We start from the raw sequence: 70,774 nt of genomic DNA, 5'->3' as shown, positions 1-70,774 counted from the left end.
AACGTGTAGAATCAGGCTGCAAGTCCTCATTCTATTCATCTCCGTCGCAGAAGACTGTTGAATTCTTTCCTAAACCGTTCTTCTCTCTTTCTAGGATCACAGATATTTTTGGCGCTGTGCCCTTTACCGTGGCCGGGCTCCTGGGATATTTCCAGTCCTTTTCTATGTACCAAACTTTTCTAAAAGCTGAGCCTGAGGCAGCCAAGTCCCTTCTCCAAAACACCGAAAAAAGGTAATAAAAAACAAGGAATAAACCCATGTAGAAGGAAAACACGTTTGGGTTCCTTTGATAAGAGGTGTAGTAACCTGTAAAGTTTCTCCATTATCGATAAAAGCAGCAGAGGTGGAGTGGAGGAAGTTGCATAAGGAGAGAAAGTGAAATAGTCTGTTCTACTCTCCTCACCAGTCTTGCAGACCTCTCTCCTGCAATCTTAAAAAAAAAAAAATCATGGCTCTTTATGTAGCTTTGCTGTCTGTGAAAGTTAGGCCCAAACTCTTCATTTTCCCTTTAAGGATTGGTCCCTGGAATCATACCTTAAGAAGAAAAATGCAGTGCTTACTATAGTTTATCGGAACACATGTAAAGTGCATTCCCTTCAACAAGGAGCAACTGCAGCCCAAACGAATTAGCCCTCCTGCCCCCAGTTCTCAAAATTCTCCTCCTTCAAATGTTGATGTCAAATATTTTCTGAATTTTCTTATATCTGAGGTCTGAACTTTGATATCCTCTGGTTGATATCAAATCTCGAAAACTGGATACTCTCTGCTGATGGTAATATTTAGAATTTGATCACTGACATGCAATGGTATGTAGTTTTTAACCGCTAAAAATGTATGAGATTTCTAAAGGGCTTAATATTCAACTCTGAGAGATTTTCCCATTGGGGACTACTGAATTTTGCAGCCTCACAATTTCAATTTGAAACTCCTTTTTTTGTTTTTCCCCTTTTCAAATGGGGCCTGTGAGTCTTCAGTTTTGTATTATTTTGTTTCCTCCCCAACTGTGTTTCCAGTTAAACTGACATTCTTTTAAATGTTATTTTTGTTTCATTTGCATAAAAATGGCATACGAGAAACAAACAAATGAACACCACTAGCAAAATACCCCAAATGATGGGAAAAGGCTTGTGGTGAGAACATATGTTGAAATTTGGACTCCAAAATTTCAACTTGGTGAAGTTGGAAGTGTTGCCAGATTTCAAATACTCCTTCTGACTTGACCTAGGCCACGTGCCACTCAGAAGCCAGACTAGCAGATGCCGATATTGTGGTATCCTTTGGCTGCTTTACATTTCTTACGTACTGTTGTTATGCCCTGGCCTGTTTTAATGGTGTAGGTCTGTTTTTAAATGGTTGTCTTTTAATAGCTTTGTTAGTAATTTGTTAGAAGTTTTAACCCTCAGAGGGGTATCAAATATTTCACTTAATACCTCATAAACCTATGGAACCCATGCCCACTCCAAGGCAATTTAGCTAAGCTGAATGAGGGAAAGTCGGTTTCTTATTCGCCAGAATGCAGCCGGGAGTTGCTGCTGCTCCCCCATGAAAAGTTAAGAAAGAAACAGGAGACGATTCAGCCCTCGATTCTCCTGTCTCGTTGGATGTATCTTGGTTGTTACAGGGGTTAAAGGAGAGGGCCAACAAAGAGACAATTGAGAAACAGGGCAGGAGAAATCTCGGCTGTCGCTTCCCTCAGCCTTGTACATTTTAATGGGAAATGCCAACTTGCAATACAGAGATTTCATGCCTCTAGTGTTTAGTCATTCCCTCCACCAGTCTAGAACCTCCATGTTCAGAGGCAGCATATCTTAGATCATCAGATGGGGATTCCAAAGAGGGTAGGATGCCATTTGGATAGCCTCTCTTGGACAGCTGGATGGGTTGGTATGTAAGTTATATACCATACAAGCAGGGCTTTTTTTCTGGGAAAAGAGGTGGTGGAACTCAGTGGTGGAACTCAGGACTGCACAATGACATCACTTTGGGTCAGCTGGAAAAAGGGGGGAGTTTTTTAAAGTTTAAATCGCCCTTGGCGAAAATAGTCACATGGCCAGTGGCCCCACCCCCTGATCTCCACTCCAGCGGTGTGGAGGGCAATCTAAATACCCCTCTGTCTGGAGATCAGGGGGTGGGGCCACTGGCCATGTGACTATTTTCAAGAGGTGCCGGAACTCTGTTCCACCACGTTCCCACTGAAAAAAAGCCCTGCATACAAGTTAAGTTTGGGATGGGATCCAGGTTACTTCTCATTTAAGCTTCCTTTCTTCTTAGGCTCCTGGAGGCGATGGGAGTTTCCTCTCTTGAGACTCCAGTGGAGATGAGGATGCGACATGCTTCTGTGCTGGGGTGCAAAAACTCCTGAAAGGGATGTGGATCCAGGGCAGGGACCTGCAGATTGGGAAGACCCACGCTCTGCTCAGCAACGACTGAAAATCACCTGATTGTTACTTAAAGGAGAGGAAAATAATCCATTTATTCCGAGAGGACCAGAAAGCAGGAATCAAAGCCAATCAGAGGATTGTGAGCCGCAGGCTGGCTGGCAGATCTTCCAAAGCAATATTGTTCTCCAATTTTAAACTGAAAAGTGCCAGTGTGGCTGGAACAGGCTCTAAACATCCACTCACTTCTAGAACTCACTTGGGCCAGTTCTGTGCACTTAGATAGATAGATACATTTTATTGCATATGGCCATTGGCCTTCACAATAGCAAAACACTCTCAAATATCAAAATAATACATTCTCAAATAGTCCGGTGATCAAACACTTCAGAACCACATAAAACACCCTGCTAAAAGACTTTAAAATTAATAAAAACCTTCTAAGATCAATCAAGATCTGTGCACTTGTTCCAACCTACTTTACATGTGGTTATGAGTATAAAAAAGGACAGCCCCCCCCCTCACTAGACATATCACTCTGAGCTCTTTCTAGGGCTACAGTACTCCCCCCCCCACACACACACACACAAGGAATTCACCTCGCTCCAGCCTGAAACAGTAGTTTATTTGTAATTTTCACCTTAATTTCTGCTTAGATTTATCCTATCTCCTTCTCTCTCCCCCTTAAATCCTCCTATTTTTTCCCTTTGTAATATGTTTTATTTTAAAAACCAGAATATTTTCTTATTTTTGATTTATGATAATGTTAACGTTTTGCTAAAAACATTGGAACATAAAGTTAAAAAGCAGTTAATTGGCTAAAAATCTCTCCTGTTGTGTGTTTAGTTGTATTTTTTTAAACGGATCTATCACCTTTTTTGCAGTATGTGTTCAAAGTAGCTTTCAACATCAAATGGGGGGGGGAGCTAATATTAAAATAATACCAATATAAAAAACACAAACACACATTCATTTTCTATGTACTGGGTTTATATACTGTAATATACATATTCATATATCTAATAGCCAAGTATGCCTCACCTTGTGGATCAAAAAATCTACAAGAGGGGCCCCCATATGTCTATGGCCGTGATACTCAGCAGCTCGGGATCCATCTGTGGCTCTTGCTGAGATTCACAAAGGCACCCCTCCAGTCCCAGGACGACCAATAGTTTCATGTTGCAGCTCTGTGTTAGAACCCCTGGCCCAGACATCTTTCTTAAACCCTTTATGCAGAACATAAGCTCATATTTAAAAGATCACATGTATTCCTCCCTGTTCACGTGTGCTCCACTTGCGCTCCACTTGATCACGAGTGGAGTGCAAGTGAACAGGGAGGAATACATGTGAGTCTGTTCACTTGCCATTCAAGTGAAATTCGTCACTTCTAGCTTGGCCATGAGCGCCATCCCCCAAAGCAGATCCCACCTTGAAAATTTGGAGGGACAGAGAACGAGTAAGCCATGAGCCTCCCTGAATTGTGGCCCAAGGACGGAAGTAAAAGGCCCATCCTCTCTTTCTCTGCAGCTTTTCATCCTGGTGCTCAAGCAGCTGCCGGGAAGAGAGCAAGCTGGCCACAGAGATGAGAGAGTCAAACCACCACGGCAGGTATTCAGGGAAAAAGGAAACTGGCTGCAGTGTGTGTGTGGGGTGTGTGTGTGTGTTTATTCCCCTGCTTTACATCCAGCTGGCTCTCCTCTAGGTACCTTGGCAAACTCGCCTGCCTGAACCACTGTGCCTCATACAGAGGAGTAAGAGACAATTGAAAAGTGAAAGCTGGAAATTTAGAATACCCAGTGCACCTCTTGGTATAACATTATATAATAATATTCTAGTACTGACTTTTTAAATAATAAAAAAGCAGCCCAGAGGCAGGGGGAGAAAACAGCTGGAAAAGGGACAGTGTTAGAGAAAATAGCTGCCACGTGGACTGGAAAATCTGAATCTCCCTCTCCACACAGCACAGCAGCTATCTAGGCTTTCCCAAAACTTCAGTGCAAAGTGGGTGAGGGAAAGATCAGATAAAAGTGGAGGGGGGAACGATGCTGTGAGGAAGCAAGGGAAAAAAAACACCCCAACAGCACAAACCTGGGGCAGAGAGCCTATGTGGAAATGGTGAGAGAGAGAGAGAGAGGGAAAGTGAGGGCAAGGGTGGGTAAATCTGTAACTAATTGTGAACAATCAACTGAAGTAACCTACTACCTTAGGACCAGGCAGTGGGCAAAGCTGCACAGAAGAAATGACTCTGCTTACAAAACTACGCCTTCCTCTCTATTTTCTGTATGTCATTTATAGTCCGCCTTTCTCACTGAGACTCAAGGCGGATTACGCAGTATGAGATTAGTACTATCAGTATCAAGGACATTTCATTACAGTATCAAGGACATTTAATAAACAATACCAATGGGTGAATAGATACAAGTTTAAAAGACACAGTATTAGCAAGAATCCAATACAGAGTCGATAAAAATACTGAAACTGCTGAGGGAAGGAAACTGGGTGAGACTTTCAAAAGCCCACCTGGCTTCCCAGCTGTTGGGGCTGCCCCATGGAGGTGGGACCGATCACAAAATGGCTTCTGCAGACCATAAGTGGAATGGGCGTTCCCTGCGGACTTGAAGGTGATGCCTTTTGAGGTCTTCTGAAGCACCTCCTGGTCTGAGGAAGTGAAGGACATCCAGAATGGGCTGCCTCATTGCTTTGGGGAAGAAGCAAGTGGGGTACCAGAAAACATCAGGGCATCCACAGGTGCCACGTTCGGAATCATTGCTCTTATATCCTGATCCACACATAAAAAAGTTAAAAACTGATTCTGTCAGGCATTGCATCCTCTTCCACAGCAGTACGGTACAAAGACCACCCCCCCCCGAAGAAAGAAAAAGAAACCCCCAAATCGGAGTTGTACAATGTCACCACTATTTATTTACTTCAATTACGCCACCTTTCTACCCAGTGGGAACTCAAAGTGAATCACATCATTCTCTTTCCTCCATTTGATCTTCCCAACAGCCCTGTGAAGTAGGTTAGGTTGAGAGTGTGAGACGGGCCCCAGATCACTCAGCAAGCTTCCGTGGCAGAACAAGGGTTCGAACCTAGATCTTCTAGCTCTTAGCCCAACTCTCTAACCACTATGCAACACTGGCCCTCCCTTATGACCCCCTCCCTTGCATTTTGATCCAGTCACAATCAATCCATGTATGATCACAGTCAGCAGGGAATGCACGCCAAGACATTCTGTGCAAAAAGTCTCGGTTTCAATCCCATTGGAAGGATTTGAAATGAGACTGGGAAATACATATAAATATAGAAAAACAATTCAGACAAAACACAGACACGCATATACAACCTGTTAACAAACTACATTAAAGTTCATACACAGTTCACTTCGAATACACATATATCTGGAGTATACTGTGATGTTATCCATATTCCTGTTCAGAGTCATCCCTTTCTTCAGGTGGCATACTAAATCACTTTAGAGGCTTTTAAAATCTTGCTCCAATATTTTTATTTCATAACTTCAAAACCCACTGGACACAAAAGTCATTCAAATGCCCTTAAAAATCTAGTCTTACCAAATTTAAACTCTTGGGTGTATATATACATTCCACCATTAGGTGGCACAGTGGGATGACTTTTTCAAATGTTAAATCATTTCAAACTCTCCTCACTTTGGGATCTTTTAGCAAATTTATGTATTTACTTAATTTATACTCTGCCTTTCAGGACCCTAAGCAGCTTACATCACTCACCTCTCCTCCACTTCAACCTCATCACAGCCCTGTGAGGTAGGCTAGGCTGTGCGTGACTAGCCCCTCCCATAAGCTTCCAGGGCAGAGTGGAGATTCGAACCTGGGTCTCCAGCTCCTAGCCCAACACTCTAACCTCTATACTACACTGGCTCTTCCTACAAAAAACATGCAAAGGCCACTGGGATGGTTTTCCTGGGTCTAGCCACTACTCCAAAAGGGGTTTTTTCCTGTTACAATTTTCACATTACCCCATGATCCCAGCAGGAACTAATTTATGTCATTTATAGTCTGCCTTTCTCACTGGGACTCAAGGCGGATTAAGAAAATTTCAAGAGGAGAGAATATATGGCCATGGAGAAAGTTACAGATAGGATACAACAATCCCCAAAATATACAAACCCATCAAATTTCATGGAGAAATGGTATCCTTTCATGGACTATCTCACTAACTGTAACCACAACCAGTTTCATCACTTTATTACAAATTCATAACTTTGGAAGCTTGATACGGAACAGAAGTGTTAGCAAAGCATCGGATAAGCAACAACTTCAATGATTAGATTGCTCTCAAGTTCATGATAGTAAAATTCTATAAAGGTTGATAATGAACACATTATGTTCAGAGTATGTATTTTGTTTTAGAATTAACATTAATTGTAAAACCTCTATGTGTATAATCAGGTATTTTCTCTTTTGTATATAGTTCAATTTTCAATAAAAGTTTTTTTAAAAAAAGAGGATAGAATCTGGGCCTGGGTATAAACCCATTCAAACTTAGGAGGGTTAGGTAAACTAAAAGGGCCAAGTTGGTTTACATTTTAAAGAAACAAGAAGTTTATTCAGAAAATAACAATACATTAGTTGCACAAATTGTGTAATCAGTGTTTGCCTAAGGGAAAAAAACTCAGGTAGGTTTATGACATTTAAATGTCATAAACTGCAATAAACTTTGCTGCTATCTAGTTACACCCTGGACCTAGCAAGCCGTGCTGGAATACTGGGCCACCTTTGTACAGTCAGTTACCCAGACTGAGGAACTTAAGCAAAGCTCTGATATCTCTACAGATCTTTAATCCACACTCCATTTAAAAGCGAATAATCTTTCAACTCTCTTTCTCTCTCCTTCCCCATTGTCAAAACCAACTACAAGATCTTAACATGTATCTCTGTTCCTATGTTGTTGCAGTGGGTTTCTCTGCTTGACACATCACAGCCCTGAACCATAACAGACTTAAAAACCTGAACTTTTCCGTCTTCTCTCAAAATAAGATTATTCAAAAGTGGGCACTCTTTCTCCCATCAAGCAACAGAAAGAAAGACACTGAAAAGCCCTCAGATTCCTCCTGAAGTTTACAATTCTTGTTTCCTGCAGAAGTTAAACAATCGCCTGGCTTATAAAACACGGTGCCTCAAATCCATTTTGCTCCATTCCTGACAATTTCAGAAAGCAAAGGTCTCCTTGGGCTTTGCTGCCTCTGTCACTTTATGCTGTCTGTTAAGAACTTTGAAGAGCAGCTATCATAAAAACATGCTTTTCATTGGCTAAAAACTTATTATATGTCAAGATGGATTCCACCTGAACACTTCAGGATTCTCGGGGCAAGATTACTATGTTGTGAGGGCCACATTAATAGGCAATAGCAAATCCCCAGAAAGAAACTTGGTATTTTGTGGCTGCTCACAGAATTTGCAAAATAATACAAGAATGAGCATTTGGATGTTAATTATGGTAAAACATTCTAATAACACAGTGGTTAGCTTAGATGGATTTTGGATAGCCCTGTTAGTTTTTAAGGTGCTGCAGGACTCCTTTTGGTAAAGAGAAGAAACTCACTAGCTGCCACTTAATTTGGAAAGTCTATTTGTCCCATTTAAGGAGGAAAAGCACAGCTATGCCCGCATGGAACAGACGAAGGCACAAGGTGTATCTGTCTAAGCCCTGGCTTTGAGTTGGCAGGGCAATTTAACTGGATTGACCTTTACGGCAATCCAAGTTGTGTTTTAAGGGGTTGGAAATAGTCACTGTCGGAAAGTGACTCTTCATTTTATTTATCATACATCCTTATTTGCCAGTTCACTAGGAAAAGCTGTTTAAAGGAGCCCATGATACTATTCATCAAGCTACAAACCTCAAATAATCACCAGAAGATAAAAAGCAAAACAAGCCTCCAACATCCAAGCTAGCACAAAACTATGCTTAAAACAACACATATAAATAACAATTCGCCCTAGCTTTCTAGAAAACAACAATAGTGACACAACCTAGTAGTAACTCATTCTAAGTCAAGGCAATAAGACAATAAGACAATAAGAACACCAGAAAATCGTATGGAACAGAACTGCACGGGAGCTATATAGATCAGATGTATATATACCATTGAAGGAGGGGAGGATTATAGCTTCCACGGCAACATTTGTAACAGCTATTTAGCAATCTATTATTTAACTACAATGTTTGACAGGATTCTAGGGTTGACAACTCCAGGATGGGAAATTCCTGGAGATTTGGGAGGTGGAGCCTGGAGAGGGTGGGGTTTGGGGACAAGAGGGAGCTCAGCAGGGTGTAAAGCCACAGAGTCCACTTTTCCAAAGCAGCCATCATGTCCAGAGGGACTGATCTCTGTGGCCTGAATTGCGTCCGTGAATTGCGTGTCGGAGGAACGGTGGGAGAACTCGTGGCGCTACTTTCATACTTATGTACAGTCCGAACTGCTACACGCCCAGGAAGAAGTGAGGGGTGATCCTCACGAAACGGGTTAATGTTATTTGCCTGCAAGTCCCCGTCGGCGTTTTTTTCTGTATATGTACTTTGATTATATGGACTGTTAATATTCCTTTGGCGCAAGCTCCCACCTACCGATTCTCCTTTGACTTTTTTGGCATTTGCACTTTAATGGATAAGATTTGTTCCGGACAGTGATATTTTGCACAATTATATTTGCTACTGGTAACTGTATCTATGCACTTATGAATTCTTCTGTACAAATTGGTTTATAATTCTTGTATGTATTTTCAGCACTTTTGCACTTTGTATTGTAAACAATAGATTATACTCCAATTATTAACTACATTGTAGCCCTGGCTTGTTGTTTTTACCATCTGGAGGCTGGCAACCCTATTTCATCACACACCCTCCTAATCTTCTCAGCCTCAAATGCCGTCATTGATCCCTGCATTGCAGGGCTAGTAAGATTGGACTACACTGCAGGACTATTGTCCACTTCCCTTTCTCAGCCACAGCCCCCCACCTTTAGCAATAATGGAAGTAGCTAATTATAACTGCAGGGCAGTTTTTTTTAAATGTAAGGAACACCTTACTAAAAACACATTTTCCAAGGCTGGCGTTTCAAAGAGATCGAACTACTGCCTTTCTGGAAAGGGCTAAATGCAGTTGCCCAAATCAATAAAGACATAGTTAGGATGCAATTGGGCAAAATCAACAGCTGCCTGCACATGGGCTTTCTTTGTGGTAGCCCCCACCTTGTTGAATGGCCTGCTTGAGGAGGTCAAGAAAGCTCCTATCCTGCAGGCTTTCCGCAAACTATGCAGAACTGAATTATTCAGGAGGGCTTTCTTCCCAGATTCCAGGGCAGTGTCATTAGAAATAGCTCAGAAAGATGCTTTGAAAGGGACAGGGACTACAGACTATGCTACTGAGTACTGTCTGCTGATGTAGACATGCTCCTACTAGGGAGTTTCCATGTTGCTAAACATGCCGTGCTAATTAGTTACACTGTGCTCTTCTTTATGCTTGTTTTCAAATTTTCTGCTACCTTTCTCTATTGTATTTGTTCACCGAATGTCCTAAAGGTTGTACATTATTGTACCCTGCTCAGTGCGTGCCCCAGCAGTTGGTTATATTGTATTTCACTTGCGCTCTGTAGTCTACCTTGGGGCTCAGTGAGAAAGGTGGACTATAAGCAAATAATTAATTAAAATAATTAAATCATATACTTTTTTGGAAGACATTTGTTGCTGCCTGCCCACTCACACTTCGATTTCAAAACCTGAATTTGTCCTTTGCTTCCCATCCCACAAGAAGTCAGAAACAAAAAGTTGCAAGCAACCGAGGGCACTCACCCAATGAAGTCAGCTGTCAGCTTAGCTCGGGAGTGCTAAGTATTGCTTGCATTAGATCCCGGGGTTCTTCGCCCTTCCAGCTAATCAGAAACGATGAAAAGCTACACCTGGGATTCACCTGGGCATCCTTTTGCGCCTGCAACGCCCAGGAGAATGGGAGTGGGTAGGCAAGAAAAGACTACAATTCCCAAGCACCCATTCTGCACAGCTGGCAAAAGCGGCAGGCATAAGAGAGGCTGAGCCAGCTAGTAGGGAAAGGGAGGGTGCTATTCTGATAGGTGGACGGGGTTGGAGCCCAGCCTCCCACCTGTAGCGGGGATTTTAGTTGCAGTGGCTGCAGCTGCTTGCATTTTCGGCTAGGCTCGCCTGGAAAGTGGTTGCAAGTTATTGGTTGACCCGGTCCGCGGGTCTTGTGTGAGTTGCTTGCCTAGTTAAAGAGAGCAGGTGAGTGTGTTATGTCATTGCCCAGGGGTAGACCCAAACCTGCGCGCTTTCCAACGGTAAGCGAGTTTAGTTCTGCTGGGTTAGGATACAGTCGAGGCGGTTTCCTCTCCTGCTGCAAATGGAAGCAAAGCACCAAATGCTGCTATTCTGAACGGTCGGTGGGCTTCTGCAGTGTACGCATAAGTGTTGAATAGAAAGGTCATTGGCTGTACTTTTAATGTTTCCTAGCTCACGCATGCATGCTCTTCCCTCTTAATAGCTGTGTGTGTGTGTATTTATTACATTATATACTCTACAAATAGCTCAGGAGAGCCCGATATCTTGGGATCTCAGAAGCTAAGCAGGGTCTGCCTTGGTTAGTAATTGGATGGGAGGCCTCCAACAAAGTCCAGGGTTGCAGAGGCAGGCAGTAGCAAACCACCTCTGTTAGTCGCTTGCCATGAAAACTCCACAGAGGTTGCCCTAAGTCAGCTCTTGACTTGAGGGCACTCTCTACCACCGTTGCAATGGAACAGTCATTTTCCTCCTCTGGTATTTGTGTGTATGTTGGTTGGGTCTCATGGGGCGGGGTCCCTGCTCAATTGAGTGCTGCTTGTGAGCTAGAATTGTAGACTGCGTGAGCTTCCTTGTGCTGAAACCAGTTGCTCCCATCCTGGTATCTTTTTGGCTAATAAATGGCTGCTGTTTTGAACAGCCCCAACTCTGCTGCAGGAACTAAAAACAGGGACCTGAATATAACTACCCTATTCCTGACCTGCAGTCAGAGGGGAGCATCACAACATGTATATCTTATTTGATGATATGTGTATCCTCACTTTATTTTTATTTGCTAACTTCATTATCCTCATTTCCTCCAAAGCAGCTTGTCATTCTCTTTGGTTTCTTTTCACTATAGACAGCCAGATTGGTGTAGTGGTTAAGAGCGGCAGGATTCTAATCTGGAGAGCCAGGTTTGATTCCTCACTCCTCTGCTTGCAGTCAGCTGGGTGACTTTGGGTCAGTCACAGCTTCTCGGAGCTCTCTCAGCCCCACCCACCTCACAGGGTGCTTATTGTTGTGGGAATAATAATAACATAATTTGTGAACCACTTTGAGAGGGTGTTAAGTCGTCCTGAAGGGCGGTATATAAATTGAATGTTGCTGTTATTATTACAATAACCCTGTGAGGTAGGTTAGGCTGAGACCATGTGACTGGCCCAAGGTCACCCAGAGGAGGGCTTTCATGGGAGAGGGGCGGGGTTGAACCTGAGCCTCCCAGATGTTAGTCTGACACTCTAATCATTGCACCATGCAGGTTACCTTCCTTCATGGAGACCAAGATGGTATATTTGGTTGTGGATCCAGGGGGTAGGGATGTTTCAGGAAATCTCTCATTTAGATCCTGGTTGGGATCCACTTAACTTCGGCAAGGTTGAATCCTGTGTCCTGCAAACATGGCATTGATATGGTTTGCCAGCAGGCAACATTTCATGCCTCTGATGAACCAGGCTCTTAACTCCAAAATTCCTTGCCATGATAACTCTTTTTGTTTCTAAATGCATCTATTTGCCTTTTTCCAAATGCCTGCCTTTCTTTGCAGGTCTCTTTTGGGGTGGTTAAAGACCAAATTGCTTCAGGGGGAGGAGTGAGTCACATCCCCTGGAACTAGATCCAGAGGAGTTAGCCGTGTTAGTCTGTTGCTGCAAAATAGTAAAGAGTCCAGTATCATCTTTAAGACACACTTTATTGTAGCATAAGCTTTCAAGAACCACAGCTGTCTTTGTCAGATGCATCTGATGAAAAGAGCTGTGGTTCTCAAAAGGTTATGCTACAATAAAGTTTGTTAGTCTTAAAGGTCCTACTGGACTTTTTACTATCCCTGGACCTGGCAGTGTAGTTTTGAGACTTTTTGCATGGACAAGAGTATCATTTCATTGAAAATATCTCTAAATGTGTGTGTACATGGCACTTTACAAAATAATCCCCCCTCCTAATATCAACCTCTTCTTCAGGGGAGCTTATTGTCCACACTTTAACCATTGAGAAGATAGAGGGTGAGTGTACAGATACATGGAGAATGTAGTTACAGTTGCGTATAGCATTTGCAAGAGGAGCTATAGCTCAAGGGAAGACCACTGGCTCAGCATGTGGAAGGTCTCTGCTTCAATCCTTTGAATCCTTAGAATCACAGAATTAGAAGGAACCTCCAGGATCATCTAGTCCAACCCCCTGCACAAAGTAGGAAATTCACAACTACTTCCCCCCCACACACACACACCCAATGACCCCTGCTCCATGCCCAGAGGATGGCAAAAAACCCTCCAGGATCCCTGGCCAAACTGGCCTGGAGAAAATTGCTTCCTGACCCCAAAAGTGGTGACTGGCATTACCCTGGGCATGTAAGAAGGAGCCAAAAGAAGCAGTGCCAGTTAGAAGCAGATGATGGAAAGCCCTTTCTTGCTTGAGGTTCCTGACAGAGCTTGCTTTTGAGCATAAAGGGCTGAGCTGGATGGGCCAAAGGTCTGATTGAGGATGTGCTGAGACGATGGGTTTGGGCCACAGCTCTGTCTCAGAGCACCTGCTTTGCATACAGGAATTCCTGGATTCAACCTTCAATCCAAAGGCTTTCAAGTAGCAGCAGATAGGCAAGACCTTAGTCTGGAGAGAGAGCTTTAGGAAGAGACAGCTTGTAGGACTGCAGCTTGGGTGTGCAATTGGATGTGATCTGCACCTACGGATAGAGGCCCAGGTGTCTTCTGTAGCGGGTAGCATCTTGTGTAGCACCGTCTTCAGGTGGCACCCCAGTTGTGACCTTACCTTAAGAAGTGGGACCAGTTACTGCTGCTGTGCTCACGCAGTTTGCATGGGGCTGCCTTTGAAGACAGCCTGGTATCTTCAGTGGGCCCAAAATGTGGCAGCACAGCTACTGCCAAAGACCAGGACTTGGGGCACATCTTGCCAGTCTTTAAAGTACTTCCTGGGCTGCCAGTTCACTCTGGGCACAATTCAAGCTGCTGTCCCTTGCCCAAGGACTGGAAAGTCTTTCTTCTTGATACTAACCTGCGGGCAATGGAGACCTGTCCTGGTCTTTGTGCTGCCACCTTCTGAAGTGGGGTGGGCAGTGACCATAGATGGGGCCTCCTCTGTGATGACCTCGCTTAAGGCATGTCTACAGCAATTTGCCCGAAATAGAGCTTGGTAAGTTTTAAGTGCCAGGAGAAAAATATGACTGTTTCTCAATCATTCTGCTAACTGTGTGACTTGAATTTAATGTTTGAGTTGCCCTTAAAAAGATAATTCCATTGTGCCCTTTAAATGCCTACTGAAGTTGCCTTTATACTCTTTCAACTTCTTATTCTTCAGTTTTATTGGTTTTTATAGTTTTACTTGCTTATGAGGTGTGTGTGGGTCTGTGTGTATCTGTGCGCATGCATGAATATGTTTGGTAAGCCTATTCAGGACTTTCTTAATGGAGAATCCTTTTGAAATGTCTTTCTTGTTTTTCTTCTAGGGAAGGTGGTAACTCTCCCCCATTCTTCCTCCATCTTGGCCTCCAAACTAACCTGCCTCCCTTTCTACTAGTTGCACCGCCCAGTTGCTTTGCATTGACTGAAGCATGGCTGACGAATGTCCCAAAATGAGACTTCGGCAAGAAGTGACTTGTTCCGTCTGCTTGGAATACTTCACTGACCCGTACACGGTTGACTGCGGGCACAATTTCTGCCGCTCCTGCATTGCCCAGTGCTTGGCAGAGTCTCCCACAGAAGTTGCCTGCCCGCAGTGCCGAGTGCAGATTCAGCCCCAGAATTTCAAGCAAAACAGGTACATGGCCAATTTTGTTGAAATATCCAAACAGTTGAGTGGACACAAAGAGAGAAACCCTCGAAGGAAGAATATCTGTGAGAGACACCAGGAGTCTCTGAATTTTTTCTGCAGAAATGACCAAGTACGCATCTGTCTGGTGTGTGACAAATCAGAAGAACACGAGGGCCACGACACAATTCCTGTGGAGATGGCTGCACAAGAGTTCAAGGTGGGAATGCGCTCCTCTAGAACCTGTGAAATCACTTTCTATTTGTGTGCATGTGTATGTGTAATCCAATAACAATAGTCTAGTATCTTAATAAAAAAAGAGCCCCATGGCACAGAGTGGTAAGCTGCAGTACTGCAGCCCAAGCTCTGCTCACGACCTGAGTTCGATCCCGGCGGAAGCCGGGTTCAGGTAGCCAGCTCAAGGTTGACTCAGCCTTCCATCCTTCTGAGGTCGGTAAAATGAGTACCCAGTTTCCTGGGGGTAAAGTGTAGATGACTGGGGAAGGCAATGGCAAACTACCCCGTAACAGAAGTCTGCCAAGAAAACATTGTGGTGCGACATCCCCCCATGGGTCAGTAATGACTCGGTGCTTGCACAGGGGACTACCTTTACCTTTAGTATCATAATAAAGATTTTTAGAAAGCATTTTCTCTTCATTACTTTTTAAGCTGGTCTCAATAGAATCATGAAATTTTACAATCACTAAGCTGGATATTAAACAAGAGTATGGGGAGGGGGAAGAAATATATCTGATTTTAAGCATTAATAATAGTAATTTGGGGAGGGGGAAGTACCTTTGCAAGAAGGTAGGTCTATACATTTTAAACATCAGGATTTGTTAAACTAGCGAGCATCAGGACTTGCATTTAGCACTTATATAACATTTTCCAGCTTGGATACAGTTAAATAGGAGAGTAGAAAAGAACAAGAGACCAGTAGCACCTATAAGACTAATAACATTTGTGGTAGGGTATGAGCTTTCGTGAGCCACAGCTCACTATTTCAAAAGCCGAATGATAATAGCCGATGAATGACAATGGCAGGCGTGATTGAATAGGGTGGAGTATGCAGGGGGGTAGTGGATGTGGAGAAATCAGCATTGGTAATGAGACAGAAAGCCTAGGTCTTGATTCAGTCCAGGTGGATGCATTGTCCATGACACAATTCCTGTGGAGGCGGCTGCCCAGGAGTTCAAGGTGGGAACCCAGACAGACTAACATGGCTACCTATCTTTAAGTTGGACAGGTGACCTTGCAATATTGGGAGACTGTGACTCTTTCCAAGTTGCAGAGTGGTTTTCTTGGATGGCCTGAGTGATTTTGACTATCCTCTTTGATGTTGAATAAAACTCACCAAGCTTCTGATTGTGTGTAGTTGGTTTTTCCCTTTTAGGATCGAGTTTTTAACTGCCTGGATCACATAAGGGAAGAGAGAGACAAGGTGATGGACTATAAGCTAAGCACGGTGGAAGAACACCATAATTTAATGGTACGTATGGGTGTTACTGGACGGAATGTGTTAGGAAGACGAGCACACTAAAAAGTTCCTCCTGCCACATATGGATCTTTCATTTCTGAGCATCTGAAAGTCTTGGTTAAGCTGTTTTTGTGAAGGATCTCCATGAGCTTCTTAGGCACTTTCATTATAGACCTGGAAAGTACTGCATTAAGACAAGCTAAACAGCCTGTCCAGAAGGTTGGCTTTGCTAGGTTGTTGCACCCCAAACAATGACTGTTTGACACCTGAAAACCTGTCTGCATTGGTGTCTGTGGAGCAGCTAGCTTGCTTTTGGAAGCAACTCTCCCTTTTCAAGGCTCATGGATTCTTTTTGGTTTCCCAAGTCATTGTCAGTTAGGAGTAGTCCTTTATTCTTTTTTTAATGCTATTGGTTCTTGATTTAACAAATGCTGTAGTAATATGACATGTCTATCTTTTGGATTACTTGATCTTCTGGCCTCTTTTTGTGCATGAGAGGCAGAGAGGAGTTGTGGCACAGTGGCAGAGCATCTGCTCGGCGTGCAAAAGGTCTCAAGTCCAATCCCTGGCATATCTAGTTAAAAGCACCAAGCAGCAGGTGATGTGAAAGATCTCCACCTGAGACCTGGAGAGCTGCTGTCAGTCTAAGTAGACAGCGCTGACTGCGATGGACCGAAGATCTGATTCTGTATAAAGCAGCTTCGTAGGTGTTTGTGTGAGATTTGCCAGTCTCATGTGTGCGACAAAGTAGCCTTTGACTCTCAAAAGCTTCTGCTCAACTTGTTTTATTCTTTAAGGTGCCATGCAGCTCTTTGTTCTGCCCCCTGCGAGGCAAAACAAGTTTAGCTTCTCTTTCCCTTTGCCAAGGCCAGGTTCAAAGGGCTATCCTGGATGAACGGTATGATCCTACTGGGTAGTTCTCTCTGTGTTGAATGTCAGAGCTTATGCTCCGTCTCAGCATTTCTTCAACTCTGTATTGGATTTTTCCTAATGTTACATCTTTGTACACTTGCATTTATTTACTTTATGGCGTTGTTTATTGACATGTCCTTAATACTGAGGGAACTAATCTCACACTATGTAATCTGCCTTGAGTCTCAGTGAGAAAGGCGGACTATAAAGGACAAGTAAATAAATAAAACACTGAACCAACAAGGTTTGTAGGAGCCCAGTTGTACTCGGCTGTCTTTCTGTGCCTCTATCCTGCAGGAAACGGGAGGTGGCTTCAGAGTCCACCATGTGGTCATGGAAGCCTTTGAGACCAGCTCTCATTTCTAATGGGAAAGGTGCATAGGGAGGGGGAGCATGGGGAGAATGGAGCATAAGCATGAACCCTTTGTATTCCTTAAAGCCCCAATGGAGCTCAAAAGAAGCCTCTTCCCTGCCTGTGCCCATGGTCACGTGTGCCCATTCTTGCATGGCAGTATATGCATTCATATTAAAAGTCTGCTTTTTGCCAAGGGACCCCAAACCTAACACTGGCCTAGTTTGTTGCCCACCAACTAGCAGGGCAGGGCTGGTGCACAGCTTTTCCCTCCACCCCTCACCTGATCCTGACATGCCTTGCTTCAGCTTGGTGGACTCCAAGGTCCTTCAGGGAGCTGCTGGTATACATTCACTAAGCCTGCATTATTGATGGGTTTGCCCACAAGATTCCTCTATCTCTGTTCTTTCTTCCTGTTCATACGGGATTGTATGTTTTGCATGCCTTTTGAGAGGGCCACGCATTGGCACCCTTGATCCTGGCCATCCCTGTAAACACTAGGAAGAGAACTCACCAAAGTTTCCTCCTTCTGTATCTTCCACCTTTCAAACTTCCTCAAAAGGACACTCTCTTGGTCTTACCCGTGGCTTATTGGCAAGTCCAGAATGTAACCTGCAGCTTCCCCTCTTTCCTGTCGGCCCTTTTGTAGTTGAAAATGGAAGAAGGGAAGGACAAAATAACTACCGCCTTCCTAGTGCTACGGGAATTTCTGGTGGATGGAGAAATCCTCGTGTCTAACCAACTGGGCAAGGTGGAAAAGGAGATTGCGAGAAAGCTGGAGGAGCACATGAGCAGAGCAGCGGAGAAGCTCTCTTCTTTTGACCACATTTTTGGGAAGATGGAGGAGATGTGTCGACTGCCGGAAGATGAACTCCTGCAGGTAAAGTAGAGGCGGAAATGGCTTGGGCTGTCCTCTGGGGAAAATGGTGTCCCCTGCCTCAAAGCCATTTGTGCTTCTTTAATAAGACAGGTGTGTATACATGGAAGAGGCACATGAGCATCTCGTTTGAGTGTTAACACACTAGCGATCAGTCAGTCACTTCGTTGCTATCATACAGTTAACTTTACTAATATAGTAAACTACTAAAGCTGCACAATTGTACCCCCCACAGACAATGTAGGTTTTTGCTCTGCTTTAAATTTCTGCAAGCTCCGCTGTAGCTTTTGTGAACCCTTGTATTGAAAGAATTAAAAAGCAAAATCTTGCATGTTAAATGTTGCCGGCCTACCCTAAAATTAAAGAGTCTGGGCTGCTTTGATAGAAGTTGTCAATCAATCCACCTGTGTTGTGTTAGCGGAAAGCTGTGCCAACAATAGAAGATTAAATCAAATGCCATAGAAGATTAAATCAAATCACATCAAGATAATTTTTTAAAAAAAAATCTGCTTTGATATGAATTGTCAATAGGGTGGTCTTTGTAAAGCCTTAAGCCATCTTTTTGCTCCTGTTTCCTTTTAGAAAGCTGGAAGTAACTTGCAGAGGTAAGTGGAGTCTATTTATTCTCCTTTGTGCTTGGTCCAAGTCAGGAAGTGTTTTTATAGCATTCAAGGAACATCCTCTGAGCTGGGAGTGGAGGCCTTGTAGAGCTATCTCTTGGCATAGAGATCTTCTTCCTTTGTGAAAGAAGATCTCTAAGGCTGTTACTAGATTGCTAAGCAGTTGGGGTTTTTTTTTTTGAAAACTCAAGACTGACTTGGAATTAGAATACCGATTCCCGCTGGTGTGAGCACTTCTTCCTATGGAGTCTGTTTCCGCTCCCCCGTGGCAGCTTAAAATGCTCCCAAACTCCTGTTGAGGAGCTCTCTGCTCTCCCAGAAACAGGATTTCGGGTCATATTGTAGGCAATCGCAGAATGCAGGAAGATAGTACTCTGTGGGCACAAGGAATTTCATTTTGCAAAAACATTCCTGTATATAACCTTTCAACTGTAGAAACTGAGGGTTAGTCAACTCACTACAGATGCTGGGCAGCTGGTCCCTAGCATTTCCCCTTTCCCCCCAACCGTGATCAGGCTACAGAACTTGTCACAAGCAGCTTCAGAGAATCTTAATGGTCCCACCCCATCCAAAGTTCCATGACTTGTCCTCTTAAGAGGCTTAGCACGGCAACAGTTAGATCTCCCCCTCACCACCCACCACTGATCCAGACTCTGGGACCAGATATCTGTGTTTCCCTAGCATGGAGGACCAAACTAGATGTGACAGAATCTTCGTGTATGACATAGGGAAGGCAGTGCTGTTTTGAAGCCTAAAATGGGCAATTTAAAATGGAGAGAAACGCTCGTTGTCGTGCCAGGGGCACGATCACGATCAAGCCTTTAATTAATTTTAAATTAATTAATTTTAAATTAATTTTAGGTTTTAAAACAGAGGTGGCACCTCTGTGTTGCGCACTTGGATGCTGTCACATCTCGCTTGGCCGTGACGAAACGTATACAAAACAAGATACTTGCAATATCTGACCTCACGTGCAGTTCATTGGAGAAACTTCCTTTATCCATCCATGTGCGGCAGAGGTCTGCTGTTCTAGGTGCAGTTGGGATCCCAATGAGGAACTCTGTTGCTCAATTCTGTTAATTTTGTATGCAAAGGACTGCGTGTCTGTAAGTAGTATACTTCTTGTGCCCTGGTGCAGATGGGCTGCAGCTCAGTTCCTGGGCATCTGATCTGCACGAAGAATCAATCCATGGAATCTTCACATATTAGGAAGGACTTCATTCTTTGCAAAACCTGGTGGTCAAAATAGATAATACAGAGTTAGATGGACTCAGGGGTCATTTCGTAGAAAAAGAGCTGGAGGAACTCATTAGCATGACTCATTAGCATATGCCACACCTCTTGCCATCACCGGAAGTGTGTCATTAGTATAACTGACTTGCATATGCCACACCGCCTTGCATCACCTATTCTGGCTGTTTTGGACCCAATCCTGGCCATTCAGGGCTGAAATTGGGCCCAAAATGGCGAAAAGGGGCCCAAAATGGTCAGGATCAGGCCACTGCTGAGTGGGAGAGCGATCCACCACCCATCAGAAGCCCGATCCAGGCCCCAATCCAGGCTGAAACGGGCCCAAAATGGTGGAGAGTCAGGTGGGCGGGGCCACCTGACATGTGACCTCTTTGGGGAACTGCCAGAACGGCGTTCCTGTGCATTCCCCCTCGAAATGAGACCTGGATGGACTGGTGGCCTGACTTGATAACGAAGTTCCATTATAGGTTCATTCGCTCTCTGTTGCTGCATTTAACAGGCAGGGGAAGGGAGGTGTAGATTAGATGGATGGCAGGTAAATATTGGTTTCCTTCCAGGTGGGCAAGGGAGAAATTTGAGAAACCAGTGGCATACTCCGCGGCACTGAAATGGAAATTATGGGAGATCTGCGATATTCACAACTTTCTGGAGGTTTCTGTGAATCGAGTCCGAGGTAAGAAAGGAGGACTTGTCTGATATGATTAATGCTGGAAATACTATTGCTCTGAAATCTGGAGAAATAAATTTGTGAATAGCCACTGGAAAACATGCATATCTATGGGAAACGTGCATATCTATGGACAAGAAGCTGTCGTCTCTGAGCAGAATGTTAGGGACTCCAGCCTCAACTCTTCTCCCCCATGTCCTGCATTTTTGGCCTCATGCTCAGAACATGGACAAATTTCTTAAAAATCAAACTATAGAGTAGCAAATAGGGGATTAATGGAGATGTTACATCTCTTAAATCTGCAACCTCAAAGAGGACAGGAGAAAAGAATTACTAGTTTTTGAGTTGACTGTAACTGGAACCAAAACATCTGACTGGCCCTACTCATCTCTGTCTGTTCCTGGACCAATTTAACATCCCAACCTGTGCCTGGCGGCCACCTGCCTTTCTTCCCATAAAAGATCGTAAGTTTCTGGGAAGGCTCATACTAGGGTTGCCAATTCTGGGGTGGGAAATTCCTGGAGATTGGAGGTTGGAGCCTGGGGAGAGAGGGATGAGGGGAAGGAAGGTATAATTCTGTTGAGTCCACTCTCCTAAGCAACTACTTTTTACAGGGGAACTGATGTCTGTTCTCTGAAGATCAGTTGAATTTCCAGGAGATCAGGCCATACCAGGAAGATATGAACCCTCCCCCTACTCCTGGATCACTTAGAGCCAAGCTACAAGTGAGGAATGACACTTGCCTGGCAAGTGAACAGACTCGCGTGTATTCCTCCCTGTTCACTTGCCATTCACTTGCGCTTCACTTGATCAAGTGAAGCGCAAGTGAATGGCAAGTAAACAGGGAGGAATACACGCGAGTCTGTTCACTTGCCAGGCAAGTGTCATTCCTCACTTGTAGCTTGGCTCTTAGTCTAAAGGCTTCACTAGAGACTGGAATAAAGGAGCAAAGGGCTGAAATAAAACCAGCCAATAGTTGTGTGGTGATGTGTCCTTTTATCTATTTAGTTACTATTTCCCCCTCTTACTTCCACAGCCCTTTTTGACGTTGGATTTCAGCTGCAGTACCAGAAAGGTAAATTTGTATGAAGCTTCTATAGGCCAGGTTGGTATGTCTAAGTCAGTATTGTCCAGCTGCCTGTCAGCGGGTCTCAGGCTGGAGGAAAAAGTAGTTGTTAGGAGAAGTAGCTGCTGTGCTGAAACCTGTGGAGTCTTTCCTAGCTAGAACTGCACTCTGCTGTTGGGAGATATTTCCTGCTGAACTTCCTGTTCTAACACAGGAAGATTGGGACGCTCCAGTTGTTACTGCAGGGCATAGAAAGCATCTTTCTCCCTTTTCATTGGCACGTAGCTCCAGAAATGTTCTCCTCCCAGCAAGGATAGCTATTGCTATCTGTCACAGAGAAAATTGGAAGTTATTCCTTTCCAGGGGTCATTTCGTAGAAAAAGAGCTGCAGGAACTCATTAGCATAACTCATTTGCATAACTTATCAGCATATGCCACGCCCCTTGCCATCACCAGAAGTGTGTCATTGGCATAACTGATTTGCATATGCCACACCCCCTGACCTCACCTATCCTGGCTGTTTTGATCCCAATCTTGGCCATTCAGGGCCAAAATTGGGCCCAAAATGGCAAAAAGGGGCTGAAAAGGGGCCCAAAATTGTCAGAATTGGGCCGCTGCTGAGCGGGAGAGTGATCCACCACCTGTAAGAGGCCCGATCCTGGCCGTTTTAGGCCCAATCCAGGCCAAAATGGGCCCAAAATGGCTGCGCCAGGTGGGCGGTGCCACCTGACATGTGACCTCTTTGGAGAACTACCGGAACTACGTTCCTGCACATTCCCCCTCAAAATGAGCCCTGTTCCTTTCTGTTTCTTTATAATTGTTTTTTTCTTTTTTAGTTTTTTCACTGTTTAAAATTTTTAATAAAATTTATGTGGCGGGGAGAGATCCTGCTAACTACTTTCTCCACTCCCTTCTCCTACAGCAATTGTGACTTTCGATCCTGCTACGGCACACCCCAAGCTTGTCCTATCTGAGGATTGTAAAACAGTGAGATGGGATAACCAGGATCGAGCAGTGCCTGACATTCCAGGGAGGTTTGACCTCCATCCTTGTGTGCTCGGCTGCGAAGGGTTCAACTTGGGCAGACTTTATTGGGATGTCGATGTGGGGGTTGAGGGCGACTGGGCCGTCGGAGTGGCCAAGGAGTCCGTAGAGCGCAAGGGTGAGATTGTTCTAAGCTCTGAGAAAGGTATCTTTGCTATCGGGAAGTGCGGGGACCGATATTGGGCTTTTGAAGAGTTGAATGTTGCTTTCCCATGGAAACCTTTGAAGCCCATGACAATCAGAGTCGCACTGGACTACATTGGGGCGGGTGTGGGATTCTCTGATGCTGACACTGCTGCAGAACTTTTTGAGTTCAGAGAAGATTCGTTTACTGATGAGAGACTTTACCCCTTCTTCTGGCTACAGAAAGGTGCCCAGCTCAAAATCCATTCTTAGGACGGCACAAGTAAAACCTACCTGACGGAAATGGTATTATTTTTTGGCCTCTGACCATTTCAATCCTAGTTGGTAAACAAGCTTTGCTGAGAAAAACAGGGTTTTTTTTTACTTTGTAAAGTTGCTCCTGTAAAGCTTATTTCAACCAAGTTTGTTGCATGTGGTTGTTCAATGTATTTGAAGCAACATACAATGTTGCTTGAGTCTCTGAATATTGAATAAAGTTGTAATTTTATCATAAGTTGCCTAATTTAAAAGGTACAGTTTTTCCAGGGGCGAGGGGTACTATAACAGATGCGCAGTGTCCCAATTTTCTCATTTCCTGTGGCAAAGGATCACAAAGCCAACAGGACTGCACCAAGGTACATAATTTACATTTTATTATACCCCGCCTTGAGCCTGTTCGCGGGAAGGGAGGGCTAAAAATCGAATTAATGAATACATTAAATAAATAAAAAGAAACACTTTCACAGAAGCAGGATTGTAGTCCAGTGGCACCTTGGAGACCAACATGATTTTCAGGGTATAAACTTTAGAGAGTCGGAGCTCCCTTCTTCGGATACAGGGAGGATAGAGACCCATGAGCCTTTATATAACAGTCAGGAGGTGGATGGGTTTGAATCAAAGAAGGGTCTGGATGTAAAGGTATGATACAGCTTAATTAAAGAAACCATTACTATGTATGGATTGTGAAAGTTGAACAGTGAAGAGAGCTGACAAAAAAAATGATTCATGCTGGAGTACTGTGCATACATGGACGACCAAAAAGACAGACAGGTGGGTACTAGATCAAATCAAGCCTAAATTCTTCCTAGAAGCTAAAATGGCAAAACTGATGCTATCATACTTTAATCACATCATGAGAAGACAAGATTCTCTGGACAAGTCAATGATGAGAAAAGTGAAAGGCAAAAGGAAAAGAGGAAGACCTAAAATGAGATGGCGTGACTCAATAAAAGAAGCTGCATCCCCCAGTTTGCAGGATCTGAGCAAGTCTGTTAATGGTAGGACATTTTGGAGGTCTTTCATTCATAGAGTTTCCATAGGTTGGAGGTGACTTGACAGCACATAACATACACACAATTAGAGCAAAAATTAGCATCTATAGTGAGATAAGAATCCTATGTGTCTCTTTGGAGTGGGGAGTTTCCATTGTTCTAAACTTGTAAATGAACTCAAGTTCAGCAATCTCATGTTGAAATCTGTCTTTGAAGCTTCTTCGTTTGAAAATCGTCACTTTCAGGTCAGCAATGGAATGTCTTAGAAGATTAAAATGTTCTGTTGTTTTTTAGTGTTAGTTTTTCATGTCAGATTTATGTCCATTTATTGTTCTGTGTACGAGTTGAGCTGTTTGGGAGAACATTTTAATCTTCCTTCACATATTGCTGCTCTAAAAGTGGCTGTCCTCAAACAAAGAAGCTTCAATGGCAGATTACAATGTGAGCTTGCTGAGCTTGCATTATTTACAAATTCAGAACAATGGAACCACCTGGATTGAATCAAGGCATAGGATTCCTGTATCACTATAGATGCTAATTTCTGCTTTAACCAAGCTACATTGTACCGTTACAGCCTTTCTTCCTTCTTTGCTTCACCCCATTCCCTTCCTGACAGCTATATAAGGCCTTGGGGGTCTCCTCCCTGTATCTGAAAGGGAAGCTTTGACTCTTTTTTAAAAGACTTTGTTTTTGTTCTGTTAAATTAAAAATGGAAAATAATCTAACACAGTAACTAACATATGTGACCACATTAATTGAATACAGCATTAAGTTAGTAATCGGCACAGGTGAAAACAGTAAACATCCGTGTCACATAATATTTGATGATAGCAGACATACACAAGTCAAAGAGATGATAAGATCGTGTAAATCATATTGTCAAGTATCTGCGAATGGTGGAGCTATAATATAATTAAGATACGGGAGCCACAAATTGGCAAAGTTGGATTGAAAATGGGGATTGTCTAATGAATGGAGATGGTCAGCCAGCTTTTCCATTATAAAAAGGTCCTAGATTGTATTATACCACCGTGAGAGAGAGGGTAAAAGGGCCTTATTCCATGAGGATGCTATATTCAATTTGGCTGCTGCCAGCAGGAACAAAATCAAGTCTCTTCTAATGTTTGGGATGTTGTCATCTTCCCACAAGCCTAAAAGAAAAAGCTCAGGTTGCGATGGGATGGTATAACTCGTGATTTCCTTAATGTGCAAAAGAATTTCCCCCCAATAGGATTGAACAGCCGGGCAGCTCCACCAACAGTGGATAAAACTTCCCAGCTGACCACATGCCCTCCAGCACAGTGGACTGTAGCTACTTTTAATCTTATGCAGTTGACACGGATATCTATACCATCTAGCTAATATTTTAAAAGAAAGGGTTTGAATCCTAATAGCTCTAGAATTGAGTGGCTTGGCTTTCCATATGGTTTCCCATTGAGTTTCAGACAATTTAAAGCCACAGTCTCTGTCTCAGAGTTTGATAGCTTTGACTCTTAAAAGCTTATACCCTGGAAAATCCTGCTATTCTACTGCAGATCAACGTGGCTTCCTACCTGAAACTTTCAAAACAGTTTCACATACTAATGTGAACTCTGTTGGACCAGACCAGTTGTCCATCTAGTCCAATACCTTGTGTGTCTTTTGCATCCCATGTGGAAAGCTTGCTGGGAGGCCAAAGATGCTGGTGATTAGAGCTATGCTACCTTTAAACTTGGAGGTTCCACCTCTCTACTGAGGGACTCATCCTCCAGGAATTTACCTAATCCCTTCTTAAAGCCACCTAAAACTAGTGGTGAACACCCCGCCTTATGCGGGGAGAGTTCTATGAATTCCCTATTGTGTTAAGGACTTCTTTCAGCTGTCTTGACTCTACTGCCTGTCATCGCTGTTGCGTGCTCCCAAGTTCTATTATTAAGGAGAGAGTTCTGTCTACTTCCCCACCTTGTGTGATTTGTTAAACCTCTATTATGTCTTCCTGGCCTTCCCAATCTTCTCTAAATGAAAAAGGCACTTTTCATAAGGAAACTACTTTGGACTCGATCATTTGGACTGCCTCTTTTGATACATTTTCCCATCTTTGACCCTTTTCAGAAGAGTTAACTGCAGCTGCAGCAGAAACCTATGCCAAAGGAGTTACAATACTGGCCACTTTCTTTTGAGTCCCTTTCCTAATAATTTGTAGCATAGAATTGGCCTCTTTGGCTATTGTCAGTGCATATTCTGACACTTATCAAGCTATCTACCCAGGCCCCTAAGCTCTTCTTTTCCTGGTCACGCACTATCAGCTTATAAAGGGTATAAGTGTAGCAATTACCTTCGAATTTATGTGAGAACAGGGAGCTTGATGCATTGAATCTCTCAATCACTCGGCAATCATATTTCAAGGCTTAGTGTTTATTAGGTGTTTCTCCTACAAGAATGTAATGGTTGTAACTTTTACAATAGCCTTGTAAGGCAGGCCAGTCTTATCCTTGTATTGTTGGGTGGGGTGATTGAGACAGAGAGTGAGTGGCTTGACTAAGACCATTTTGTGAGCTTGTGAAAGAGCTGATAAGTAAATTAGGGACCTCTGTGGTCCTTTATAGTTACTAGTTTGCCATTTGTTTATCTGTGCCAACCTTTCAGCCTTAAAGGGCTTGTTTAGTGTTCACAGTATTGTGGATGCCCATATTCAAAACCTGAATTACTATTTAAACACAAGAAAGGTGGGAGAAATGAGAGGGTATAGAAATGTGAGTTCTGACCGAAACAGTGTTAATGATAAATTATCAAGTGCCTTTCAGGCTGGGATGAAGGAAGAAGTCAATTGTTGGGTTCTAAGTCACAGATTACAGGCACGGTCTGAGTCCTACAAACTCTGAGGGATAAAAGGCCCATGCCAGAAAATGGCTGCTGTTTTGCCTACTTCCCTTTGTATTGTTCCATGGGCTGTGTCTGCCTGCAGTTCCTTTTTGCAGAGAAAAATCCCCTCCTTCAGGAGTTTACCTCAGCCTGTCAATTCTCCTGGCCTGTTTCCCAGGCCACAAATATGTTTGAAAATGCTTGTGTGTGTTAATGAACAAGCTGGGGGGAACTGTGAGAAATCTCCCTTAACCTCCATAATCTCCCATTCCAATGTTCTATAAATGCGTGGGGCCTATTCCTGCCCAACTACTTTCCATATTCATGTGTGTGTGAGAGAGATGTATATAATATTGTTTTGAGGGTTGAAAACTCTTTAAAACCAGTTCAAAGCATAAATTAGCTGTGTGGGACATGGATTGATTAGCACCCCATGACATCCACAAGAACCCTCCCATATCCTCAGAGGAAAGGCAGTTAGAAAAATTTCCACTTTCAAAAATGAGATGGAAAAGTATGAATGTTCCTGGGCTGCTCTGCAAACGTTATGAAACCTCTGCTTTTATATTAGAGTCCCCAATCTTGTTGAATCTGTGAGTATTTTTGAGACTGAAGAATAGGCACTATCACAAAATGGCTGCCATGAGGTAGGCCCCAAGGTCAATCTCCAAAACAGCAGCTGTGAGGTATTGCAGCCAAGAAAACATTGCAAGCCAAGTGCCCTACTACAATGGAGGTGCTCCCTTCAAATGAAAGGGATGCCTTCTGGCTTCTTCTGAAACACCTCATGCTTCCAATGACATGGAGGAAAGTCAGCGTTGCCTCCTTGTTTTGCGGGAAGAGATACTTTACTGAAGAAGCAAAATGAGCGCCCAGAAAACACCTCATCAGTTTCCATGGCACCACATTGAGTGTCTCTGCTTTAGATTGTGCTGAGGTTTTCTGTGGCTAGTGCATATATTGAAGATAGCAACAGGGATCAATGACTAACTCGTCAGTGGTTTCTGAGCAGGAAGAAAATAACCTGATCGTGGTCACTGCTGGCGCTGGCCGCAACTGAACCAAAGCACCTTTTGTTCTCTCTCAGGCAGGGAACTTTGTGGTCAGAAAAATCTCACCCAAATAGCGATGTTAATGTAGGCTACAAATTTGCACTTCTCTGGCCATCAGTCATTCTGTACTACTGAAAGCAAGACAGGATGTGTGCATGGGGTGATAACAAATCTCCAAGCAACGGTAGCTGCTTTAAAGAAATAAATGGGGAAACGCTGATGAAAAGGTCTCTATTCAGCAGGATCTTGTAAATCACTCTTCCCGTTCTTTCTGCTCTGTCAAAGTGTGAGAGCTTCACAATTCCCTCCTGTTGCCCAGACCCACCATCTTTTCTTTGACTGCGACCTTGAGTAAGCAGTCTACCAGGTGATTGGCCTCCTGCCAGCCTTACCATTATAAGACAGATGTGGTGGCAGAGTCGGGCGTGAGAAGGCATCCAGGTTAATTGCAGAAGGAAGCGTAGAGCTACGCTGGCAGGGTGCATCTTGTCCGCTGTGAATTTCGCAGTTGAATATAAAGCTCTGAGCCTCTGAAAGCAGTCGGCTGAAATTCGGGGGGAAACTGAGGTAAGTTGACAACTTTTTAAGGCAGTGTTTCTGGATCAAAAAGGGGAAGTGGTATAACCGAGATCAGGGACTGACCTGCTCATGTCCTTCTCAATCTCTCGTTGCCACTTGGGGCATTTCCCCAGATGTTTTGAAGATTTCCAGTTTTCTTAAATGTTAGGCGCAGACTCAGGGGGTGGCTCTTGCAGGCAAATTCATTAAAAATAGGTCTATCAGTGGCTATTAGGCATGACAATTACATGGAGCCTCCATGTTCAGAGGCAGTCTACCACTAGACATGGGAGAAGAGCAAGGCTGTTGCCATTATACCATGCACGTAAGCACCCCAGAAGTATCACAGTTAGAGACAGGATGCAGGAGGTGATTCAGCAGGGACTTCTGATATGCAATATTCTGTAGCCCCCTCTGTTCCCCCCATGTATATTAAAATGTTGGGCTCTGAGGTTTTTAATAATTCCCTCTGCAATATTAACAAAGGCATTGCCAGTTTTTACTTTTTCTTTACCTTGCAATCCACTTTTTGTATTGTTACAGATTGCTTTACCTTAGTTTGTTGTTCGCATTGTTCTTTAATTCTTTAAGGTGCTACTGGACATGAATATTTTTCTCTAATTCTGTAATTTCTAGTCCTATTGCATTGTTCATTGGTTGTTCTATGCTCTGTCTACATTGTTTATATCCTGTAATCCACCTTGAGCATCAAAGAGAAAGACAGACTATACATAAAATAATGAAATATTAACAACCAGTTAGTCTTTCTGTACTTCTAAAAGCATCAACAGGGCAGTTGTTACCTTTCTTAAAAGGTCTGGCTATAGTTCAGCACTATTGTTTAAGAACATTGTGGTTCATGTCTGTTTTATAGATATTGTGAAGCTAAAATAAAATATACATGAAACGATGGACTTAGGAAAGAAGAGAGGGTTAGTATTGATGATATTACAGACACTAGTAAAAGGTGTGTGTGTGTGTGTGTGTGCGTGCGTGCGTGCGTGCGTGTGTGTGTGATTTAAGTGTTTCAAAGTTTGCATGGCAGAAGTGGAAATCTTGACAATAACAGAGAAGGCCCTCCTCCTTCAATGTTGGCACCTCTTCAACTTTTCTTGAACGTGCCAGATTAACAAAATCTAATATATTCCTCTCCCACAGGAAGACCGTAATCTCAAATGAATGATGGAAAGATAACCAAGCCAAGAAACGACACACAACCATTCTGAACGTTCCAGACATTCGGCCTGAGAGCTTTCTTTGGGGCTACTATTATCCACCAAGACCCCTCAGGGCCAGTGACGCTGGCTATGCTGGAAGAGAAAAGAAGTTCAAGACTTATGGCCAAAGTCCTACAGCAAGCCCAAAGGACCCTGGCTCGTTTCTTAGTGGTATACACCCTCATTTTAGGAGGTCTTCTTTGTGCTGGCTTAATATTTCAATTCCTAGTCACAGAGTAAAGTTTGCATCTAGTTCTTTTTTTTTAAGTCCCATTTACTGGGGCAATATTGCTGCTGTATCATGGGGTCTGCTGCGATTTTTAACTAATTGATCTGTATGATTAAAATTCGTTTTAAAAATGCCCCCCTCCCATTTAACTAGGAAACAGCATTTTCCAAAAATGTAATCTTTTTTTAAAAACAATGGAGGTGGGCTTCAGCTGAAAAGCGACATTTACTTATTTATCTATGGCTTACATTGTTATCCCCTCTTCTTTTTATCCTCACAACAGCCCTGTGAGGTAGGTTAGTTTGGCTGAGTGTGATTGGTCCACCAAGTCACCCAGTGAGCTTCATGGTTGAGCAGTAATTTGAACCTGGGTCTCTCTGGTCCTAATCGGCTCTCCACCACTCAGACATTAACTATCCTCTCTGCCAAGGTTGTGAATGTACCTCTCCAGACTGATTGTCAGGATTTTAATCAAGATTTCTTTAACTGGATGACACAAGCATCTTTCCTTCTACAGCTGGCCAGACATTTGCAGCTCTCCCATCTCGCAGTGATGCCAACTCCTGATGCCCAACAATGCCAACAATTGTTACCAATCTTGGGTACCAGATACAGATGGAAGCACCAGGTGCATGATTTATTTGATAGACCCAGAACGGCTGGCAGATGACAGGCAAGGGACAGTGGGCCACTCCCATTCTATGCAGCTAGGGGGTGCTGAAAAATAGCGGTATCTCCATTATGGTCAAAGGCGTCACAAGGTTTTTGAGTAAGGAACAATCCTTTAAATAAAACTAGAGGTGGAAATACACATTACAAAGTACCTAGGGATGCTCAAGTGAATCTCATTTCACATGTCCCCCCTCCAACTTCCCATGCACTCACTCGCACAGTCACACTTCAGTTTGCTCCGCTTGAGTACATTCACGCATTCAATATCAGTTCCTCCTCAACTGCTAAAAGTATCCCAGGCTGTTTGCACCTGCCAGTTTCCCCCACCTCCCACATCCATTCATTGAAATGCAGATCATGACACTTTCTCACACCTTAAAGAAATGTAAATTGGCAAGTGAGAGGAGCCTAAATAAAATACTTAATCTACAGAGTCCCTGAGAGTTCTCCCTGCGAAAACAGAGCTGAATTGGAGCTCTACCCTCCCAACTTGGTGTTTGTACTCGCAAATGCAATCACACAACGGAAGCTCCTGTGAAAGCAGCATGCACGTAAATTGAGGGCCACACACAAAATCCTGCACTTGAGCATCCCCAGGTCATTTGCAACCCGTATTTCTGCATTTCAGACCAAACTGGTTAAATAGTTGTTCTTTCACTCTGGGGGAATTGTAGTTCTGTGAGAAAGGAGAGCTAGGGATTACCACCTCATAGCTCTCAGTACCTTCTCCAAAACTGCAATTGCCAGGATGCTATAGGCACGGTTAAACTAGTTTATAACCAGTAGAATGTAGAGACACCCCAAAGGTTAGATTTCACTGGGTGACGATTTATGGTTCTCCTATCTCCAGACCTGAGAAGATAAGCCAAGCTACAAGTGACGCCTGACACAGGTTGGACACTTGTCAGCTTCCCTCAAGTTTTGATGGGAAATGTAGGCATCCTGGTTGCAGCTTGGCTCTCCATTTAATTGAAGTTTACAGAGCGGCAGTCTATGGGAGGGAGAACATGTGGTCAGGAGGGGAGTGCAGGCGTTGGGCTCTTACCAGGCACCCCCCTTCCCCTCCACTGGGTGTGTGTGTGGGGGGGGTTCCTGTAAACTTCAATTAAGCTGTAAGACCAGGACGCCTACATTTCCCATCAAAACTTGAGGTAAGCTGACAAGTGTCCAACCTGTGTCAGGCGTCACTTGTAGCTTGGCTCTCAGATGTCCTGCTTCAGCCCTCCAGTCAGGCTCCTTGCATGGTCCCAATGAACAGAAGAGGAGAGGAGCCGGAAGGAAGAGGGTGATGAATGGAGAAACTCATGATTTGGATGTAGGATGATCGTACATATGGTGGGTGGTGTAGCGGGTCACTGTCGCCGTATCCCGTACGCTCATAATATCGGCTTTGCCACAGATGTCGGAACTGGAAAAGAAAATGCATAAAGTGAGTACGGAGTGAGGCTAGAACATGATGTTTGGATTGGTCTATGCTACAGCCTGCCTCAAAAGGAATCAGAGGTCCTTCTGCCAACAGTGGTAACCTCATCCTGCCCAATCATGGAAGGGACTAGCAGAAGCCCTTTTCAGTCATGTTTCCCATGTATTGGTATGGCAATCACCTCAGTTGCAGGGACTTCTTTGTGGCAGCTCCCCAACTCTGTAAGTCCTTCCCCACATTGCTTCACTGGCCACTAACCTTGTTAAATTTTAGGTAACGGGCAAAAACTTTTTTATTTTCCTTGGGGTGGAGGGAGATGATTTTTGTGGGGACTTAAACAATTCTGTTTCTTTCATGATCTGTCCTGACCCTACCTCAAGACGGGAGGAAGAATTCTCAAAGATTTCCTCACAGAATGAGGTGGGGCCAGGGCAGATCATGACAGCCTCTTCAGTTTGTGGTGATGTTTGTATCTGTTGCTGTTTTTCACATGACATTAGGTCATGTGCTGCTGTTTATTTTTATGCTAGTTTTTATCTATTTTATTGGTGTACATTTCATACTGGATTGTGATCAGCCTCCTGGGTTGAATGGAGTGTGTTACACTTTTTTAAAATAAATAATGAGACTGTTGGGAGGCACTGCTTTCTCTAATATGTTATTCTCATGTAAATTTATTTTACAAATACTATATATTATCCTTGCTCTCTGCTTATTTTAAGGCTTTTTATGGCCACAGCAGGGAAACGGGGCTTGGAGCGTAGCACTCAAATGCCCACCATATTCGCGCAATGCCCTACCTCCCACAAATACTATATATTATGACATTGGCAAAACAAGAAGATACAAAATCTATCCTGTTTGTTTTTGCTTATACCTTAGCAATAGAGACCAGTCTTTGGAAATACTGTGTTACTGTGTGCAGGTTACAACACTACACCAAATAGTAACTTGGGTGGTTCATACTGATTACAAGAACAGAAAAACCAGATCATTGGTGGCTTCCACACAAACATGTTGCTCCACTTTGATTTCCTTATTGCAGTGCTGTTTTGGGGAGTGCCCAGTTAATGTTGTCTTCTATTCATCGTGTTTTCATCCCTGTGCTTTGCTGCAATCTTTCCCAAATCTTGGTTTGGTACAGTCTTTTTGGAAAGATTGGTCAAAGCACCTTTAAAAGCCATAGGGATGGGGAGTATTTTTGCCTGTCCTGTCCACATCTATGCCATGTTTCTTGCCTCGGCCCTGATGGCTGCCATTTCGCCCACTAATAGAGAGCATTTTGGTGCTTTTTAAAACATTGGTAATTGATAGATTGATATATAGCTCAATAATATTATAATGATCTGTTGGTATGATCTACTAGTTCCCAGAGTGGATTTTTCTAAAAGTAAGTCTCTAGCCCTTTTCATTAAGGAGTTATAAGGGAAAGCTCACACTAGACTTTTCCTTTTATAACTCCACAATGAAAAGGGCTAGAGTAGGTTTTTTTTAAAGAAAGAAAGTTGAAAACGAGTAGATTGTGTCAATATAGATCATTATATTATTAAACTATACTGATCTGTCAATTACCATGGTTTTTTTAAAAGAAAAAACATCTGGTGGTGCAAGGAAGAATGATGAAAAGGGGCTGAGGCCGGGAAAGTGCAGGGGAAATGGCCATGTAAATGCTCCATTGTCAAAGCACATGCCTCTAAAGTTGCAGCTGCAAGTTTAGCTACATGGAGAATTGTCCCTGTGTGGAAGCAGCCAGCCACAGGAAAGCTAGGGCACCATCAGTGAAATCTTAAGCAGAGTTACTCCAGTCTAAGCAGTTACTCCAGTCTAAGTCCATTGGAATCAATGGGCTTAGATGGGAGTAACTCTGCTTAGGATTTCACTGTTTAAGTACTTAGAGAACTTTCCAGGTATGCAGAATAATATAACATTATAAATTAAAACAAAGCCCAAAAAAGGTCCTGTGAGCATGAGTATCATCCAGGAAGCATGCAGTATTGAAAACAGATGAGAGCCACTTAAAGAACAAAAATAGGGATGGAAATGGGTCTGTACTATGGAGCACCCAGGCTCATTTCGAGGGGGAACACGCAGGAATGCAGTTCTGGCAGTTACCCAAAGAGGTCACATGTCAGGTGGCCCCGCCCACCTGACTCTTGGCCATTTTGGGCCTGTTTCAGCCTGGATTGGGGCCGAAACGGCCCGAATCGGGCCTCTGATGAGTGGTGGATCACTCTCCCACTCAGCAGCGGCCCGATCCTGATAATTTTGGGCCCCTTTTCGGCCATTTTCAGCCCCTTTTTGCCATTTTGGGCCCAATTTCGGCCCTGGATGGCCAGGATTGGGTCCAAAACAGCCAGGATAAGTGATGCCAGGGGGTGTGGCATATGCAAATCAGCCATGCTAATGTCACTTCCAGTGATGGCAAGGGGCGTGGCATATGCTAATGAGTTATGCTAATGAGTTCCTTCAGCTCTTTTTCTACGAAATAACTCCTGCGGAGCACTCTTAAAATCCTAGATGGGAAATTTGGAAGCTGGGGGATTTCCAAATTGTTTATTTCCCTCACAATTTCTTATCATAACAACAAGAACAATAAAATCTCATACTATTTATAGATCAGGGCAGCAATGAAGGATGCCAAGAGAATAGCAAACAGGATCGAGAGGATGGACGTGATGGCAATCATTCCTCTGCTCCGCCATCTTGGCTTTGTTTTAATGGTGGTGTAGTCCCTCCCTGAAAAAGAGAATGATAATTATTAGTAGTATTTCTATAATTCTTAAGAGTGGTCAAAGAAGTTCACCTTCATCATCTCACTAATTTGTCCAACAGTCATATACGGCCGCTTGGTGATATTATTATTCCTGGAGGACTGAGGTTGAGGGTGGCCATCTTGCAAACAGAGGTAAGATCTGAACAGGGGTCTTCCTAGCTCAGTCTCTTCACCACTGTATCATATCTGCTCTCTGAGAAATAGCTGGGTAAACCTTTTGTCATATCGTATCGTGGAAAGTCTCAATAGTCCTGGCTTCCTTGCAATGCCCCCTCAGGAGGAGGAGAAGGATGCAGTTTCTGTTAGAGAAGAGATGAAAGGGAACTAACCATACTACCCTGCTAGCCCATTTCTCTCAGAAACTTCCTTTTCTCTATTGATTTCACTCCTACCAATACTTTAGACCTATATGTAGGGCTTTTTTTCAGCTGGAACGCGGTGGAACAGAGTTCCGGAACCTCTTGAAAATGGTCACATGGCTGGTGGCCCCGCCCCCTGATCTCCAGACAGAGGGCAATCTAAACTCCCCTCTGTGATCATTTTCACCAAAGGCGATTTAAACTTTTAAAAACTCCCCCCTTGTTCCAGCTGACCCAAAGTGATGTCATTGGTCCTAGGAATGTGTGTGCACTTTGCATGCGCACATATGGTACCAGGGACACCAACTCCCGCCAAGAGTTGCCCCCTGTGCTGGCAACCCACTGAGTTCCACCACCTCTTTTCCCAGAAAAAAAGCCCTGCCTATATGTACCTCACAATTGTGGGTCTGGGACTCTGGGTGGGATAAAAACAGTGTAGGTGGTTATAGGGGGCAATATCAGTGGAGGAAGAATTTCTTCCTTCTGCAATGCATATTGCCTTCTCCCAAGGGGTTCTTAGAACTCATCTGTTGCCCTAAGTCTCTGTGAGCTCCTCCTATACTTGCCCATCTGAATGCTGTGATGTCACAAGTGTGTTGTATCATTTTGGCAGGATGGGAATTGATGGGCGATAGAATCAAGAGGAAGTCACATTGTTTTGGGGGAGAGGTGATAAATAAATCATTATGTAGGCCCCAGAAATCTAATTAAAGGATTCCATGTTTGGGCCCATTAGCAGAGTCTATCGTTTGGCATAGGAAGCATGATTATAGGTTGTTGTGATCTGGTTCTGCTAGCTGTTGTGTGTGCAGGAGTGAAAATAATCAATCATACACTTGGTTTATATTTAGAAAAGAAATGAAAGTTCTTTATTGCAGGAACTCCATACTCTGACAGGAAAGGAGGAGAGACTAATAGACTACTTATCTAGTCTAAGGATGGACATGGATGGCAGGACAAGTCCTGCATCCATCCTGCCAAGATGGAGGGAGGAGAAGAGAGAGGATGTTGCCTGGAACAATGCCAGGAAGAGAAGTGAGAAGGAGGAAGTTAGGAGGAGGAAATCCTGAGAATAGCAATCTGCATATAAAAGGACAGTCAGAATAGTAAACAGTAAACAGAGTGCCCTGACCTCTCTATCTTTATAACTCTTTGGTTTGTCCCCCTCTGAAACCTGAGGAGAGGGACAACGCTGAATCCTCCTCTTCCAACAAGAAGTTCTAGAAAACTGGTTTGAAAGTATCCCTTCTGCAATGCCTAATGCCTTCTCCCAAGGGGTTCTTAAAACTCACCTGTTGTTCTTATTAGTCTGTGAGCTCCTCCCATGCTTGCCCAGCTTAATGTTGTGATGTTACAGAAGTATTGTATCATTGTGGCAGAATGGGAACTGATGAGCAATAGAATCAGCAAGAAGCCACGTTGTGTTGGGCGTGGGGTGGGGAGTTAGAAAACTGGTTTGAAATTCACTCTTCCTTTTCCAAACAGGCTTTTGAAAATGTCCAGTAGGCTGGCCATTGATTGATTGACTAATTTTATTATTCACTCAAATATTTATTAACAACCACTGCAAGGTTCTTTTAAATCATTTTTCACCCAACAGCACAGCTGACTCCAGCACCATCCACTCCCCTGGAAGTAAGAGTCATTGAAACCAGCTGGACTTCCTTCTGAGTAAATGTACTAGCAAATGTTTGGGCCTTGTTTTTAATGGAATCTCGAGATCCTTGCTTTAGACACGACTCAAGTGACAGAGGGAATTTAGAAACAGGGGCATTCAAAGCAGTTAAATAGATTACCTTGAATCAACCTGATTTCGTCTGACCATTGAGATGGGAACATGGTTCCATTGGGTCTTATTGCAATAAACCGGACTCTAGGAAAAGGAAAAAGAGAGGGGGAAATTGGATTGAGGGGCTCTCCTCCAACCCAAGTGGACTACAGCCTTCCCTTTACATATTGCTATCACAACAACACCAGTGGGGGATGAGGATTCTGGAGTGAATACTCCCCTTGGCTTGGATCCAAAGATCTACTCAGGCAAGAGTGGAGTTGCTAATTTTCTCCCTTTCTGCATCTGTCCTCCAAAACCTCACTCCATAAGGCCAGGAGACTCAGAACAGCTTGGAGTGGGGTACACATGGAAGGCTACAGAAGGCGAGTGAATCACCCCTCCCCTTGCATGAGTGAAGGACATTCATCTTCAGTGCATTGAAGGCCCAAGAACTGGGCATAGTCTATGCTAAAGAACATCATCAATTTATGTTAAAAGGGAAGGACCAGTTTCATTTATGCAAATGAGCGGATCTGCATGCACTTTGTGGTCCACATTTGTTAGTCTTATGTAGGAGCCATGTAGGGTTCTAAAGAGTCACAGCTGCCCACCGGAAATCCTTCCAACATCCAGCCACATTCAGGCAGAGCTTCACGGATTTCAGTATTTCAATACTGCAACCCAAAACGCTAACTGCAATGAGTCACATGGACCATATCACTCCAGTCTTGTTTCACCTACACTGGCTCCCAATTTGCTTTCAGGCCCAATTCAAGGTTCTGGTATTGACCTTTAAAACCCTGTATGGCTTGGGGCCAACATACCTTGAGGACCGTCTACTCCCAAACGAACCAGCTGACCATTATGGTCAACTTCAAGGCCCTTCTTTGGGTGCCCCATCAACTGAAGCTAAATGGGTGGCAACCCAAGAAAGGGCCTTCTTGGTCACGGTGCTGAAATTATGCACTTCCCTTCCCAGGGAGATCTGTCTGTCCCTTGCTATCATTGCCTTTTGCCAATAGGCGAAGACTTACCTGTTTTATCTGGCGTTTCCTCACTGATCCTCCTTCCTGTGTTTGAATTTTTACTAGAGGTGGGCATGGTCCAGAAAACGGACCTAAATTTTACACGGACCTGCCCAGTTTGGCGGTTTGCGAACCGGGGGGTCGTGGGACACCCGTTTTCCCACAGACCCACGACCTTTTTGCCGGTTCATCAGTCTGTTAGTCCAGGTTTTTTTAAAATTTAAAGCACCCCCAGTGCCACTTTCAAGCAGTGCTGGGAGTGCTTTAGCCCTCCTTGCTTCAGCTGACTGGTGGGGACTTCCCTACCAGTCAGTTGGAGGAGAGGGGGGTTAAAGTTTAAAATGCTCCTGGGGCTGTTTGCAAGCAATGCCAGGAGTTCTTTAACACCCTTTTGCTCCAGCAGACTGGTGGGGACTTCCCTGCCAGTCAGCTGGAGGAAAGGGGGGTTAAAGTTTAAAGCTCTCTCAGCGCCACTTGCAAGTGGTGCCGGGAGTGCTTTAACCCGCCCCCCCTGCTTCAGCAGACAGGTGGGGACTTCCCTGTCAGTCAGCTGGAGGAGAGGGGGGTTAAAGTTTAAAGCACTCCCAGCGCCACTTGCAAGCGGCCCCAGGAGCGCTTTAACCCCCCCCTTGTTCCAGGCCCTGAAAGTAGTACCATGGACCGACGGCCCATGAACCCGCAAACCTGTCCGCAGGGTTGTGAAAAGTTCGTGGTCCATGGTCTGTGAAACTCCACGGACCACAGACCGTCAGCCCATGGTGTTTTCTCAGTCCGTGCCCACCTCTAATTTTCACCTGTGTATTTTCAAACTGATGTTTTAAATTATTTTTATATTATGTAATATAAAAGCTTTTAAAAATGTTTTTGATTGTTCACTGCCCTGGGGACCCTAAGCTGGGAGTAAAGGTGGCATACATTTCAAAAAAATAATAAATACTTTTGGGATGAGCCAATTTCCTCGCTCACTATATTGTTCTAGAATTTCTCAGCAGTGTACTCTATTGCTACTTAATTCCAGTTTAAGGAGACATTCTAACTTATTTACATCTCCTCCCCCTTCACATTACCGATATGTACACATTGATAAAACACTGCAAAAAAGCAATCCACAGATGACTTCTAGGAATGCATCAAGGTAATGCGTATATTGGGTGCACATGTGCTCCCACACATTCTTGATACACTACAAAAAAGAATCTTGATACTGCTGTACATACAACCATGACAGCACAATATCCAAAGGTTGTCCTCAGTCTACAGAGATAAATCCATAGAGGTCAGTCACAACTACCATTTAGGGCTCTACAAACCCCAAGGAGCCCTAAGTTTGCAGGGAAATCTCATTGTTAAAATGTTGGGGGGAACTCTGAAACTTTACGTGCAATGTCTGTGCACCTACCAAACAGTGGCCAGGAAGAAGAGGAGGAGCTGACTGGTTGGTGGAGGAGCAGAAAGGGGGCAGGGGCAGAACTGTAGCCAGAAAGGAGAGGGGCAAAGCCAGAGCCAGCTCAGCAGCAAGACGGGACTTTCCCTGCAAGTCCTTGTGGGTCCCCCCCCCATCCTTGTCACATCAAAAGTACTCTTTTGCAGTGTTTTGACAGTGTTCTTGTGCAAGTTGGTAACATGGAAGGGAGATGTTAATAAAATTAAGAAACTGATACGTGTGGCAACTGTGCGTGCACAAATGTTCCATACCAAATTGGAAAATTAGCTCCTGTGGCCTGGGTGACCCTTCCCAACATAATTTGCCTTGCCACTGTAAACATGAACATTTTCGGGGAGGTATAAAAGAGAAATATCTCTGAGGTTTGGGGAACCAGGGTAGCCTCACCGGTAGGGTCCAGGGTCCGGCAGGGGGCCATTGCAGTCTGGTTTCGAGGTATTTATGCACGAGGTTTCGTTTCCGACCCGTAAAACAGTGATCTCCTGTGGCGATGTTGCACAAGGGTAACTGAGTACAGAGGTGTCCATGGTCATATAATAGGAGTTCTTGCTGAACTCCTGGTAGGATAGATTCTGAGGGGCTTCAGGCAGGGTAAATTTTTCATAGGCTGCAAAGAAAATGTGGGAAACCATTAATTTGGGGAGCACAACATGAAGGTGGCAAAACCAGGGCTTTTTTTCTAGGAAAAGAGGTGGTGGAACTGTATTATCACATGTGAGCACGCAAAGCGCGCACATGCTCCCAGAAACACGTGATGATGTCACTCCTGGAAGTGACGTCACTCCTGGAAGTAATGCCACTTCCCAGAACCCAGCATGATGCATTACGACAAGATAAATGTTAGTAAGCTTGGGAAATTACACTATTATGAGAACGGGTTTTTTTCCCCTTTCTGTATCCTCTACAAAAAGTGAAATCTTCCATTCCCTTTCCCAAACATTTCATTTCTTTGGAATCATATTTTAAAATATGCAAGAAGGAGGGGGCCTCTAAAAATCCAAAACCCATCTCACAAATCTAAATTCTAACAGATACCCTCTGCCAGAGTAGAAAAAAAATTCTAAAATTCTTTCTCAAAATTCCACAGAGTCTGAAATTCCTAATCTAATGAATATTGAATTTTCAAATTTTCAAAGAGGGTTTTGCTTTACTGGAGCAATTCAAAATTAGATACTCAAACTTAGCTCCATTAGAGCTCTACTTAGTTTAAAATGGCTTTTTTTGTTGCCTGCCGATTCTACCTTACCAATCGCTAAGTTGACACTGTGAAATGCTCATAAATATTCCAATGTCCCAGACAAACAATATTCATAAAAACTTCCTTAACACACCCATATGTCCACTGCAATTTCAGTGATGTTAATCAGCTGGGGGTGGGGAGAACCATTTGAGTTACAACTATTAAGACATAAGAACACCTATATGCTGATGAATATATTGATGAAAGCCTTCTGTGACTTGGACACAGCTATCCATTCCCAGCATAAAACTGGAATAACCATAACTCATATTTTAACTAATACAAATAACCGTAACTGAAAACCATGAATTCCGCGAAGAAAACAACAAAAACGGAATTGCTTAGGGAATAATTTTGAATTTCTCATCCCTGCAGTTTTGACCTCCCAAACCCTCCATTTCAATTTTACTTCTCCCTTAGTGTAAATCAAATTCACAGTTTTCTCTCTTGTCTCTTTCTCTGCATGGAATTTTCCTCATACAAAAACGTACCCGAGTCTAGCAAGCCGAGGCTGAGGCCTTATTCCAGAGGAGACTAGACCAGGCGTGCCCTCAGAGTGCAGGACAATACCTTGAGTGTCATGAAGAGCAACAGAGTAGAAGAGACAGCCACATCTGGGTCTCTGGCTGCTTTTGAGGACTTTGATGCTGGCTCTTCCTGTTCCCATTGTTGGCATCTACAGGAGCAGGGAAGACCAGGAAGAGCCAATGTCCAACTTGGAAATCTCAAAGAGGGTAGAGACTCACCCAGTGGCCTGTGGGCTAGAAAATATGCCCACCTCTGCTTTAAAAGGTAAGCAACTACACCTTGCGTTGACTCAGAACCACATGTACGAGTGAGTACCCTTCCATCAGTGTGGACTTGACAAGTTAAGAGGAAGTACATTCCAAATGAGTTCCAGGTAGGGTTGCCAGCCTCCAGGTGGTAGCTGAAGATCTCCCGGAATGACAACCGATCTCCAGGCAACAGAGACCAGTTCTCCTGGAGAAAATGGCTGCTCTGAAGGGTGAACTCTATGGCATCATACCCTACTGAGGCCCCTCCCCTCCATAAACCACCCCCTCTCCAGGCTCCACCCCCCAAATCTCCAGGACTTTCCCAACCTGGACCTGGCAACCCTAGTTCCAGGTCTCTTCACGAAGGACTTAGCAAAAAGGAAATAGTCAAACCCAGGGCTTTTTTTCTGGGAAAAGAGGTGGTGGAACTCAGTGGGTTGCCCTCGGAGAAAATGATCACATGGCTGGTGGCCCCACCCCCTGATCTCCAGATAGAGGGGAGTTGAGAGCGGCGTGGAAGTCAATCTCAACTCCCCTCTGTCTGGAGATCAGGGGGCGGGGCCACCAGCCATGTGACCATTTTCAAGAGGTTCCAGAACTCCGTTCCCCCGCGTTCCCCCTGAAAAAAAGCCCTGGTCAAACCTACCGCTGCTACGGGCAACTAGCAGCCAGATCCTGTCATCTTCTCCAATGTCAGTGAAGTTGCAGCGTGGTTGCTCCAGGACAAATGTAGTTGTGGTGATCTTCCCTTCCAGATCCCAGTGGGTGATGTGAGGGGTATAGTCAGCAAGAGTTCCTGGAGACAGCCAAGGAGGAAATAAGGTGAACTTCTTCACTTCATCGTAAACACCCGGAAGAAGGGCCAAACTGCACATGATTCTAGGGATCTGGGATCAAAGTACTGTGATGGCTAGAAAAGGGTATGGAACGGGGCCATATCACTGGGAAGGAGATGTTAGTTCCTTGCCCCTTAGGGCACTTTGAATATGCCTCCCTCCACGTCTGCTGTCAGCTCAAGCAGGGATAACAAGATAGGCTCCAAACCAGTGATGTGGGGTGTTTATATTTGATGTCTGGAATGATATCCAAACCCCCCAAAATACAAGAAACCTTATTTCCAAACTATTCGCAGCAAGTCGTTTGATGACTGCTGCCTTTTGGTCAGATCGTTCTTTGGATAGATGGCATGAGAAACTTTGGGAGATGTATGTTTTGCAGGAAATTGTGCACAATCCCTTTTTCTGTAGCTCGCATCATAGTGCAGAACGGAGCAGTTGTGAAGAAAGCTGGAATCCTGTCTTTATTTGGAACTCTGAGGGATACTGGCATGGAGAAAAGACCATAGACTTGGTTTTCTCTTTGACTGTCCTTATGTCTGAAGCTAGCATATTCTTTTACACTCTCTGGGGGTCTAATTGTGTCTGTATGTACTTCTTTACACGAATAAATTATTTTTTTTAAAAAAGAAAATTTTCCGATGCTATATTTTTCTGCAGAAAATTTTCCACCCCACCTATGTGCATTTAGTCTGTTTATCTCTAGTTATCAGGTCTGTTGAGCTGCAAATCAATCATGTGAGCTGGCTAAATGTGGGATACGAAGCATGGGCAAACTCTGTGCGTGTCCATTCTTCAGGCTTCTACATGGCGTATTTGCCTTCTTTCACTAGCATTATTTAAATTTTGGTAACAGCTGTGACTAGCACAAGCTTGTCAGAGCTTGGAAGCTATGCAGGGGTTGGCCAGGGTTAGTGTTTGGATGGGAGACCACCAATGAAGACCAGGCTGCTATTCAGATGAAGGCAGAGGCAAACCCTCTCTGCTCATCTTTTGCCTTAAAAACCCCACGAGGGGGACACCAGATATTGGTTGCAACTTGACAGCAAATCATTATTGACATAATTTGAATATTTACATCATTTATTGAAATTTGCATTGGAAAATTTCCCGATTCAGATTTTCCTGGAGAACCCACATTGCTGCTCAGTACAGGCACCTATGATTTCTCTAACAGGGCTTAATGGGGACCTACTGAGAGGGCACCTAATCCAATATCTTTTTCCCCAGTTGCCAAACAGAAGGCTCCTAAGCAGAAGGCTCCTAAGCAGAAATGAAATTTTCTGAATTTTGTGTGTGCACCATTTTCTACAGTTCCTTTGCATCTTTCCTTAACCAATATGGATGTGCACGTGAAATGTCCAATGGAGAAAAAAAGAGCAATCTTGCTGCAATTGTACATAAAGTTGGATCCAGCCAGGTTTTCACTCAACCTTCCTCAATTCCCTTTCTTACTATAGTCTCAGTCCTACGTGGCTTTTGTCTGTGGAGGTACCATGACCCAAAGCATAGCCTTTTGGGTTGCCAGAGTAGACCCCTTCTTCCCGCTTTCACTGGTGGAAAAGCTGGTTACATCCAACCCATGCAGTTGTGTCAGGATGTGGCTAGATGCAGCCGTCTTTCTGAAGACCCTCAGGTTTGGGTCTAGTCAAAATCTCGATGGGAGCTCTATAAACATTACCTTACAAGAAATTAGTCTTTTTAAACTCAAGTCCAGGAGCACATGTGAACATCAGAAAGATCCCACACAAAATTGAACAGAATACAGTCGTACTTGACAGCCCCCCCGAATTGTTTCTTTTAGCAGGGGTTTAATAAAAAATAAGTGGGTACTAGATCAAATCAGGCCTGAATTTTCCCTAGAAGCTAAAATGACAAAACTGAGGCTATCGTACTTTGGTCACATTGAGAAGACAACCTTCTCTGGAAAAGTCAATAATGCTAGGAAAAGTAGAAGGCAGTAAGAAAAGAGGAAGACCTAAAACGAGATGGCTGGACTCAATAAAAGAAGCCACGTCCTCCAGTTTGCAGGATCTGAGCAAGTCTGTTAATGATAGGATGTTTGGGAGGTCTTTCGTTCATAGGGTTGCCATAGGTCAGAGGTGACTTGATGGCACATAACACACATTTAATCAAAGTCCAAGAGCACATTGGTAATGCAAATGAGAGGGGAAAGCAGCAAATGAATTCAAGGTACACAAAAAACCCTCGTATTTCTCCCAGTAAAACGAATTGAGGAAAGCAGCTCAGAGGCACATTACAGAAAAATAACAAAATGGAATGGCAGAAATCCACTCTTTTTTGGACCTGGTATTTTTGAAGCCTTGATTTCATCTTTTATTAAATTCGACAAAACCCTAACACAGCCGCCACCAAATAAGGACTTACCGCCATCAACGTGAAAACTGCCAGCTATTAGCATCAGGACTGTTGCGGTGAAAGCCATTTTATTCCTCAACCCTCTTCTTCCTCAGCCTCTTCCACAATAACTCCAATGGGAGAGCAGAGCAGAGAGGTCTCCTCTCGCTTTGCAGTCCTGCCTCCCAGTGCCTCGCCCACACCTGCCTTCCCTTGTCTCAGATACCTGTACATTCTTAATTTTTTCCCTCTCACCTCAACCGAGGAGAGTGAGGGCTGGCAGCAAACAAGTCTACCTGGTTTCCAAAAGCAAAGGATTGATTGTGCACAATCAAGCGAATGATTCAACCGTGCCGAGGTGGGGTGCGAAGGGGGCACATTTTTTTACCTAGACTGGCACATCGTTAAGCAAGTGATTTATTCCTAAAAATGAGAAAGAGCTTAATTCTGCTGTGAAAAAATACCTGCTTCTGATCACAGATATGGGGCAGATACATATTTATGCTACCAAGGGGGTTAAGTTCTTGATAGCTCTTTTATTATTATTATTGGTAATAGTAGTAGTATATTTTGGGTTTTGTCTGTTAATGCGAGATCAGGCTCAAGGCTATGGCCAAAAGAGCTGTACCAGGAAAGGAGTAGTTGGATAGGTGCTCTAGTACCACCCTATTCTATTATTTTATTTTATTTAGTTCATCGCTACCCAGCTCTGCATCCAATGTGGCCAGGGCAGTGTTTATCATTCTCCTGTCCTTCATGTTATCCTCACAGCAACCTCCTGAGGTAAGCTGGAGAGTGTGTGTAACTGGTCCAAGGACAGCCAACAAACTTCCATAATAATAGCATATTTTGTAAACCGCTCTGAGTGGGCATTAAGTTGTACTGAAGGGCGGTATATAAATAGATTGTTGTTGGTGGTGGTGGTATTGGTATTGGTACTGGTGTTACATACAGAGTGGGGATTTGAATCCATCTCTCCTAGGTCCTAATCCAACAGCCTGACACTGGCTACCTGTTAGAACAACTTCTACACCACTTGTGCGACATATAATTTCTTCAAAACGGCTAACAACTGAAAACTGAGAGCCAAGCTACAAGTGATGAATTACACTTGATCAAGTGGAGCATAAGTGAATGGCAAGTGAACAGGGAGTAATACACGCGAGTCTGTTCACTTGCCAGGCAAGTGTCATTCGTCACTTGTAGCTTGGCCCAAAGTCTAAGTAATTAAAAAAATAGCAGAAAAAATGAGAAGAGAAGGAGAAGTAACAGATGGGGGAAAGGTAGCCGCGAGCTCTACAATCTCCTCCATCTTTCTCTTCCTGTCTCCAAGGCAGCCTTCCAAACAACCAACGGACAGGCACAGCTATTTTGCACATGATCACACAAATCTCTTTTCACAGCCTGCTAACCTAACAGACCTCCCCATGTTTGGTGGCAAGGAGTTCCACACAAGAGCATACCAGTTTGCCTTTCTGGATCAGACAGAACGTCCATCTAATCTGGCATCCTGTTTCCGACAGAGGAGAGCCAAATAACTCAAACTGGGTGACAAAGAAGGCATGCTGGTTCAAGATATGGAGGTTCTATTCTTAATCATAGCTAACAACTTTGTTCAGCCCTGGCTGAGTCTCTCTAATCCAAGGTTCTGTTTTCCTCAGTGGCCAGCAAGGTGCCAAAGGCATGGCGATAGTGGCCAGCGGTTGCTTTGTTTATTTTGGCCCTGGCAGCCAAAACTCAGAAGTATACTGTTTTATTATTTATTATTCTGTACGTAGAATTTTATGTTGCTATCATGTCGAAGAGCCACAGACAGGCCTCTCCTCCTCCCCACGTTTCTCATAGTCCCTTTTCAAAGTATCACTGCATCTTGTGACAGTCAATTCTGCAAATTAATTATATGTTGTATAAGAACACTTCATTGTTTGGATTACTGCCTGACACATAGCTGTCAACACAGACCAAAAAAAACCAACCCACACATGTGCACGCACACACGCACACCCCTCTCCTAGAAATAAAAATAGGGATAACCTTGCTTCTCGAGGAACAGAGCACTTTGTCTGCCACGGCCCCACCCAGCTGTGAGTGGTTTTTCTCCCTGCCGAAACCCATCCCGTTGCAAAAGAAAACAAACACTGATCCAGAAGGTCAAGAACAGGGTGTGTGTCGGCACATGGTGAGGTGGGGCAGCTGCCAGGGCCTGTGGCTTCTGGTGGGGCCCGCAGCTGCTGACTCCCTACTTGCACATTTCGCCTGATGCCCGCGCTCACACCCTTCCACTACCTGCTTGTATGATTTGTCCAAGATGCATACGCTGCCTAGTGCAGCTGGAGAAGGGCATGTGGGTGGCGCACAAAGCATCAGAATTCCTGATGGCCCTGGGAGGGGCACTCCTAGCTGCACCCACCGCCATTGGGGAAAGGGCATGCAAGCCCCTAAGAACCAGGGCTTTCCAAAACATGGAACCTGCCCTGGTCAAGAGTGTGCATAAGGCTAAGGAATGCTGCCGAGGAGCCCAGCGCTTGGTTTTGGGTACCAGTGAGCTGATGCTGGTTTGGGGAGAGGATGCAGAACAACTCTTGATTGTTGCAGAAAATGCATTTGCAAGCACTTCCTGCATTTGAAAACAAAGACGTGTTTTTAACAGACCCCCCTTGTCTCCTATTAGGGTTGCCAATCTCCAGGTGGTGGCTGAAGGTCTCACAGAATTACAACTGATCTCCAGCTGACAGAGGTCAGTTCCTTTGGAGAAAATGGCAGTCTTTTAAGGGTGGCTCTGCGGCATTATACTCGGCTTAGGTCCTGCCCCTCCCCAAAGCCCGTCTTCCCACGTTTCTGCCCCACAAATCTCCAGGAAATTCCAACCAGGAGCTGGCAACCCTACTGTCCCATCCCACCTCAACAATAAACATTAACAATGCTTCCCCATTAAAGGAAACAGGATACTGGATTAGATAAGGGGCCATTGGTCTACCTGGCATACTCTATTAATCCATTAAAATGCTCCAAGAAGCTTGGGGGGGCATAGATGTTTCTCCCTTCTTTCATACCAGCCAGCAAATGAGTAAGATCGAGAGCTGCTCGTACACGTGCATTCTCTGTAGTGGCTCCTACCTTGCGGAATGGCATGCCTGAAGTGAAATTAAAAAGGCCAGTGGCACCTTAAAGACTAACAATATTTATTTCACAGCAATCTTTCATGAGTCACAGTTCACACCTTCAGACAGATTTTTCCCTTCACGCATCGATCTGAAGAAGTGAGAAGTTAACAGCTTTCAAGGGGCCACTGGAATTTTATTTTATTTTGCTGCGACAAACCCGGCTACCCCTTTCCAATGCCTGAAGCGGTAAAGAAGGTTCCAACACTTCTGTGGGAATCTACATAAAACAGAATTGTTCAGGAATGCATTGTTATAAAGGGAATATGGCTAAAGCATAACAGAATGGGCCAGAAAGTGCTTTATAAAGGGAATCAGGACTGTAGGATATGCTACTCTTTATGGTATGTATTATCTATTGATTGTATGTGCTGTCTTGCTTTTACCAAATCATTTTCTACTTTCCATGTTCAACTTTGTTTGACCCATCATGTTTGATACTTTTTTGCATTGCTTCTAATTTTGTAACCCCAGTCCTGTTGCATTGCTTATTGAAAGTCTCATTAGGGTTGCAAGGTATCTTATGACAACACATGGGGGATGGGAGGGGCATGGGGGAGGTGCTCTTGGCACCATTGTGATGTCACTTCTGAGAAAAAAAACATGAAAAAGTGATGTCAGCCTTCTCCAGGAATTGCTGGAAACTCTATGGTTTTCCATGGAAGTGATGTCATGCCATCTCCAAAAGGCTTACCATTCTCATGGTGGGGTCAGGGGGATCCCCGGCCCTCAGCCCCTGTTGCCCACAACTGCTTGCAGTAGCATTGGGAGAAAAATGAAAAGACCGTTGACATCCTCTGTGCCATTATATCATTTCCAGGGAAAACCCAACTGAGAACTAGAAACTTGGGCAACATGTAGCCATGTTAGGTTCAGGTGTATTATAGGGTTGCCAGCCTCCTGGAGGTCTCCAGGAATTACAACTGATCTCCAGACTACAGAAGGCAGACTCTATGGTGTACCATAGAGCATTCCCTCCCTTAAATTACCCCCTCCATAGGCAGCATTCCCAAACCTCTAGGAATTTCCCAGACAGAAGTTGGCAACCCTAATTAAGTTGATCATGGGGACAAGAGCTTGTTTGCCGCACATGTGTCTCCTGGGGGCAATGCTTTTTAAAATATTGCAGCAGCCCATATATAGGATAGGAATTCTCCTTTTGGTTGAGGCTGTTGGCTGGTTCCCCATCAAAAACGTTCCCCTCATAGGAGGAATATGACACTGATCTCTCAGCAAATGCTCAGCTGTGGTACTTACTCACTGGCCGTGAGTGCTGAGGTTCACACACCCACCTGCCACAAATTAACATTCTTGCTTGCCCCACCTTTCCTTACTTTCAGGCAAGGAGTGCAAGACTTACAGTCTGTGGAGAGGCTGCCTCCCCCATCCCCCTCTTCACCCCACCTTTGTGGAGGAAGTGCAGGTTAGTGCATGTAGCACAGGCCGAGCCCCTTTAGCTCTGGCTGACTCATAGACTTTCATACTTCAGTGGAAGGGAGGTATTTTCAATGCCGGCCTACCCCACCTAGTTCTTCTTGGTTTGGACATTGAGGAAGTTTCTGGAAATGCAAGCAGGGTAATGTCTCTCATTGCTGAAGCATTGATTTTAAAAATAGATCTGCTTGAACTCTCTTGCACATTGAGGGAGAACGTAGCAGCTGAAAAACTGTCTTAAAAATTAATGAGAAGTTGTCGCAGCGACATTGGGGATGGCTCAAGGGGATTGAAAGCAGAGTCTCTTGCAACTTCTGCCCCCCTTCTTCATGCTAAGGTTGTGAATGCAAGATATAACACTGCTTCCGGCCTTTCACATGCCCCTCCCAGGAAATGATGACGTTATTATCTGGTCATCAACAACATGATGAGAGGTCACTGCCCCAGAGAGCCTTCAGTGACCAAAGTGCCTGGTAAGTAATGGCTGTGCATCTCACATTCCAAACTCCAGCAGAGGGGTGGTGAAAGCTGGAGGAAATCAAGGTGGCCCAAACGAGATCGTGTATAATCAAGATGTGCATTCAGTGTATACAAAACAAAGATGAACCCATCGGTTCATGGGAAAATTAAACAGAGATGACTCTGAAAGAAGTTATATAAGAGTTCCTGGGAATTTTCTTCATGGGGAATTCAGGGTGAGCAATCAGATTTAAAACAAAAATGAAACCTCCAATATTTGAAACTCCAGTTGATACATACATACATACATGGCAGAGATACAAGTTACTAAGTACCTAGGGATGCTCAAGTGCAGGATTGTATGTGTAGTCCTCAATTCACATGCAGGCTGTTCTTGCTCAGCACATGTGAATGCCACTTTCACAGGAGCTCCCTTTGTGTAATTGTATCTACAAATTATTCTGGAGGGCTAAGTGCTAATTCAGCTCTGTTTTTGTTGCGAGAACAAGTCCTGTAGGCTCCTTTGACTTGCCAAATTGCATTTCTTTAAGGTGTGAGAAAGTGTCAAGATCTGCATTTCAATGAATGCATGTGAGGGAATCTGGGATACTTTTAGCAGTTGATGAAGAACCAATATGGAACCCATGAATGTATTCACGAGAGCAAATTGAAGTGTGGCTGTGCAAGCGAGTGCATGGAAAGTTAGAGGGGGGACACATGAAATGAGGTTCAGTTGAGTGTCCAGAGGTAAGAGTATCTGTACACGAGACATCTTATACAAGAACACTCAAGGGTGGGGAGATGCAATGTTACCTGAGAAGCGTAGTTTTAAAAGACTGAGCCAGCAGAGATCACTCCTCAGAGGGTTTGTTAATTTCATCTTCATCTCCCAGAAGGGGAGGTGAAATTGACAGAGCCTTCAGGGAGGGAAAGATGAAATTAACAAACCCTCTGAGGAGCTCTCTGCCAGCTGTCTCTTTTAATACTACCTTACTGTAGAAAGGTGAAATTGACAGAGCCTTTAGATCTGTCTTTTTAAACTATGCTTCCCAGCTAACATTGCTTCTCCCTACACTTGAGTGTACCTATGTAAGATGTCTCGTGTCTTGTGCATAGAGACTAAAAGAGAGAGACCACCTAATGAAGGGAAGGCAGCATGGTATAGCCTAATCTCATCAGATCTCGGAAGCTAAGTAGAGTCAGTACTTGGATGGATGACCACCAAGGAAGACTCCGCAGAGGAAGGCACTGGCAAACCACCTCTGTTCACAGTTGCCTTGACAGCCCCTTGCTGGGGCATAAGTTTATTGAGACTTCTCAGCACATACACACACAGACACAGAACCCTTAACACATGTACAAATGGTTTCCTGGTAGATCAAGACCATGTTTGTGAACACAAGAACTGATTTCTTATATAGATTCAAACTCCACCAGTCCTACATTTCAAGGAGCAGCAGCATACTTAAGAAGAGATCAAACTGGCTGGGGAGGGGGAACAGAAAGACTCCACAAGGAGTCTTGAGGTATGTCCATATATTGTGGCAGAAGCTGTTTGTGAACTAGAAAAATGTGTTTACATTAAATGCATGAAAAACTATCCTTGCCACAGCCAGAATTATATGCACACACAAGAGGAGAAGGCCTGGGAGGGGAAAGATGTAATTCAAAAGAGAGGAAACCAGAGGAAACGGTCCCTTCAAAGCACGTGTGGACCACCCCCAAGTGTAAATGAATAATGTAAATGTAAACACAGAATCCCTACACTACATCGCACATGTATGCGATGGTTCACCATTTCCACTCCATAGACCTACTTTAGTGCTTATTGTACATCATTGAACACATTTGAGTTCCAGCAACTCTAGAAGTACCTGATCTGTTGCGAAATTAAACATTATAAAAGATGTTGGTTAAACATACTGGGACAGTTACCATCAGGTAGGGATATCACAGAGTAGAATAATGAGAAACAGGGAGGAGGTGAAGAGACAGAAAGAGAGGTGTGATAGGTCCCAATTTATGTCTCTGAAACACTAGAAAGAACAGAATGCCGAAGGGAAAACAGTGGCAAAGTTTTCCTTAACAGGGCAGGGAAAGAAGACAGGCAGAGTGGGGAATAGGCAGGAAAGCTGGAGAGAGACTGCATTTGAAAGAGCAAGATTTGAGTCTAGTAAAGTGCTACTAGACCCGAGTCCTGTTCTTTTACTACAGGCCACATGACTACCCACCTGAAACTATCTGCATTTGAAAGATTCCTAAACAGACAGACAGATAAGGCCTGAAGCCAGCTGTTGCCCCAAACCTGGCCGATCAGGGTAAACCCATCAGCTTGCTAGGTGGGTGGAACCAGGCTGTCTGGGTGGCGCTCCAAGGATAGGCGGAGCTAAGCCAGAGTTGCGAGGAATAATACAGCTGGTTTCAGTCTTCCCTCTACTGTTCTGAGTGGGTCAATGAAAAGTTCTAGCCCAAGCTGCTCCTTGGTGTTTTCTGGACACACAAACTTTAAAAAAAAAATTATAACCAGGAAAAAGGTATAAAAAGTTGGAAAAGTCAAAGGAAGTCACATGTCGAGGCATAAAACGGTCTGTGCGGTTAAGGCTCTAAGAAGAGGTAGAGATGAGCTGAGGACCAGACATATCCGCTGGGGGTGGAGGGGGCACAGGGGGGGCAGGGGGGATGTGGTGGGTGTCATATCGACTTGGCTGGAAGGGATCCTGGCGCTGTTCTTCAGCATTCTCCGGTGGGCCATGCCGCCAAAGCTTGAAGCTGTTGAAATAGAGAACCAGCGTTAGGATCAAGAAGAGCCACAACAGATGGTCAAGAGAACGGCTTGGGGCTGCTGTTGCCCGGTGTGCATGGGGGCGGGAAGGAATCACATAGCTAAACGCTCCTCGTGCAACTCTTGGAGTCTCGCTTGAGGCTCTTACCATTCATAGCAGACAGTGCTAAGGAAGCCAATGGTGACAACCCCACAGAGGGCGGAGAGGATAACGGTGATGACGATCATGTCTCCGCTGCGCCGTCCAGGCCACGTGTCCACTGTTTTCCAAAGCTGAGCTGGAATGGATGACAAAAAGGGAGGTTTGACATGTCTCGGTTCCACTTTTCTGCCCGTAATCATCTTATTGAGTGGCCTGGATTATAAACAACCCCCACAGTCCTGCTAAAGAGTGATCACAGTTGAGTAACAGCCAAACTACAAGTGACGTCTTACACAGGTTGGACACTAGTCGGCTTCCCTCAAGTTTTGTTGGGAAATGTAGGCGCCCTGTTTTTACAGCTTGGCTCTCCATTACAGCTGCAAGACCAGGATGCCTACATTTCCCATCAAAACTTGAGGGAAGCCGACTAGTGTCCAACCTGTGTAAGACGTCACTTTTAGTTTGGCTCTAAGCTTGCACAACTGGTGGCTGACCCAGCCAAAGGCAGTCCATCACCAACATATGGTGACTGGCAAGGCGCTTGAAATTCCTCTGCCACCTCCAGGCACAAGGCAGTCTACAGAATTATTAGTTGGGTCATTGTTGTTGGATGGGATACTGCAGTTGCCTTTGAGGATCACAAGCTGTACAGATCCAATGCTATCCGGCTTCTCATGTCCTCCTTCTACCACTAAGATCTGTTGGGAGATCCCTGCTCTCTATCTCTTCTCTTACATCAGAGTTAACACCATTCTGGGAGCCTCAGTTACTACTTCTCTATGAAGGGAGCTTGACTCTCAAAAGCTTATGCCCTGGAAATCTGGTTGGTCTTTAAGGTGCTACTGGACTCAAATCACACTGTTCTTCTCCAAGACAAATATGCAAGGGGGTTGATCATATGAACCTGTCCTATACAGAGTCAGGCCCTTGGTCCATTTATCCCTGTAAGTGCAGACTGGCAGGAGCTCTCTGGGATCTCAAGCCAAGAAAAGTCATTCCCAGCAGCAGCTGAGATCCTTAATGGAAGATGCCAGGGACTGGATCTAGGACCATCTGCATGTAAAGCCTGCGCACTAACCATTGGACTATGCTGCCTCGCAGTAAGACTGACCATTGGTCCCTCTAACCCAGTATTATTCATTCTGACTGGCAATGGCTCTCCAGGGTCTCAAGCAGAGAAAAGATTTCCCCAACAGAGATAAACTTTAAGTGGAGGCTACACCTGGGATCCTTCCCTAGCCACTGAGCTTTATGGGTCACTTTATTACCCTCTGCAACCATCGGCAGCATCCAATGGCCTTATGATAGGCTGCCCTTGGGAGATCACTTTGACATTTAATGTCTGCAAGCCCACCAATCTACCAGATCACTCCAGTGACAACTTAATCCCAAGAACTACCAGTCCTGTTTCTGGAAGTCTCTTGTTTTCCTCTACTGTACCTTTGTTCAGTGTGATCGGACCAGACCATCTTGTCTCTGCCTTGGAACCATCGGAGTCCATGGCAAGGAATTTCACTCTGAGAATAAGTGATATAGAAAAGAAGAAATCTCCATAAGCAATTCCTTGCTAGGATCCTGCATTATCACTAGGTAATAACATACCCTGACAACCTTCCAGGAAGTTGATTGAACCCCAGATATTTGGCATGTGATCTGGTATAAACAAATCATTATGTAGGCCCCAGAAACCTTATTAAAGGATTCCATGTTTGGGCTGTTAGCAGAGTATATTGTGTGGCATAGGAAGCGTGATTATAGGTGGTTGGCTGGTGTGTGTGCAGGAATGAAAATAATAAAAGCATACACTTGGTTTATATTTAGAAAAGAAATAAGAGTTCTTTATTGAAGGAACTCCATACTCTGATAGGAAAGGAGGAGAGACAGATCCCAACTACCTATCTAGTCTAAGGATGGACATAGATTGCAGGGCAAGGCCTGCATCCATGCTGCCAAGATGGAGGGAGGAGGAGGAGACAGGTGTTGCCTGGAATAAAGCTAGGAAAAGGAGGAGTGAGAGGGAGGAAGTCAGGAGAAGGAAATCCTGAGAATAACAATCTGCATATTAAAGAACACTCAGAGCAGTAAACAATAGTAAACAGAAAACAGAGTGCCCTGACCTCTCTATCTTTCTAACTCTTTGGTTCGTCCACCTCTGAAACCTGAGAAAAGGGACGGCGTTGGATCCTCCTCTTCCAACAAAAACTCCATAAGCAATTCCTTGCTGGGATCCTGCATTATTGTAATATACCCTGACAAACTTCCAGGACGTTGATTGAACCCCAGATGTTTGGCATGTGATCTGGCCTATCTGTATTCAGGGCAAGTGTGTGCTCCTGTTAAGACTTATGCATCCTGATGGTTTAAACTGGATTGTTGGTCTTGTTTTGCAAACCATCCAGGGTGGACTGGGAATTAAAAATGACCCTGGCCAAAGGCTGCACTTCCCTGGCTTACCCAGGACCTGCCTCCACAAAGGAGGGAGGGAAGGAGGGGAAACCAGCCAGCCTCACACCTTGCACAGCTCACCTGGGCACTTCCTGCAGCAGGAAGTGTCAAGACTGAGCACTTACTTGGATACAAATGGTCCACTGCTCCTAACTGGGCAGCTATTCTTCACAGTACATGGAGCACCACAGAGGATTAATGTTAATGCAAGAAAACGCTCAGCTTGTGTGGAGGGCCCCCCAAATCCTAGATCTGGTGCTGAATACACAAGTTGTCTGGCAGTCACGTTTGCAAGTTGCAAACCACGGTTCATCATAAAATCATGGACATTCGCAAAGGCATGCGAGCACAGTATTCAGTTGCGGCGTGATTGAATTGCAGCAGGAGTCTAGCACAAATTAGCATGCACGCGGGCAAAGAAACTACTGCCCAGTGCATGAAATGGGGATCACCATGTTAAGAAACCGCAAATTGACTGGTTATATGTAGATTTCACTGTTTCCTCTAAAGTATCCAAAATGGGAACACTGTGTATGTCAATGCATTGGTCATACTCCAGTAATATTTTCCCTGTATCACGCAGGCTCCCGTGATTATTGAGGACAGAAATCGAACTCTTGTCTACTGCCTTGACCAGTGAGAGCCAAGCTACAAGTGACAAATTACACTTGAATGGCAAGTGAACAGACTCACGTGTATTCCTCCCTGTTCACTTGCCATTCACTTGTGCTCCACTGCTCTAATTCTGGTCCGCTGTGCAGTCTGCAATGTGGAAAATCCAGTCAAACGGATCTGCCCTTTCATGAGATGTTCTGGCAGACGGATGTCTCTGGGTGTCAGAAACTGCTTTTGCCGCAGGCTTCAAAATAGTAAGGATTGGTGCGGCTGTTAAATTTCTGAAATTCAGGGTATGGGGCTGTGAGAAGGCAAACAAACAAGCTTCTGTGCTTAACTAGGAAAAGGATTTGGGGCAAAGCTGAGAATGGACAAAGAAGCTAGCACCACATTTAAAAGTTGAGGTTTGACTTTAGGTCCAGCTTGAGTGTAGTACACAGACAACCCGTAGGCAAGCAAGGAACCTCTTGTCAAATGAATGCAATAGGAGTTTGTCGCTATCGAGTGATCACCGTCACAAGAAACAGCGATTTTCTCAAATCAATGTATGTCTTAGTGATGATGCTGACAACAGGGACCCAAGATGGGCAACCAGGGTTTTTAAAAAAAAAATTATAGAAACACCACAACCGCTCAGCAAATCACTTCCCATTAACCAGACTAGTGCTCAAAAAGGCATATTGGTCCGTAAGATGCCTCCAGTGACTCTTTAAAAGTTCCATCTCAGATTCCTTATAATATAGAATTAGTTTCAGGTGGGTCTGCAGTAGAAGAGCAAGATTCGAGTTGAGTAGCACCATAAGACCAACCTGTATCCAGGGTCTAAACCTTTAAGAGTTAAGCGACCTTCATCCAGATATCTGATGAAGGGAGCTTGACTCTCAAAAATAATCTCTGGAAACCTTGTTGGTCTTTAGGGTGCTACTGGATTCAAATTTTGCTCCTTAGGGTTGCCAGTTCCAAGTTGGGAAATTCCTGAGGATTTGGGTAGTGAAGCCTGGAGAAGACAGAGTTTGGGGAGGGAAAGGACCTTGGCATGGTATAATTCCATAGAGTCCACCATCCAAAGCAGCCATTTTCTCCAGGTGAACTGATCTCTGTGGCCTGGAGATCAGTTGTAATTCCAGGAGATCTCCAGCCACCACCTGGAGGCTGGCAATCCTACTCCTTACAAAAGTTTGTCAGAGTCAGAGGCCTCCTAAGGTCATTCTGAAGAACTGGGGCAGCCACTGAAAAAGCCCATACACAGGCCGGAGCATATTGTACTTTTGTGTGGAGTGGGGGCAGAACGTGCAACAAGCATTGTTGGGGCAATTTTCTACATGGTTATCATAATCTTATTCGGTTGCCCTTGTCGCACCTTTTCCATCTCTACAGTACCTTTTTTTTTTTTTTGAGATAGGGTGTCTGGAACCATGCACAGTATTCTGTCCATATTTGGTTCCAGGTATGGACAACTGACATTAAAAGCAGGGGTGGATTGACCTGTTAACTGACCAGTGTTCCACTGCCGCAAAGGGCCACTGGCAGCCAGGGGCAAGCTGGATATGATGGCGGCTTTTCAAATCAAGCTGATGGGAGAAAGTGGACGGAGAGAACTGTCAAGATAATAAAATAAACACTGAGATGAGGCAGCTGGCAGTGACTGATCAGAGTCATCAGTAGCAACAGAATGATGACAGGTAGCTATCATGTGACACCAGCCAGGTGATGCACTTCTCTGTAAATGTCAAGGACACCTGGGCTGGCACAGTGAGTCAGCACTGTGTGGGGATAGGCTACTGAGTAATATATAAGGATGCAGAGTAAAGAGCTCCAGCTCTGTGGGTTGCTGGCGAAGCACTTTGTCAGCCAACGTAATATATCTGTAATGTATCCACCTGTAAATTGTATAATACACCATTTGTACTGAAGCTTGGTGTGTCGTGTCTTCTCTTGAACCCTGCCACTGAGGCCTGTGTAGCATACTCAGCCATGACAAGAACTTCTCCCCCTTCTCCCATAATACTAGAACTCAGTGAAGTTAGTGGATAAGAAACTCAGGACAGACAAAATAATGCATTTCTTTACTCTAAGAGTAATTAAATTGTGGTATTCCCTGCCAGTGGAGATAGTGATGGCCACGATCATAGATGGCTTTTAAAGGGGATTAGCCTGATTCATATAGGAGAGGTCCATCAATGGCTACTAACCAAGATGAATAAAGGGAATCTCTTTGTCTTGAATACTTAGGAGACATCATCAAAGGGAGGTCTCAGTCTCTATGCCCCATTTGTTGGGCTTCCAGAGCAACGGGTTGGCTGCTGTGTGAAACAGGATGCTGGAGAGATGGACCATGGATCTCATTCCGGTGGGGTCCTCTTATGTTCTTGGCAGAACTGAGCGAAGCCCCGGCTGTGTTGGTAATGCTTTGGGGGCATGTGGCTCAGACCTGGTCAGTGGCAACAATGACCATGGGCAGAGACTTGCCATTCCCTTCTTGGCCACTGGGTGAGCCTGAATTGCTGGGCTGCTAAGCTTGGTTCTGGGCTGTTTTCATGTCCTCACCCACTCCAGATTAAAAGCAAGATGAAATTCTAGCTCTGCGTGAGTCATCTGTTAGGTGCCCCACCCAAGCTCACCTATAAGGCCCCGGCGAAGGCAGCGGTCCATTGCAGGGACTCAGGTTGCCGTCGTTCTTGCAAGACGATTCGTTGCCAACCCGCAGCACAGTTCCCGATTTGTCTTTATTGCATGGGTACCGGGAAAGGGTTGATTTCATTGTCATATAGGCATACCTGCTGTACAGGTTTTCATACGGCGGGATTTCCTGAGAATTTGCTGGGTTTTTGAAGCTGTTGGTTACTGTAGAAGCAGGGAGACAAGAAGAACACTGGAGGGATGGTACTGAAAGCCCAGTTATATCAGAGGCTGATCTCTGTAGAGCAGAGATCAGTAACTAGCAGACCATGTGTTGGATCGGAACCCTAGAACAGGGGTATCCTGCCTTGCAGTAGCCCTACTGAATTTTACTCGGATACAGGGCTTTTTTTCAGCGGGAATGCTGTGGAACGGAGTTCCAGCACCTCTTAAAAATGGTCACATGGCTGGTGGCCCCGCCCTCTGATCTCCAGACAGAGGGGAGTTTAGATTGCCCTCCGCGCCGCCATGCGCAGAGGGCAATCTAAACTCCCCTCTGTCTGGAGATCAGGGGGCGGGGCCACCAGCCATGTGACCATTTTCGCCGAGGTCAATTTATACTTTAAAAAACTCCCCCCTTGTTCCAGCTGACCCAAAGTGACATCATTGTGCGGTCTTGAGTTCCACCACTGAGTTCCACCACCTCTTTCCCCAGAAAAAAAGCCCTGCTCGGATATAATAAATAGATCTGCAGTGTTGCCTGTAAAGAAAAAATAGAATCAGTTAGGATGACAGACCGAGACTTTAGGTTTGGGTAGTCCGCTGGTCAAGAGAATGACCTTAGAGGGTCTCAGTTAAAATTTCACCTTTGTCACAAACCTGCCTGGAGGCCTTAGGCAACCTACTAAGGTCCCCTTGTGCAATATGGGCATAACCCCCTCCTTCTAGCTCAGTTGAAGGGGCAGCAACAGACACCCCTCCCTCACTCCTCCAGCTTCCAAACATCATATATGGAACCATCAAAGGGCGGGTCAGGCAGTCCTCCATCAGCTGAGAATGCCAGCACCTTCAGGAACGCTCAAGGAGACTTACAAAAAGAGAATCATGATGATGAACAATAATTTTTAAACTCAGTATACAAAATCAGCAGTAACAAAACAGCAGCAAACAGTAGCAGTTGTAAAAACAAGCCATTCCAGAACTGAACCGAGAAGATGGTGCTAGGCAGGAGGACTCCACCAGGGAGGGCATTCCAGAAATTGGGTGCCATGTCTGAAAAGGCCCTGCCACCCACCAAATCTCCAAAGAAGGGACATACAGCATCAAAGATAAACTGCAGCAAATTAGCAGGTTCTGGGTATGTGCAGGCGGGGGGTGGGGGGTGCAGGGAGTAGAACTTAGCATTCAGACCACTATGTGGAGAACTGAGTGAATGACCCCTAAGAATATATACATTTGCCATCGCAAAGTCTGGCAACTGATAGAATCTGTAGTTCATTTGAAGATTCATTATTTAACTATATAACTAAATAGATCTGTAACACAACAGCATCCTTAGTTGGAAAGTCTGTCAAAAAGGAAAGTCAGGAGAAGTTAAATTACAAAATATTGCAAGGGAATAGAGTTAGATTCCTTTCCCTTCTCAAGTTTACCATCAATTGCACATGGTTTAAAACCTCCCAGTCTAGAACACCGGTGCGGACTCACCATTGGTGAAGGTAACAACCAGCCAGATTTCGTCTGTGGCATTGACCAATGAATCGAAGATACAGCTTGGGGGGTCCAGGGCAAAGGTACTAGCAGTGATCTTTCCTTCTAAGTCCTGGTCTGTGACTCGAGGAACGTAGGGGATCACCTCTGAAAATGCACAACAGGAGAGCAAGGAGAGGTCCAAATGGGTTTATTTATTTAGAGATTTTTTAATAATAATGAAAAAATAATGAAAAACAAAAATGAAATACAGAAAAAGAAAAGAGGGTGGAGAAGGGAAGGGAAACAATCAAGACAAATATTCAACTGTGTGCTATAAGGATTGTTAAAATACAGACTACCAAAAATCATAACCTTTATCAATATTAGAGGAGTAATTAAAATGATTTCTCACGAATACTGCACATACAAAATTCAAACCTATTCCTGCTAATATTTAATAATAGAAGTCTCATTATTTTGATTTTTTATACCACCTTTCCAGGGAACCTGCTTGAGGCAGCTTACAAAATAAGACAGCCTAAAAACATAAAGAGTTAAAAAATTCTTAATTAAAATCTAGCACAAAATATCCAACCGGAGGATAAAAGCATAGCTAATTCAGCACATCAAAATGAATATGTTTCCAGACTAAAACACATAATTAAAATGGTGGTAAAACACCAACCCTTAAATTAGGATTGCCAGATCCAAGTTGGGAAATTCCTGGAGATCTGGGGAGTGAAACCTGGAGAAAGTGGGGTTTAGGGAGGGAAAAGACCTTGGCGTGGCATAATTCCATAAAGCCCACCCCCCAAAGTAGCCATTTTATCCAGGTGAACTGATCTCTGTGGCCTGGAGACCAGTTGTAATTCCAGGAGATCTCCAGCCACTGCCTGGAGGCTGGCAACCCTACCCTAAATTAAAAGCCTGGGTGAAACGTAACATTTTGGCACTCAGCCTAAAAAAGAGCAACGTAGGCACCAGTTGAACTTCAAGGGGAATGGCATTCTCTAACTAGGGTTGTCAGTCTCCCAGTGGGGGCAGAGGATTACCTGCTCTCAGCCTCCACCTCCTGCCACCACTCACTTGGCCGATGGCGGGGGGTGGGGAGTGGGGGAACAGGCCTCTAAGTGTGGATTTTCCATTTTGTCTAATCTTTTCCTTTGAGCGGCCATCTAAGACAGTGAACAGCATATCTTATAGCAGAGAGTTTCATAAGTTACTACGTGAAGGCATTGCATAGTATGTTGCATTGTGGTAGAACTTAGGACAGAAAGCCGATGAGTATTACAAAGTGACAGCAACTGCACATGTTACAGACTGCATTCAAACAAGATAGAAACAAACCATGGTTTGTTTGTGAGATCAAGATACCAACTCTTTTCCCCCTACCACCCTTTGCTTGGAGCTGAGATTGGTGACTTCCCAGTATGAAAGAAACTACGGTTTGTCAAGGTGTCCAAACTGGGTTCCTAGCTCCGGCTTGGGAAATTTCTGAAAATTTAGGGTGTTTATGTGTCTGGGGAGGGTAGAATTTGAGGAGGGAGCTCAGTGAGGATGTGATGTCATTGACTGAGCCCACCCTCAGAAATTACCATTTGCTCTAGGGGAATGGGTCTATTTAGTCTGGAGATCAGTTGTAGTTCCAGGAGGACTGCAGGCCCCATCTAGAAGCGGGTAGGCCAAAGTCCAAATCAAGTGCTTAAACAAACTGTTATTTGTTACTTGCTTCCAAACAAGGATTCTAAAACTCTAGTTTAATCCTAATTTCGAACCCAGGTTTATAAGAAGGAAACAAGCCGCCATTCATCCAAGCATTGGATTTGGACGTCCCAAAAAATGCTGGTTTTGTTATAAACCAAGAGGTTTACAATGGTGCGGTGTACTTTGGACAGAGGGAGTGCAAACCCCAAGGACTTCCTGGCTCATTCTTCTCACAAACAAACCGTTTGAGAGAAAAGTAGACCGGGGAACAATAACCTCGTTCACAAAAGCTACAGAACCCTAAAGCATGTGTTTGTGATGACTGAAAACAGACTCTTGAGATTTGGACACTGGTCCCTTTCCTGCTTTATCTTATTGCAGATCAGCCTCACTCAGCCCTTCCTTTGTGCCCCTTGCTGCAAAGTAGTGTTTTAAAAGCGCAGCAAGGAGCCTGCCAGAGCAAGCAGATCTGGGCTACAGTGGGCAATCCCCAAACCAAAGTCCAGAGAGTGGTTGGAACATGGATGACACGTTCGATGTCTCTCTCCCCGCACTTGCTCTGTAACACTTTCTGCTAGTTGGAGGAGCCATACACGGTGTGGTATTGATCCCCTTCTCTGTCAACGTAAGTGTATTAAGGACATCATCTGAAGCAAAGGATGAACTGAGATAATAACAATAATAATAACATTTGATTTATATACCGCCCTTCAGGACAACTTAATGCCCACTCAGAGCAGCTGACAATGTATTTTATTATTATCCCCACAACCAGACACCCTGTGAGGTGGGTGGGGCTGAGAGAGCTCTGAGAGAGCTGTGACATACCCATGGTCACCCAGCTGGCTTCAAGTGGAGGAGTGGGGAATCAAACCCGGTTCTCCAGATTAGAGTCCCGCGCTTTTATGCGCTACACCAAACTGGCTCTCTCAGCCAGTTTGCCTGATGAATCCCACAGTAAAGCTGACAGTCATGCAGGGAATCCTTGACGCGTCCCCTTTGCCGAGATAGCACAACATTAGCTGGGATATTTCATCGATATAAACAGGAGAGTTGACCGCTGCTTACTGAGATGATCAAGACAATATCAAGTACCTCCCGATGAGTTTAAGACTGCAGCATACCTCCAACTTTAATCCAGAAGAAACTGGATTTACCGACTCCTTTCTAGCAAATGAACAGTTGTGCACCACCAGGCCTAGCTAGCCGTACAACCCCTTGAACATGGCTAATCTATCTGCGACTCCCACATATTGCATCAATCGCACCACATAATATTGGGTGCGATTATTCACCCACCTACTTCATCCCGATAGCGGCTGCTCCCAGTATTTTGTTATAAATTGGGTGGGGGATTAAAACCCAGAAAAATATATGGGGAAGGGGATCGTAGTGAACCCAAGGAGCTACATCTGAACTGTCAGATAGGAAACCACAACCTATACCATGTAAATCTATCCAACTCCCTTGAGTGAATTGTTTTCTCTTAATAGTGCTCTAGGAAGAATAGTCTAGTTTTTTTTTACACCTCATGGTTTTAAAGATTATTACCTAACTATAGAGAGCCATAAATTTACTTGGGGCTTTGCAGAGCAAAGGAGTGTGTGTGTGGGGGAAATAGAGAACATATCCCTGCCCCAAGGAGCTTGCCATTTTAATTCCATCAGTGAGAAATGGAGGGACAAGAGAGAAGGGAGGAAAACTCAAGGTAGATAAAAGATAAGACTTATTCACACAACTTTGTTAACTTGCGGAACTTAACTAACACAAGCTGTAGCCATAGCTATTGACTCAGGGCCAAGCTACACATGACGAATGACACTTGAACGGCAGGTGGATTGAGTGGAGGGCAAGTGAACAGGGAGAAATACACTTGCCGTTCAAGTGTCATTCGTCACTTGTAGCTTGGCCCTCAGCTTTAAAAAACGGGGAGACTAGACAAATTCGGTCCACCGGTGGTGCCACCATGGCTCAACAGAGCTTCTATTTCCAGAGACAAAAAAGATAGTAACAAAATAAATAAATTACCTATTTGAGCAAAAGTCCCCACAATGGTCAGCAATAACAGCAGCAGAAAGTCCATTCCTGCAGGGCCTAGCTCTTCTCAAGAAGTTTCTTCTAACTAAACTAGAAGATGCTCTGAACGGGTGGAAAAGCCCCTTCTGTCTTTCTTGCTGTCCTGGGTACAAGTGACCAAAGAACTGTTAAAAGGAACGATCCTCTTCCAGCCAACTGGCCCCCGCCTTATCTCTTTTGGCTTGTGGGGGGTTCTGCCCTCAGCCCGCCCAGTGCCAGTTTGCTACATTCCTACCCGCTCGTGTAAGGATCTTCTTGACCCTGATAGCAAACAGGTCTGTCCTGTTCTTCTAAAGGGAGGAGAAAAACAACAGGGCATACCTGGGGGAACAAAGCTGGGATAGAAGTGAGGGGCAGGAAGGCGAGAGGGAAATGATTTCATAGTACAGACAAAATGTTGAAATGTCACACAACAGAAAGCAGAAGAACCAAACAGATCCCAAAGGGGCAAAAGGGCGAGGCAGCAGAAGGCCATCGTAACAAAGCTCATAGAGTCCACCTTTGGAATACTGTCTCTTAGGAGGGTTGCCATATGTCAAAAAGGACTGCAAAGAGCTAGAGTGCAGAAAATAGCAACTGGAATGACCAGGGGTGGGATGGAGGGAGAAACACCTGCCCTATGAGGCCAGACTCAAACATCAGGAACTTTTCAGTTTAGAAAAACAGAAATAAAGTGAGTGACTTTCCAGAATTTATAAACGGTGCAGAGAAAATGGAGCAACTTTTTGCCCTCTCCCAGAATATTAGAACTCAGGAAGTGGTTGGCAGCAGATTTAAAGCCAGACAAAAGGAAATGTTATATTTGGTGTAGTGGTTAAGAGAGCCAGTCTGGTGTAGTGGTTAAGAGCAGTGGGACTCTAATCTGGAGAACTGGATTTGGTTCCCCACTCCTCCAATAGAAGCCAGCTGAGTGACCTTAGGTCAGTCACAGCTCTTCCAGAGCTCACTCAGCCCCACCCACCTCACAGGGTGATTGTTGTGGGGATAATAATGACATACTTTGTGGGTGAGTGGGTGTTAAGTTATCCTGAAGGGAGGTATATAAATCGAATGTTGTTATGTTGCACGATGGGAGTTGACTTGTGAAACTCATTGCTACAAGATGTGAACTTAACTGGATGGGCTTAGTTGGACAAATTCATGGAGAGTTGTCTACCACTATCAGCAGCAGATAGGGTTGCCAGCCTCCAGGTAGTGGCTGGAGATCTCCTGGAATTACAACTGGTCTCTAGGCCAGAGATCAGTTCACCTGGAGAAAATGGCTACTTTTTGGGGTGGACTCTATTGAATTATGCTATGCCAAGGTTCTTTCCTTCCCCAAACTCCACTTTCTCCAGGTTTCACCTCCCAGATCTCCAGGAATTTCCCAACTTGGAGCTGGCAACCCTAGAAGCAGATGAAGGCTGTTGCCAGCAGGGCCTGCTTTTGGGCTTCTCTATGGGCACGTGCCCACTGTTGTAAACAGGATGCTAGAGCAGAGGGACCTTTCCCTGATCCAGAATTGCTACTCTTGTTCCTGGGAATGATTTAGGAAAAGGGTGAGCAAAAATTAGATTAAGATCCATCAACATCTTCTGGTTGCATAATTAGATAGAACTTAGTCAGATCCAGCAAGGCACCTGTGCCCTTTAGCAAGGCCATTAAATAGTGAGGATTCCATAACATACATATGTTATACCTGAGCCTGCTTGCGGGGAGGACGGAATATAAATACGATAAAATAAAATAATAAATAATACCTTACGTGTTTAGATATCCCAAAATATGCATTTGGACTTTGCAAATTTAACTCAGAGATCAGTGGGCCTCAGGAATTCTCAAGAAGTTGGGATGGGCAGGTACATTCAGGACTAGAGATGGGCATGAACCAGAAAAAAACTGAACCATGTGGTTCGTGGTTCATCAAATTTCACGAACCACGAACTTTCACGAACCTGCCCCTGGTTTGAGAACCAGTTCGTTTGGTTCGTGAAAACGGCACATCCGGATCAGAAAATGCTCACTTCCGGGTCAGCAGAAGGTCACTTCCAGGGCAGAAGAAGGTCACTTCTGGGTCAGCAGAAGCTCTGCAGGAAGTCCATCCCCTGTTGTCTAGGAAACTGACTGATTGGCATCAGGCTGTCTGCAGTCATGAACCAAAAAACAAGCCTAAAGTTCATGGTGGTTTGTCAGAAATGGGATCTGACGAACCACAGTTCACGAACCACAAACCAGCCTGGTTCGTGCTTAATTGTGGTTCGTATTTTGGTTCGTGCCCACAGGACAGGCAAAAGAGCACCTTGAGTGATTGTGGTATTTGTTGCCATAGGGTGTAGTGATGGCCATGAACATGGGTGGCTTTGAAAGGGGGAATCAAAATTTAGTCTCTTGGTTTAGCAGTGCATGCATTTTTGACCACTTCTTCTGCCCCTTGGGACTGCCTAGGACATTAGATGTATTTATATGGTAATCACCTGCAGTCTAGTTTTATATTCAGGGCTCCCAGTTGCCCTCCGCAGCAAAAGTATAGCTTTTCTGGATCGTTTGAACAAACACTGTATTGATGGGATGAGAAGGGAAAGCACAAAAAAGGGAGGGCTGAATCAGGGGAGAAAACGCAGTTTTCCTTCCTTCTTTATTCATAGGGGGCATTTAGAACTAAAGCAGTGGTCTTCAGCCTTTCCAGACCCTGTAAGCACATGCCAAGAAGTCATGTGACATCGATCATGTGACAGGAAGTCAAAAGCACAATCCACACACACAAACAAAAAAAACCCTCAAAGCAGAAAGTTCCATAGTTACTCGCAACCCAGCAGGAGGGCCTCTGTGACCACTCAAGGATCAGACCCATGGACTGAAGACCACAGAACTAAAGTGTTAGAAGATGAGATTATTTCTGAAGCTGAATTTTTTTTAGAACAGATGTTGAGTTGCCGACCTTTGGTAGCCTTTATGGGCACTACAGAAATGTGCACAAAAACTTTAATCATTTGAATATTGTCCTAATACTTTACTGTTCGAGACCAGCTTCGCAGAAGGCATTTTACCACAAATAGGATTGAACATATATAATGGGGGACAGGTGTCCAAATCCAGCACGCTTGCGTAGGCCAGTGAAAGCTGGTACTTGCGAGAGAAGCCGAGGTATTTGAGAAATGCTGATGGACCTGCCTTGATCAGGGAATGAGGGCTAGCCTGTAAAATGTCCAACTGCGTTACCGGCCACACAAGTTATAGCAGGTGCGGGACTATGCTGCCAACCTGGTTCTGTGACACAATGCAGGAAGAGAAGCCAGAGCCCATCCTTTTCCCTAAGCTGCTAACTCCCAAGAAATAGTCAATGAGTCCCTAAGTACTCACACATAGAAGGTTACCTGTTGCATCTCTGTTTGGTGTGTGTTATCTCCACCTAGCAAGTGTCCACCTAGGCAGCTGTTTCTGCTCCATTTCTGTATAGGGTATAAACTACATCCTTCAGCCACAGAAACACATCAGCAGCTTCCTGTCCTTAGAGACTGCCTGCTGAATCTCTGTACGAGTCTGTGCTCTGCTTACCTTGTTCTCATGATCCTTCATGGGGCGCGTGTGTAGTAAAACTGTATCAAGCATGAATGAATAATCCAGCTACCCCATTTAAAATACCGGAAATTTACCCACACTCAGAGGAGGTTGTCTGCTCGACTTCGGTGTGATTTTCTCGTCTGATTTACTCTTTGTCCAGTGAGCCTCCACCAGGGTTGGACAGGTAATAATTCTGCTGTCTCTTTGAATCAGACACTATTGGACAAAATCATTCTGAACAGAGACAGTAGAATCTCCCGCCCACAGAAGAGGGAGTTTGCTGAACCTCTGTATGAGTGTCTGCTGTGGCCAAGTCTTCTGATCAACAAGGCACTCCCAGACCAGTATACAGAAATACAAACTATGGGTTCTTTGATAGCAGGCAACCCTTAGACATAACATAAAAATCAAAACTTTTTTTGGGGGGGGGAGGGAGTATTAAAGCAGAGTGAATTTTCCTATTGTTTAATTCAGAAATAAAAGGTACACTTCAGATGCCAGAAGTTTTATTGAGGGGGAAAGCTAGCCTAATCTTTATTTTTGTCCTATGCTACTTATTTTTTAAGTCTGTTTTTCTGCTCCTATTTTGTACGACCATACTTGACCATCTCAGATCTGTTCTTTCCCACAAAGGGTCACTGGTGGGTCTGCAAAAAGATGATCTATTCATGAGAAACATCTAATGAATCCATCAGCACGTCCTAAGGGAAGTGAGAGGCGAAAAGGTTGGCATGCTGGAGCCAGATGCGTGTAAGATAGCTGGAAGGAAATGGAGGATCACTGCTACAGATCTGAGAGCAAGAGTGGAGGAATTTGTACAATGTGGAAGTGGGGAGTGAAGCACATTTCTCGGAGCAGTCTCTGTGGAAAAAGACAGAGAAGAGCAGATTTTGCACACAGTGTCCATATACAGTTTTTTTTTAAAAAGCTTTTAAGCCAGTGTGGTGTAGTGGTTAGAGTGTCAGGTTAGGAGACCCCAGGTTCAAATCCCCCATTCTTCCATCTAAGCTTGCAGAGTGACCTTGGGCCAGTCACACACTCTTAAGCCGAGCTTACCTCTCAGGGTTGTTGTGAAGACTAAACGTAGGAGAGGAGAATGATGTAAGCGACCCAAAGACAGGATATATATGAAGTAAATTAATCAAAAAGTTTTACTTTAAATGCTTGTGGTGGGGGGAAACATGCCATGCTCCTAACAAGGCACTTTTGATCTGTGAGGCTGAGATTATTTTTTTCTTTAAAAGTGGCTTGCAAACCCAAAATGTATCGTTGAGAATGGAAGGCTGGTTTCTTTTCAGCATTTTTGGGATCAGGGAGTGCTGCAGCCCTTCCTCTAATGTACAGAAAACACAGCAGAACTACAGTGGAAACTGCTCCCTTTGTAGAAATGCATACAAGTTTCAGAATCCAGCTTTTCTTGGCACAAAAAAATTGTGTCAAGAATACACAGCCCTATATGTAACTTCTTTGTAGGCAACCTGGTTACTTTAAGTAGATAACACAGTGTGGAGCGATCAAGAGTTATTCTAGGAAGATGCGAGTTCAAATCCCCACTGCCATAAAGCTGAGTGACCTGGTGCTAGTTGATCTCTCAGTCCTGCCTCTCAAGAGTAGTCGAAGGACAAGACGGAAGAGGAAACAACGAAAACCTCCCCCCGAGCTTATTCAAATAAGAGCACAGTAACATGGGATAGTATTGAACTTGAGGCCACAGAATAGATTCAGAACCGCACTGAGCTCTGTGTGGCCATACCCTCTCCCGTAATAGCCTGTTTTGCAGGATCTCAGACAATGAGCAATTATAAATGGCGCAGCAAAGGAAATGGATGAAAAGGACAGCAATCTCCAACCTCCACCAATCAGCTCCAGCACTGAGCTATAGCTCTCCAGTCTGTGCACGCACAATCTCGCAATCTTGTTGCAAGCAACAAAAGCGAAGAAGCCCACGGGCAACAGAATGGGGGGAGAGGGAGAGAACGGAGCCAGAGGGAGTTGCAGTCTGGTCCACGCAACTGTGCCTTCTCCCAAGCCTGCAATATTTGAATGCCTTTAGAGCAAGGAAGAAAGCACCATTTGAAGACATCGGCCAAGGAATGTGTGCCTGCAGCTCAGGAAGAGAGTCGGCAGCACAGGGAGATGGTCAGGGAGTTGGACTTGTGTCCTAGTTTCAAGCCATTATTGTCTGGATTTGAAAGGTAGCCTTAAAAGTAACACAAACCAGCTCTCTCTTGGACCTCAGCAACCTACACGCATGCTGAACCTCTACTCTGCTCAGGCAGAGGGAAACAACTTTCCCGTCTGGTCCACTCACCGTTCAATGCATCAAGCTGCAAAACCTAATTTGAATATCCATTTGGCCAGCTGGCCAGACTTTAACCCATTCTCTCATTGGCTCTTTAATCCAATCATCTTGAACTTTTCCACCCTCATTACCCAGGAAAATTTAAGTAAGATTTGTCTTTAGGGTTTTCCCCCAACTGTTGTGTTCCAAGATGAGTATTTGTGTTACGATTCATTATGAATGAATGGAGTTTCCTAATTCTTCTGGTCATTTTGCTGCAGGAGATAACTGATCTATGGCCTGTACACAACTGCAGTGCCTTGTTTAACAGCTGTATTAATAGAGACATCACCTAGGGGGATCTGTCAGTAGTTCCTGTTCTGCATTCCCACATTAGCAGAGGTGAGGCTGGCAGGTATGTGGGATAGAGCTTTCTTCGGTTGTGGCCTCCAAAACACTGTGCAACTTCTTGCCCTAAGAAGTCCATCGTACCCCTGTACTTTGGGCCTTCCAGAAACCTGTCAAAGCCACTTTGAAAAGTATCAGGAACTTTAATGCCTTCATTTGATGTGGCTTTAAGTCTGTGCTGCTGGTTTTATTCCCATTTGCTGAGTCTATTATCAACCGTTGTTCTTGGTGCTGTTTTAATTGCAGCTTGGGTATTCTGTCTTCTTGTTGCTTGGTCATACATTAATCTTAGTTTCATTTTGGGCTTTTATGCCGTACACCATAAAAGTGGGGTACCTATTTCCAACAACATAAAGGTTTAGAAGCTTTCCTCTTTTGACTTGCATTCTTTTGACTTGCATTTCCAATTTTGATTTGCATTTACAACAAATCATTTAAAAATACACTTCCCATGCCTGGGAGAGCCAGTATGGTGTAGTGGTTAAGAGCAGCAGGACTCTAATCTGGAGAACCGGGTTTGATTTCCCCACTCCTCCGCTTGAAGCCAGCTGGGTGACCTTGGGTCAGTCGCAGCTCTTCGGAGCTCTTTCAGCCCCACCCACCTCAAAGGGTGATTGTTGTGGGGATAACAACATACTTTGTTATTATTATAACAATACTTTGTTATTATTCTGCAGAGCCTGTAAAATGGAGATGTTCCATCGGGCCTTTGGCTGAGGACCAGCGGGTGTCCTTT

The 70,774-nt window shown here is 44.4% G+C and overlaps 4 protein-coding genes across 4 annotated transcripts in view; 2 read left to right on the top strand and 2 right to left on the bottom strand.

Moving 5' to 3' along the window:
* The window catches only part of LOC129344442 (putative methyltransferase DDB_G0268948), a 12,613-nt gene extending 9,422 nt beyond the window's left edge, over positions 1-3,191 (top strand). The window contains exons 5-6 of the mRNA XM_055001068.1: positions 95-232; positions 2,272-3,191. Of these exons, the coding sequence (XP_054857043.1) occupies positions 95-232; positions 2,272-2,362 (229 nt within the window). The 3' untranslated portion in view covers positions 2,363-3,191. The remainder of the gene's footprint in view (positions 1-94; positions 233-2,271) is intronic.
* Positions 3,192-14,249: 11,058 nt separating this feature from the next.
* On the top strand, positions 14,250-23,108 carry LOC129344912 (zinc finger protein RFP-like). The gene is made up of 6 exons (XM_055001827.1): positions 14,250-14,720; positions 17,837-18,067; positions 18,647-18,669; positions 20,493-20,608; positions 21,639-21,677; positions 22,591-23,108. The coding sequence occupies exons 1-6, from the start codon at positions 14,250-14,252 to the stop codon at positions 23,106-23,108; spliced, it is 1,398 nt and encodes a 465-aa protein (XP_054857802.1).
* Positions 23,109-29,289: 6,181 nt separating this feature from the next.
* On the bottom strand, positions 29,290-44,873 carry LOC129344443 (uroplakin-3b-like protein 1). The gene is made up of 6 exons (XM_055001069.1): positions 44,711-44,873; positions 42,133-42,282; positions 39,858-40,077; positions 37,027-37,103; positions 34,705-34,834; positions 29,290-32,083 (listed from the first exon to the last, which is right to left on the bottom strand). The coding sequence occupies exons 1-6, from the start codon at positions 44,766-44,768 to the stop codon at positions 31,978-31,980; spliced, it is 741 nt and encodes a 246-aa protein (XP_054857044.1). The 5' UTR covers positions 44,769-44,873; the 3' UTR covers positions 29,290-31,977.
* A 7,464-nt stretch (positions 44,874-52,337) lies between these two features.
* LOC129344911 (uroplakin-3b-like) lies at positions 52,338-67,364 on the bottom strand. Its single transcript, XM_055001826.1, has 7 exons — positions 67,344-67,364; positions 64,045-64,099; positions 60,045-60,194; positions 58,340-58,562; positions 54,094-54,175; positions 52,665-52,789; positions 52,338-52,503 (listed from the first exon to the last, which is right to left on the bottom strand). Exons 1-7 carry the CDS (start codon positions 67,362-67,364, stop codon positions 52,338-52,340), a joined length of 822 nt encoding a protein of 273 aa, XP_054857801.1.
* Between the last annotated feature and the right edge of the window lie 3,410 nt (positions 67,365-70,774).

Source organism: Eublepharis macularius, chromosome 17 (genome assembly GCF_028583425.1).
Source record: "Eublepharis macularius isolate TG4126 chromosome 17, MPM_Emac_v1.0, whole genome shotgun sequence".
NCBI lineage: Eukaryota > Metazoa > Chordata > Lepidosauria > Squamata > Eublepharidae > Eublepharis > Eublepharis macularius.
Note: the sequence above shows the minus strand (reverse complement) of the source record. Positions and strands in the feature narration are given on the sequence as shown.

Bases quoted from the DNA above. Each gene is read 5' to 3' on its own strand.
- LOC129344912 (XM_055001827.1), top strand. From the start codon at position 14,250: ATGGCTGACGAATGTCCCAAAATGAGACTTCGGCAAGAAGTGACTTGT. The intron at 14,721-17,836 runs GTATGTGTAATC...GCCCTTTTGTAG, and splicing joins CTTTCTATTTGTGTGCATGT to TTGAAAATGGAAGAAGGGAA. The intron at 21,678-22,590 runs GTAAATTTGTAT...CTTCTCCTACAG, and splicing joins TCAGCTGCAGTACCAGAAAG to CAATTGTGACTTTCGATCCT.
- LOC129344443 (XM_055001069.1), bottom strand. From the start codon at position 44,768: ATGGCTTTCACCGCAACAGTCCTGATGCTAATAGCTGGCAGTTTTCAC. The intron at 34,835-37,026 runs GTAATCTATTTA...TCTCTTTTTCAG, and splicing joins CGAAATCAGGTTGATTCAAG to GGAGGGACTACACCACCATT. The intron at 32,084-34,704 runs GTATGAGATTTT...TTTCTTTTCCAG, and splicing joins GCTGCCCTGATCTATAAATA to TTCCGACATCTGTGGCAAAG.
- LOC129344911 (XM_055001826.1), bottom strand. From the start codon at position 67,364: ATGAAGGATCATGAGAACAAG. The intron at 60,195-64,044 runs GTAGGAATGTAG...GTGCATTTTCAG, and splicing joins GAAGATCCTTACACGAGCGG to AGGTGATCCCCTACGTTCCT. The intron at 52,504-52,664 runs GTAAGAGCCTCA...CTATTTCAACAG, and splicing joins AGCACTGTCTGCTATGAATG to CTTCAAGCTTTGGCGGCATG.